The sequence below is a fragment of the Amborella trichopoda genome, chromosome 1 (assembly GCF_054954075.1).
Source record: "Amborella trichopoda isolate Santa Cruz 75 chromosome 1, AtrichopodaSantaCruz75HAP2 v2.0, whole genome shotgun sequence".
In the NCBI taxonomy this organism is placed as follows: Eukaryota; Viridiplantae; Streptophyta; class Magnoliopsida; order Amborellales; family Amborellaceae; genus Amborella; species Amborella trichopoda.
The window spans coordinates 6,941,342-7,013,430 of NC_142336.1; the positions used below are offsets into that span (position 1 = coordinate 6,941,342).

General features: G+C 34.2%; 3 protein-coding genes across 6 annotated transcripts; 2 read left to right on the plus strand and 1 right to left on the minus strand.

The window, feature by feature from the left end:
- Positions 1–16,800: 16,800 nt before the first annotated feature.
- LOC148783520 (cullin-3B-like) lies at positions 16,801–27,671 on the plus strand. The gene is made up of 3 exons (XM_088859705.1): positions 16,801–17,274; positions 21,696–23,775; positions 27,334–27,671. Exons 1-2 carry the CDS (start codon positions 17,114–17,116, stop codon positions 23,734–23,736), a joined length of 2,202 nt encoding a protein of 733 aa, XP_088715831.1. The 5' UTR covers positions 16,801–17,113; the 3' UTR covers positions 23,737–23,775; positions 27,334–27,671.
- Positions 27,672–33,830: 6,159 nt separating this feature from the next.
- Positions 33,831–39,175, plus strand: LOC105420037 (co-chaperone protein p23-1-like). 2 transcript variants are annotated; one of them, XM_088859717.1, is made up of 6 exons: positions 33,831–33,905; positions 35,703–35,886; positions 36,007–36,163; positions 36,293–36,324; positions 37,312–37,369; positions 38,950–39,175. In XM_088859717.1, the coding sequence occupies exons 1-6, from the start codon at positions 33,901–33,903 to the stop codon at positions 39,015–39,017; spliced, it is 504 nt and encodes a 167-aa protein (XP_088715843.1). In that variant the 5' UTR covers positions 33,831–33,900; the 3' UTR covers positions 39,018–39,175. The 2 variants fall into 2 exon arrangements, with proteins under 2 accessions (XP_088715843.1, XP_088715849.1); XM_088859723.1 differs by lacking the exon at positions 37,312–37,369.
- Positions 39,176–43,249: 4,074 nt separating this feature from the next.
- On the minus strand, positions 43,250–56,932 carry GFAT (putative glucosamine-fructose-6-phosphate aminotransferase). 3 transcript variants are annotated; one of them, XM_020662366.2, is made up of 12 exons: positions 56,574–56,932; positions 56,349–56,434; positions 55,709–55,881; positions 55,150–55,276; positions 54,762–54,907; positions 53,514–53,678; positions 51,034–51,394; positions 50,433–50,683; positions 50,189–50,303; positions 47,953–48,208; positions 47,702–47,870; positions 43,250–43,681 (listed from the first exon to the last, which is right to left on the minus strand). In XM_020662366.2, exons 3-12 carry the CDS (start codon positions 55,868–55,870, stop codon positions 43,598–43,600), a joined length of 1,836 nt encoding a protein of 611 aa, XP_020518025.1. In that variant the 5' UTR covers positions 55,871–55,881; positions 56,349–56,434; positions 56,574–56,932; the 3' UTR covers positions 43,250–43,597. The 3 variants fall into 3 exon arrangements, with proteins under 3 accessions (XP_020518025.1, XP_006832918.2, XP_088715864.1); XM_006832855.4 differs by lacking the exon at positions 56,349–56,434; XM_088859738.1 differs by lacking the exon at positions 56,349–56,434 and having other exon boundaries at positions 54,762–54,921.
- Between the last annotated feature and the right edge of the window lie 15,157 nt (positions 56,933–72,089).

Genomic DNA, 72,089 nt, shown 5'->3' on the forward strand with positions numbered 1-72,089 from the left:
TATAGGAATGATTTTTTAAGATAGATAAATATTCTTAAATAGTCGAAATTATATGAATGAGATTTTTGAGATAAACATTTTGCCTAAATCGTAGGAAGGAAATGGTAGAGGGATTCAAATGTATTTCTTGAAAATCTTAAAGTCCCTAACCCATTGGCATCCATTACCCTATATAAATTATTCTATTTAAAGGTTATGTACCTCACAACATCATATGGTCCTTTTTTATTCTTGTGCCACATGTCTGCCCCTTAACTTTGGCTTAATAATGTAGTATAGATAAAAGAGATGAAAAATAGATTGGGAAAATATTAAAGAGAGAAACAACTGAGCATGTCTACAAACTACAAGGATGATTATCATATGTGCATAATTTGGAGATAGAATTTCATGCTAATTTAGAGAGAGGGACGGGGGAAGTGACTAGAAACTCCAAGCCTCCTGACTCGTTATGTTCACGTGTTACAGTAGTACTGATTGGAGGGCGTGTGTCATGCCCCACACAGAATTATTACACTGTAAAGTGTAAACTTATTCCTTGGAGTAAAACTTATTTTAAAAAATACTAGATATTTACTTTGAGAAAATATCTATTGGATATTGAGATCTAAATGTTTTGATCCCATGATTTAAAAATTAAATGCTATTTCTTTTAGGCACATATAAAGTATATATGATTTTTCTTTTAATTTACTTTTTAGGTTGTTCAAGAGGTCACATTGCTAAATTTCATGGCCTAAAAAGTATTATTAGATTGGATTTTACCTGAGGGCCCCACAAGAAAACAAAATTGTTTTTTTTTTTTTTGACAAAAATCACAAAATTTTATTGATCAAATGAATATTACAAATACATCAACGTAACAACTCATTAGAAAAAAGCAAAGAGTTACAGGATACCCTTGTTTTAGCCAAAGAATCAGCAACGTCATTAGGCGATTTAAAAATATGTTGAAAAGGTTACCTTCAAAATACAACACAAATCCAACACCTCTACCCATAAAGCCCTCAAAGGCCATGGCGGCCTACTCAATTTGTTACACCAATTATTCACATTCGGCGAATCATCTTCCATAATACAGATCTGACTAAGATTCTTCTCCTTAAGCAACTTCATACCTTGTAGCAAAGCACAAAATTCAGCCCTATTGACTGACAAAATCCCACATAGACCATTGAAAACAAATAGTTCCTGGCAAGATGAATCCCTCAGATGACCACCAATATATGCCAACCGAGGGTTCCCAGAAGAACTCTCATCAAAGTTAAGTTTAACACATTCCTAAGCAAGCCTACACCATCTGCCCCTCAACATGTTTTATAATAAGATTACACATATAAAGATTGTATGATTTTTATTTTTTATTTTTTAGTTTACTTTTTAGGTTGTTCAAGAGGTCACATTGCTGAATTTTAGGGCCTAAAAAGTACTACCAGATTGGGTTTTACTTGAAGGCCCCGCAGGAAAAATAAATCTTTTTTTTTTTACAAGAATCACAAACTTTTATAGATCAAAGAAATATTACAAATACATCAAAGTAACAACTCGTCAGAAACAAGCAAAAAGCCAGAGGACACCCCTCTTTTTGCTAAAGTAACAACAATATCATTAGTCCATGTCAAAACATGCTGAAACATTACCTTCAAAGTACCACACAAATCTTACACCTCTGCCAATAAAGCCCCCAAAGACCAAGGCAGCTTACTCAACTTGGTACACCAATTGATCACATTCAGCTAATCACCTTCCACAATATAGAGCTTGTCAAATACTCAAAAAGGCAGAGGTAACTTGCACTGCAAGTTAACTTGCAAGATAAGTTACAATAAGTAACTTTTATACATGATATAATAAAAAATAAATGCAAGATCTTCAACTATCTCAACACTCCTCTTCAAACTGAGGTTGGATGAACAACATCAATTTGTCAATAAGATAGTCATGACGAGCACGAGTCATTGCCTTGGTAAAAATATTTGAAAGTTATTGTTGTGAGGTAATATGTAGAAGTGTAACATCTTTAGTCAAGAATTTTCAACGAACGAAATGACAATCAACTTCTATATGCTTTGTGCGATCATGGAACACTGGATTTGATGCAATGCATATGACACTCATATTATCAGCATATAATGGTATACGAGTTCGATGAAGAATATTGAGGTCATGTAAAAGACCTTTCAACCAAGTAATTTCACCACAAGCTGAGGACATTACTCGATATTTGGCTTTTGCAGAAAACTTCGACACATTTTGTTGTTTATTACATTTCTATGGTATGATATAATATCCAATAAATATACATCACCTAGTGATCGAGCGTCGAGTATCTAGGTAGCCTACCAATCTGCATCAACAGAGGCTCGTAATTGGAGAGAAGAGTTGGAGGAGAAGAATAAGCTTCTATGGCATGTACCCCACAAATAATGAATGATACGATGGACAGTCAAGAGGTGGATGCGACAGGGATCTGCAACAAATTGGTTGACGACATGTACTGTATAAGATATATCATGACAAGTCATAGTGAGATAAAGTAGACTGTCAACCAGTTGTGTCTATAAAGAGTGGGATCTACAAGTTTGTCCCTATCATCCTTTCAATATTTTACATTCACCTTTATTGGTGTATCCACCCATTTATCATCAAATTAGTTGGCCAGTTTGATCAAATCTTTGGTGTACTTCTTTTGGTTAACTATATATCCATTAGAGGAATGATAAATCTCTAGGCCACGAAAGTAAATTAACAAACCCAAATCTTTCATTTTGAATGCGTGACTGAAAAGCTCTTTCAGGTGTTGTATATTATCAACGTTGTCTCATGTGATGAGAATATCATCGACATATAGGATAAGGATTGTTATCTAAAGAACAATGGTGGGTAAATAGCGAATAGTCATGAGCACTTTGTTTCAACCCAACATTCAGAACAACATGTCGAAAATGTTCAAACCAACGTCTTGGAGCTTGTTTTAAACCATACAAAGATTTTTTCAAATGACATATCATAGACTTGTTATGGCAATACTCGGGAAGAGGTTACATATATACTGTCTCTTTCAAATGTCCATGAAGAAATGCATTTTTCATATCCATCTAAGATATAGTCTACTGTTGAATAGTATATACAGTGGTAATTTTAGCAACTGGAGTAAATATTTCATCATAGTCTATGTCATACTCATGTTTGTAACATTCAGCAACTAATCATATTTTATATCGCTCAATCCCTCCATCAGATTGAAGCTTCACAAAAAAGACCTATTTACTTCCAATAATATATGTGTAAGGAGGGAACGGTACAAGATCTCAAGTATCATTTTCCAACAAGGTATGTATTTCTGCATCCATGACCTCTTTCCAATATAACATAGCCAAAGCTTATTGGTAAGTGGAAGGAATATCAACTGAATCTAAAGGTGCAAATAATGATCTAGGAAGTAAACAAAGATTTAGGTGTTTGTAAGGAATTTGAATAGTATCAAGAGAAGTAAACAAAGATCTAGATTGTAGCAAAAAATCGAAATCATCAAGGAAAAAGCCATATTGATTAGGTAGGTGAGTTACATGTGAAGAACGTCGTAACTGAGTAGAGTTATCAACAAAAACAAGAATAGGAGAAAAGGTAGAGGGAAGAGAATCAATTATAGGTAGAGTGAATGTTTGAAATTTGCTCTAGTTGGTGAGATGAAGTAGGCGTGGACTGGTTTTGTTGGCCTTGTTTTGACGCACCAAAAGTTATGATGCTTTATTAGAAGTGTTGGCATCTAAGAAATCTGGAAAGGAGCAGATGACTTTGTTGATTTAGGCATTGAAGCCTAATAAAATAGGCTTTCTAGAAATACGATATTGCAAGAAACACGTACACAACGAGTTGTTGGTTCATAACATAAAAATCCATTTTGATTGGGACAGTAACCCACAAAAATATGAGTGGCTACTTGAACAAAAAATTTTGTTCTTTCATGTTTGAGGAAGGTGAACAAAATAGACACATCCAAAAACATGCAAGAGAGAATAATCAGGATGAACATGAAATAATGAATAATATGAAGATTCTTTAGAGGTGATTTATACAATAAACAGCTATTGATACAGCTTCAACCCAAAAACTATGAGGGATATGAGAGTCATGCATAAGCGTCCTAACAACTTCTAGGATATTTTCCTATCAGCTATGCCATTATGTTGTGGAGTGTAGGAACAAGTTTTTTATAATTGAATACCTTGAGTTTTCAAATATTCTTGAAAATCAAGTGATAAGTATTCCCCCTAGAATCTGACCTTAAGATTTTTACTTTTGTACCAGTCACGACCCCCCCCCAACCCGTACCGTCTTATACCGGAGGACGACAGAGTGCGGGATCGTGACCAGAGGTTGCGTACGTCACTCAGGTAGGAGTGGCATCAACATATGTTTAGAGTGAGGAATCAAAGCAAACCACGAGAAATAAAAAAAAAATCATTCATCAAGCACTGAAAACTGAATAAATTAAAACCATTAAACTTTCATTCAACTCCAAAAGTCTTTACAATAGAGTTTAAGGCTTATAAGCTTAACATTCATCTCATACATCAAAATATTATAATGGCCTTGCTATAGAAATACATACTAAGCAGGAAGGAAAATCCCTAACAGGTTCGAACTCCAAGCGCCTGCTATCACCAGTTTGCCACTCACCACTCATGGTCAGACACTATCACTCTACACAAAAAATGAATAGAGTGAGTTATAAGCTCAATAAGTAGATCACTGCCATTGCATTCCCGTCTATATGTATATACATAATAACATGCCCATGGTTCATCAAAAATCACATTTGCCTCACAGAGTAAGGTCACACATTAAGAATACATATTAATGTTGTATAAAGACGGTAAGATTCAGTTAACGGAGAGTTACTTGTTCTCAAGATGACATCTACCTTTATGCATATCACAGTTACAGTCAGATGTTCATATAGAATACTGAATTCGGACAAGCAGAACAGATTAAGTTACTCCCGAAGTAAAAGCCACATTAATCAGGCTAAGCCAATTCTGTAAAATGGGACTTTTGCCCTCATTCAGGAGGGAGGATAATGACAAGTGGAGTTCCCACTTTGTAATATCATTACTCACGCACACATCCCCAATGTGATTTGGGGTTTTCGATAGGCATAGGCCTTGCAAGACATGACCCTCTCTTGTGCCCTCAGGCGAGAGGGCGTTACACTACCATTAGATGACCCAATGCGTAGTGCCCATGACAATTTGGGGGGGGGGGCGACCCTCCCAGTTATTTACAGTCACATCTCGACTCCACTTCTATCATAGGAGTCGAGGTACAGTATACCCAACTATCAATAGGGGATCCATTACGTAGTGGTCATATCATAGAATATCAGTTTCAAATAACAGAGTCAAAATATTCACTACCAATGGAGGACCCATTGCGTAGCAGTCGTGGTATGTATAACAGCATCAATATAACAGAATCACAGTATCCACAACCAATGGAGGACCCATTGCGTAGGGTTTCTGACACGTATAACAGTATTCATCTGACGGAGTCAAAAGATTCGCTACTAATGGATAACCCATTGTGTAGTGTTCATTGCACATATCATAGTATTCATTATTCATATAACAGAACCCCAATGTCATAACCACAGGGTAACAGTATCAGTATCACATGATAACAATATCAATATCATGTTATAACACTATTAGTAATATATGATCACATTATCAGAGTCACAGAATCTCAGTGTCAATGTCACATTTCCAGCAATTCCAGGCAGTGACATCCGATCAAAAATATGATCATAACTTTCATTTTATTTGGAATTTAAAGATGGTTCCAAGACCAATTTTACACCAAACACAACTATCTTTCAAATGGGGGAGGTTTGAAAGTAACTAGACTTTGTTTAGCCCCTTAAAAGTTTGAGAAAATGGAGACAGTCCATCAGAAATCTATTATACAATAAAAACAGTGACATGTCTTTAAAATTTACTCCATAACTCACAATCAAGAAGAAATTTTAAAAAGTGCTCAACATTGAATTTAAGCTTACTCATGAACCATTCAAATGGCAGTGGTTTGGAAGAAAATAGACCCTCTTTTGATCAGTCAAAATCCATGGCGACAGAGGCATCAATTCTGAGTTTTATAAAAAGCTATCTACAGTGACATATTGTCACAATTAATCATATAACTCTCAAATTAAGGAGAATTTCGAAAAGTGCTAAACATATGATCTCAAGCTTACTCATAAATCTTTCAAATGGCAGTGTTTGAAGGAAAACAGACTTTATTTGGTTGGTCAAAATCTATGACATCAGATACCCCAATTCTGCATTTTTAATAAAATTGTCTACAGTGACATATTGTCATATTTTGAAGCATAACATTTCATGCATAAAGAATTAGAGTAATATTTAAACATAGACATTGAAATAGACTTGAAAATCTTTCCAATGGCTATGGTTTGAGGCCATTTGGACCTCGTTTGGTTATTTAAAGACCTGGCACAAAAAACCCAAAAGTTCTTGGAATTTCACAGTATGCACAGTGAATGCCTCAAGGATCATGTATCAATATCCAATTTACAGTAGATAGCAACATTAAATAAGTTCCATATTGATTTAGTTATACATAATTGTGTTTTCCCAGATTTTTGTGAGTCATGGGCCAATATTTAACATCAAAACATTCATATAACAAAGACATCATTCAGTAGCATGGTAAATAAACCATTATCATACACTTGAACTATATCTCATACATCACATTTGTATATTTTCAATTTCATGCTCTTACAAACTTGGTGCAAAGGTTAGTAATTTACTTACTCAACCAACAATCATGCCCTCCAACCTTTCTTCCACAGTCTTTTAACTCCAACAGTGGTTGCTCCAAAGTGAGGGAGTGAGATACCCAAATCTTGTCTTAAAGAGATGAGGAGGAGTGAAGGGGCGTTAGAGTGAGCGGGAAAGAGAGAGAGATGAGAGCTAGGCTCGTTAAATGGGTAGTGAGAGAGGGGAGGAGAGGTGGCAACAAGCCACCTCCTAGTGGCATGAGAAGAGAGTAAGGTGGCAAGCAAAGGATGCCACTTGGAGAGGAAGAGAAAAAGGGGAGAAAAGAGGAAAAAAAGAGGTAGTCCCTCATGGACTACCCTACACCAACCGTCCCGGCAGTCTAACCCACTCTTCTCTCTTTTCTTTGGCAATGTCCACGGCGGAAACATCCTGCTTTGGCATGCCTTCTTCATCTGACTTCTACTGTCGTGCGTCTTTCGAGTTGTAAAATGGGTTGCAACTATGAAAAAAATGGGTTGCAACTATGAAAAAAATGTTTCAAAATGGGATAACACTTCATATTTATGACGCATAAAATACATCCAAGTATAGCGTGTACAATCATCAATTAACAAAACAAAATACTTATATCTCATTCTGGATAAAATTAGAGCAGGACCTTATACGTAATTATGAATAAGCTGAAAAGGTGCAGTTGTTTTATCTACTCGAGTAGGAAAAGGTAAACTAGTGTTTTTATTCAAATAACAACTAATATAAGATTTATTAATAGAATTTAAAGCAAGTGCTTTATTGGGCAATGAACCAGAAACATAGTATCTAATTTATTTGCATTCGAATGACCAATTCTCTGATGCCACAAATGTCATTATTTATTAGAAACAAAAAAATCAGAATCCGATGGAGAAAAAAAAGAAGCATCACGGTTTGGTTTCTCAAACTCCAAGGCAAACAAACGACTAATTCTATGCCCCTTCCCTTTCATTGTCCCAGTGCGTAAGTCGTGTATTACACAACCATCACGAAAAAATTGAACATTGTAATTATCATTGACAAGTTGGCCAATAGAGATTAGATTAACAGTTAATTTAGGAACCAAGAGAACATTAGGTAAATGAAAAGGTGTACCAGAGGAGATAGAGTGATAGATTATCAGTATCAGTAATATTCAGTTTCTCCCCATTAGCAGTAATAATCTGACTATTACCTTAGTATGGTTTTAGTAGATGCTAGACTTGTGTTATTGTTTGAAAAACCGTCCAATCTAACCGGTAACCGCCCGATTAGATCGGAACCGGCCCCTTGTCGGTTCAAGTTTCGAGCGGTTTTGGTGATCGGTAGCTCTTTTAAAAATAAAAATGCAAAAAAATATCTATAAAATCCCAAAAATAAAGAATTTGATTTGTAATATATTTTTTAATTTTTTATATTATGATAAATATTAAAAAAAAAATTGGTCAATAATACTCACTTTTAAAATCCATTGTTTCATTAATTTTCAACTTTATTTGAATGTGTTTTGTTTTAATCATTCTTTATATGTTTTTCATATTTTAGTAGATTTTTTTGTCATCTTTTTTATTTTTTTAACAATTCTTTTGCAGCCCCGGAATTGCCCAGTTAGAACAATTGAATTAGTCGATTTATTGGTTAAACCACTTCTTGGCCCATGTCCGATTAATCGTTCTGGTTCGATTTTGTGAACACTAACTTGTGCAAACTCCAGTCATATGATTAGAGGCACCCAAGTCAATAAACCAATAGGGATTCACATTATGGGATATGTGATAGTGCATATCAGATAAGCCCATAGCAGAGACAGATGAAGAAATAGCCGTAGACATAGAGTTTTGTACCAATTGTCGAATATCATCTGACATAGCTGATATCTGGGACATTGTCGTATTTGGGTCATGAATAGTACTTGATAGTGGGGTCTCTACCATTAATCTATTGAATGCATCATTAACAGCTTGGTATGCCCTGTAAAAAAGTTTTTGTGTATTTAATGCTTAGTTGCCTCGCTGAGAAAGATTTCTATAGGATGTTTGCAATAATTACAAAAAAAATTCTTCTTACAATGGGATGCTATATGGCCATAATCTTTACATTCATAACATTGCAACAAAGATGAGCCATTTTGTGATGGTTTTCCCCTGGCCTGTTGAGCCACAAAGACAAATGTTATATCATTTTTTCCCTCAATGGTGGCATGTGTCGTAATTCTCGTCTCCTCACAAAGTAATTCACTCATAATGGCATCCATATTAACTAATGTTTTGCGATTCAAAATATTGGCTCGAATGATCTCATATTTTGGACGCAACTTCATTAGAAAGTGCATCACCTTCCTGTCATCATTTAGCTCCTTTAAGCTTTCAATGCAACAAGCAATGGTGAGAGCCTTCAACCTTATAGATTCATATTTTGTCCACAAATTTATAGAACCAGCATAATATTTCTGGATGTTTTTCTCTCATGCCTAGAGATAAACATATCATATTGAATTTGAAAGCGTCTTGTAAGATTTGATTGCTGATAAACCTTTTTAAATATTCTCACATTTTTTTCGCAGTGCAAAAGCATCTCATTAGCCTTCAAGTGTCCAGATCTACAGAGCCGATGATCAATGAGACAACTTTTGCATTGTTGATCTTCTATTGTTGGGTATCTTTAGCAATTCCATCAACATACCCCTATAAACTTTTTCCTTCAACAAAAAATTGAAAATGGAAGAATTAATCTGGATTAGTTTTTTCCATCAAGTTTTATGGCCAATATATCTCTTTTTTCACAATCCACGTGCAAATGGTACGAGCATCCACCATTTCAATCGAAAGACTCAGTCCACTATCAAAACACATATTTGATAAGTACCGGCTGATATTCCTCTTTTTTTTTTTCTATTTTGGAATGAGCTTAATTCAAAAGTATCTCTCTCTAATTTCTCTCTCTAAAAAAGTCGGCTAGGATTGACATAGGGTTTGCAAGTGAGAGAGGCGTGAGATTTTGTGATGGTGAGCAATAAGGTTTGTCCTGGGAGAAAGGATATTGTAATCTTTGGTAGAGATGAGAAGAAAACAACAGTGTATCTAATCTAGAGATTAAATTGTTGAATTTGTTGAGATTAATGGGAAGTTTGTGAATTAGAAGAAATCGTGCACTGCAAATTAAGTGTTTGCAGAGGGGGTGAAAGGCGAGGTCACAAAAAAAAGTGGTTATAAAGGGGGCAGATGAGGTCACAAAAAAAAAACTGCTACAAGATAGTTAATGTCTCCTTGATGTTTACTGTTTTAGCAAAGCAAGGACAATGGGTCACTGTTAGGCTTAGGAAAAGAATTTGAAAAATCAGAAGAAACAGGATAGAGAGAGATTTGCTTGGGGGTTACGAAAGTTTTAGAGAAAATTTGGAAAAATAAAGTATGTGGAACAACCAAGATACGAAAATTCTAGAGAGAGAGAATATGGAACATAATTTTCTTTGTGGTCAATTCTTCGATATAAGAGAAACCCAGATCTAAAGATTCACGAAAGCTTCTTCATCAAAAATTAGCTTCAGCAGAAAAATAGAGCTAAACCGAATAGAGCTAGTAAATTAGAATCATGCTCTGATACCATGTCTATTTTTCTTGATTATTATCAACATGTATATATAATACAGCTAGAAATAACTTGCACCGCAAGTTAATTTGTAATATAAGTTACAATAAGTAACTTTCTATACATAATATAATATAAAATAAATACAAAATCTTCAATTATCTCTATAGAGCTGACCAAGATTCTTCTCCTTAAGCAACTTTAGACCTTGTAGCAAAACACAAAATTCAGCCTTATTGGCTATTGAAATCCCACATGGACCACTAAAAAAGAATAGTACCTAGCTAGATGAATCCCTCAAAAGATCACCAATACCTACAAGCGCCCAGTGTTCCCAAAAGAACTCCCATTAAAGTTAAGTTTAACATATCTTTGAGCAAGCTTATACCATATGCCCCTCATCTTCATCTTATAATGAAATTGCTTCACCAATTCCTTCAGGTTCAAAGCTATGTTAACTTTTGAATCCCATATCCTCTTTTGTTGCTGAAAACCAACTCCAAAAATTATGAAGAATTTTTCCTTTTGACTCTCTCAATGCAAAAAAAGACAACCCCCATTTTTTTCATCCTCCTTATAGAGCAAGAATATTCACCAAATTTTACCTGATTTTCCTTAGGTTATCTATTGTGAGATTCTTCCCTCGCATTCCTATCCACATAAAAGGTTGAACTCTATGTGATTTGGGCAACTTCTAGACCTAAGTATGGTTGTATCTCTCTCAACCTATCATGATATAGAAGTTAATATGCAGATTTAGCAGTGAAACAACCATCATTTCAGGCTCCCATCCCACTTCGTTTTAAGCTTTCTATGATATATAGATCGCCCTCCCAAAGAAAGACATTTTGTCTTCCATAGATCCAATTTCACATGAAACCTTTTAAATATTAGATCCAAACTGATATAGGAAGACTGGAGTCGAATATGGGAAGACCAAGATATTTCATAGCAAAATATTCACTTCTACAGCCTGCTAGATCAGCCAAAGCATCTCCTTTCCAAACATCTCACCCCAATTAGGGAAGTTTTCAAGAAATTAACTTTCAAGTCCAAGAAAAATTCACAACACACCAAAAAGTTCTTAATGTTAGCTCATTTGGTCTTCCCTTGCAGCATTTTGTAAATGGGAAATGGCTGACCCATTCTCAACAACTTTAAAACCCTTAATATGATTCAGACTTTCAATTTGAGAAAGCAATACATAGCAACCTTCCTTAATCTGAGTGAATAGGAATGTGGATAAGGGATCTCTTGGCCTCAGACTCTAATAGCCTTGAAAAAAATTTAGGAGAGCCATTAACAAGAATTGAAAAATGGTACAGGAAAGGCATCCCACCATCTAATTTATCCACTTTTCCCCATACCCCATATATTAATTATCTTTGAGAGAACTTGCCACTCCACCCTGTCATAGGGTTTCTTCATATCAAGTTTGATAAGATTTCCTGGTTCCCCAGTCATTCACCATTGAAATCCTGGAGTGAATGTATTCCTATGTTGTAAGCACATTATCAATGATGAACCTATTCTGAACAAAATTTGATTGAGGCCCAACAATAATTATTGAAAGCCCCTTCTTTAATATTACAGCTGACACTTTAGAGACAATCTTATATACAAGCTAGTGAGCAAACGAATAGGTCTCACATCACCAATACCTGTAATAACTTCCTTTTTAGGAATAACAATAATAAAAGTGGAATTTATACCTTTGTCTATCTTGCCCTTTTTCATGAATTGTTGAATCATAAGAAGCAACTTATCTTTAAACATAGCTAAAACCTATGAAAATGCTAAAGGAACTCCATCTAGCCCTGGCGATTTATCTCTAGGCAAGGAAAAAACAGCTTGCTTCAACCCCTCCATAGTAACATTCCTTTCGAGCTCCTTAGCAACCTCTACAGTCAGTCTTTTGAAACCAACCCTTTCAAGGTAGACAACATAACATTTCTCACTGGAAAAGGCTTTTTGAATGTGGTTAACTATTTCACTTTCCCCCCTAGTCTATGTTATTATCCTTATCCCTGATAATCGAATTCCAAAAATATCATTATGTCTTTTCCTAGAATTTGCTCTGGCATGAAAAAAGAAATTATGTTGAAATCGCCTTCCTTCAACACTTAATTCTAGATCTTTTCATCAAGTAGATCCCTTCCAATCTCATAAGATCATGAACAAATTCTACAACTGAGATTTCTCCATCTCCAATTCAGTTGTAAATAAGCATGTGTCCTATATTTCTTGCTCTATACCATGACGTGCATTCATTCTCCCTCTAATACAATACCTTTTAAGCTTCTTCCCTACAAAGAGTTTGTGTCTAACATTTAAAAGATTTTTATGCAAATAGAAACCCCCCCTTCCCACCATATACAAATGTACTAGACCAAGTTTTGACCCGTTCAACAACATCAGTCGCTTCTAACTACGCCAACTCCAATCTAAAAAGGTCTTCGGCCTTTCAAAAAATAAAATCTTTTTACTATCGGCAGAGAGAATTCTTTGTCGCTAACAAATTCTTTAGTCTTTTTTTTTTTTTTTTTTTTGAGTGAGTGATAGTTTGGGTAATTTTATGCATCATGCTCGCTGCATATCAATTTTGGCTAGGGCTGGCAATAGGCATGTTGGCATGGCTCTAAAAAACTAGGGCTTGGGCCACAAAATTTTTCTCGATGATGGGGTTGGGGCTAGGGCCAGGTCCATGACATGGCTAGCCCAACCTTTTTTTTCTCTTTTGTGTACCTTTATTGTATTTGGCCCGGTCCTGATAGGGCTAGGGCTAGGCCTAAGCCAAGGTCTCTTCAATCTTATAGGGGCCGGGTGGGGCTAGGGCTCGAGTAGAGCCAATGTTGATTCGCCCTAGGCCTAGGCCCTGTCCCATTGCCTGTTGCCACCCCTAATTTTCGGTATTTTTAAAAAGAATTTCACCTATAAAATACCGTTTAGTGAGTTGGGGGATAAAATCTCTGAACTCAAGAGATTACATAGTGAGTATAGCGTGCTCTAATATTATATACTCGAGCAAATTATCTACTCAAGGGGATTTATTTATTTAAAAAATTTGGATCTATTTTAGAACTACAAGATTAGTATTTCTAGAAGGAAGATTTTTATATAAAGTTGTAACCCTAAAATATAGAATTGGTGAACCAAAAAACTCCATCATATAGTTTTACAGTTGGAACACCCTCTAATCGATCATCTCGACATTGAGATATATATAAATTTGAAAAAAATAATATTTTGAATCCCAATAATAGTATATTTTGCAACATATTATCTGGACCGTCCATCTGCAAAGCTTCTACTTAGCTTGCTTCTCTAAAAAGGCCTAGAGTCAGGCTTCCGTCAAGGCGACTGATCGAACAAAAATCCTGCATATTGACTGCAACTGATATGTGGCTACGACTAGGGGATACTGGAACACATATATGATTAGATGCATATGGAGTTAAGAATCATTTGTATTTATAAACGGAATACCCAACTCAAACAAAATAGATAATGATCAGTCAATTAAAAAGAAAATAAAGCGCTTCTGCCCCCTTCTCGATTCATTTTTTTACATGGTGGATTTCATAGGTGAGGGTGGCTGATGGTCTGAGGATGCCGTAGAACATGCTTCTTTTGTGCCTCAGGTATCAGCCACAACTCGTATTCATACAAGCATATAAGGAACCTTATAGAGCCTTCGTGTTCCAGAATAAGCAGGAGCCTAAGACTGTGTTTATAAAGCCCTAAATTCAATGAGGAGACCATCAAGAACAACCTATACCCATTATTGCCCTAAATTCAATGACCATCAAGACTAATCTGTACCCATTATTGTGGACTTGTTTGATCAATTAGGAAATGCAAGATACTTATTAAAGTTGGACTTACAGTCTGGCTTGTATTTTCTGGTATTTAAAATTTTATAATTAGAGATAAAAATGAATTCTCAGGTAATCCTAATAATTTTTCATGCCAAAATTACATCTTATAATAAATTTTGTTGGTGCACCTTAATTTGATTGTTTAAGGCAATGTTGTCAGATTCTTTTCGGAGTCTGCTTCGGTTTGGTCTAAAAAAAGACACAATTTGGTGTTTCGGCTGATTCAGGGGAAGACTTCGGTTCTTATTTATTTATTTATTTTGAAAATAAATAGAAATTTATTTTTAAATTTTATAAAAAAATTAAAAATAAAAAGCTAAACATATATAAATTTATTGCTACATTTAATAATAAATAAAATTGTTGAAATATTATTTTAGTACTATCATTTTTAAATTTAATTTTTAATACTCTTAGAATTACGAGCATAGTAATGAACAATATTTAGAATAGTTTTTTCAAAATTCAAAAAATTATCAATCCTTTATTAATACAATCTTTTATTAAGATACTTTTTACTTTTCTTTAGCCTGTCAAAGTCGGTGAGGCGGTATTTTGGTATTTCTCTCTATACGTGTCAAAGTATAAAAGGTAGCATTTTCTTTTCGTATTTTCCTGCTATACGTGGCATCATAAGTTTACAACCTTTTACTTGCGTATGGAAAGTTTTAAACTTTTAATAATACTAACAGGTAACAAATTTTAAGAGTATATTTTGGTATTTGGTTCGCTTCGTTATTGAGGTAAACCCAAAGACTTCAGGTGCTTTGCCCGAAGCGAAGCAAAGATAACAACAATAGCTTAAGGTTACAATCTTATGCAAACCACACCCTTCTTCAAAAAGAAGAAAAGTGGTTTGGGTCCTAAACACACATGCTCACTGTCTAGGATTTGTATAATCTTTGTTCATATGTTGTAGTTTCCCTTTTTTTAGATTAGTCACTGTGTGAAGAGATTAGGCCTGTTCCAAAACTTGGAGTTCTAAATCCATTCTAGACATACTTTACTATATGCTCTAGTGAAAGTATATTTTCTTTTGGCAAGAATATATGCTTTATGTACATCACTCAATAGGGCAAAAAGCCTAACTAGAGGTATGGTCTAGGATCTAGAGGTATGGTCTAGGATAAACTTCTAGGATGTGACCTACCTAAACCAACCTAAAAAAGGAAATTATAAAGCATCAATTCAATTCACATTATTTAGAATGTCCATTTTTTTAAATTTATAAGTTGAGGTGAGAATGCCCATTTTTAATATGACTAGGATGAGATGACTAATTATATGATCTTCTAACCTCAAAACAACATTTTGCATATGGATTTTTGAGGTGCATCTTACTTCTATAACATAAGTTTAAAATGTTTGTAGAAATTTATCAAACTACACTTAATATTTGAACTATTTTACATTTTACTCAAGGTATATTTTGATAAATTTTTAAAACTATTTTGATGTGCCAGGGCTTTTTAAATTTTGATACAAAAGAATGATGTGCAATTTAAAATTTGATGAAAAAATATATGCATAAAGATGCTAAATACTTCAAATCATAATTGCAATATGGTAAATTTCTCTAAATTTTTTCTTTTTACAAAATACTAGCAAAGTAAAGCATATAATTTCATGTAAGTAGATATTCGAGGATCTTTCACCCGTGAGAGCAAGTGTATACCTTACATCCGCCGAAGCACAATATGGTATTGTCTTAAAAGGGGTCATTTTTCTTTGGGAAACGTATATAGAAGGTCGCAACTTTAAAATGTAAAGTCACATATGCAACTCAAAAATCTATTGGAAATGTTGTTTTAATGTTAAAAACCCATTTAATTGATCATCTCGACATGAATAAGAAAAAAACTAAAGCTTTTGTGTCCAAGAAATAGTACATCTCACAGCACATTATCTAGACCGCCAATTTTCAAGATTTTCATATATTTATAGATCTACTTGATTTTAACCATTTTTTAAATTTAAAATTTTCTAATTAAATGTAAAAATTGATTTTAAGATAATCTTAAAAATTATTTACAACAAAATTATATGTTATAATAAAATTTGAAGGTACACTTTAATTGGATTGTTTAAAGTTACAATCTTATAGAAACTACATATTTTTATCTTTTGTACATGGAAGTCGTAATTATTCTCGTCCCTTAATATTGAATAGACATAAAATCCTAAAAAAAAATTCTCCTGCTTAGTGATTTATCCTAAAACATCTAATTTGATATTTAATAAATAAAAATAATTACGACCTCCACCTAAAAAAAATATGATTACTATGGTTGCATACAATCCCGCACGATATTATATTATGGCTATGAAAGCAGCAAGTGGAAGTCAACAATGTAGGCATCCAACGCTTTGTTATTTTAGGTAGAGAATACGTTTACCTTGTAATTTACCTATTAGTCAAGGGTAATTTCCGACATTGCCCTTTCCTATAAACAGCTGGATGGCGCCCTTCCATTTTTATCCGAAAATAAATTCAGTAATCGGAGGAAAGAAAAACCAGTGTCAAGGGTTTCGCCTTCATCAAATGCTTTTTGGGGTTTTTCTCTCTTTCTCTCTCTAGGAATAATTCCCGGTCTCTCAGAACTGCGCATTTCTCACTCTAAAACTGCTCGTTTGAAGCCCATAGCGGTTTTCTTCCCCTTGTTCTCCATCGAAAGCGGTTTTCCAATGGGTTTCTGCCTTTAATCCATGTTTGCGTAAGATTTTAGGGGTTTTCCATTGTTTTACAGGAATTGGAGGTTTTGGGAAACCGCTCTTTGGTGTACTAAGTGGTTTTCTTTGGTCCAAGCGGTTTTAGGGATTTGTGTGAAGATGAGTACTCCAAAGAGGAAGAATTTCAGGATAGAGCCTTTCAAGCACAAGGTTGACATGGATCCGAAGTATGCAGAGAAGACATGGAAGATTCTTGAGCACGCTATTCATGAGATTTACAATCATAATGCCAGTGGCCTTAGCTTTGAAGAATTATACAGGTGAGTTATTTAGCAAAAATGAATCTGTATTTACTGTTTATTTTGTCTATGATTGTTGATTCTTCTGTTTTGTGGCTACTCATGGGAGATTTGATAATTTGTCCATTATTTCTTTTTTATTTTCTCATTTTGTATCTGTTTCATGCTTTCATGCTTTCATGCTTATGTTATTTCCTTGTTTATTATTACTGCTTTGTTGTATTGTCTGGTTTCTATTAATCTTCTGTTAAGTTTCTATTTGTTTTGGCGATCCTGTCTGATGAGATATGATCCTATGCGTGTTTGTGTTTATCTTCTTGCTTAGGGAAATTGGGTTTTGATTGAGTTACCTCGATCTTTCTTTTGTTTTCTTTTTTGGGTTTCGTTTGGGATTTATGTTTTTGGCTAAAGTCACCGAGATTAGCGTTTTTTGGTGAATGATTCTGTTATCTTCTCCACTGCGTTTTATTGTTTCTTGTGCTTATATGTTCAGGAATTGATGTTGATGCTGTGATTCTGGGAATCTTATGGGAAGCATTTTGGTTGATTAACTTATTGATTTTTCCTGACTTAGTTTTATTGGTTCGAAATGTTGCGTTGACATTGCCCTGGTGACATTTCTTAAAAAAAAAAAAAAAAAAAAAAAATTCAAATTGAAATTGTTGAATGCTTTCATTTTTACTGGTTTCCTTTTTTAGTATGTGATTCATTCTTTCGTCTGCAATGGATCACAGTTCATATAAGCTCTGCGTGCCAGGCTTTGACATTTACTTTAAGTTACCTTATTATTGACATTTATGGGAAGTTTATTATGGTTTTATGGTGAATCATGATTATCAGTTCATTTGATTATCAAAAGAAAATGACTATTGGTTTTGTTCCTATTCCATAATTCTCAATGTGTAAGGTTCTGGGTTTTTTTTTGGTTTTTGAAATATGCTAACTTTGTGTAAGGTTCTGTTGATTACTTTATTTCTTTAGTGTTTTAAGAGTTTTATAATATGTGAGATTGCTATTGCTTCAAGTTAATCTGGGCATGTAGATGGCCACCATGCTTTTGTAGATCGGAAGCATTATGATGGTTAATTGGATCAAATAGCAAACTGTTTCTCACCCATTTTAAGGCATGGGAAGAATTATGATGGTTAATTGGATCAAATAGCAAACTGTTTGTCACCCTATTTTTTTCCTTTTTAAGCAACTTCTTTTTGGGGTTTTTGTGTGGATAGGGCCACTGAATGGTTCATTTTCTGTTTTCCTGATACAATTTCTTTTCATATCTTTTTCTTTTCTTCTTCTTCTTCTTTTTTTTTTTTTTTTTTTTTTTTTTTTTTTTGTGCGTGTGTGTTTTTTTATTTTTTCCTGGTTTGTTCAGCAGGGAAGGGTAGGTATGGAACTCAAGCCATCACATGTGGTGCCCTGCCGCCCTAACCACCTAGTTTTGAGCACAATCCTAAAAAAGGGTAGGCAGCTTTGTTAGTTTTTCTAGGACAAACTTCAAGGATTTTAACCCTTGACCTCCCACAACCTAATTGATATTCCACCACTAAGCAAATCTTATAGGACTTTTTCATATCTTTTACTTTGGTTTGAATATAACTATATTTAAGTGATATCTTGATCTGCACTTTCTCTAAGAAAACAGCCACTCAGGTTGCACAGGGATGAACTATGTGCTCTCCTTTACACGTAATTGATTTTAATTGACTGCTCAATTTCATTCTTTTGGTGAACGTTTTGAATTATAACAAATCTTAATTTTAAAAAGTTTGAATTGCTTCATTAAAATTTAACCTGCTTTGTAGTATAGTTTGAGAAATGACATAGGCCCATGTCATAATTGGTTTTTGTTCATGCCCCTGGTTTTGCTCAAACCTCATCTTTCCCTCCAAAACAGACAAAAATATTTGTTGAACCCTATTTTCTCTCTTTTATACCGCTTCTCTTCTCCTTAGCTGCCTTAACCTCTCTCCCAAGGATCTCCTCTCTCTCTCTCTCTCTCTCTCTCTCTCTCTCTCTGTGCAAGTTTCCATCTTTTCATGGTTGCTTCAAAATCCATCAATGAAATTCCCATTTTTCTAGAGTTCTTTATCTAGATTTGTCTGCCCATCCTCTCTCTCTCTCTCTCTAGATATATATCTCTCTTTCTAGTTCAATTTTTTTAATCCATCTTTTAATCGCATCATCTCACTGAGATTTTTCTCCCTATCTATTTTCCATTTTTCTCACATTTTCCATCTCTCTACAAACCCATCTCTATAACTTCCATTTTCACAGATCTATACCCCCCCCCCCCCCCGCCTTCCCAACCAATTTTTTCCTTTCTTCTCTGCAAACCCATCTCCCATTCTCACAGATCTCTCTCTCTCTCTAACCCCATACTCTTATCTCTTTCATGGTATTTTATCTTCTGGTGCTATCCAGAGGAGGATAGGAGCAGGGCTATTGGAGAAGAGGGGCCAGAGTTTCTATATTTTGGACCTGAGAAGAAGGCGAAGAAGAACAAAGAATGCATAAGAATCTCATGTCTATTGGTGTTCAATGGCTCTTTGAGACCTGCAAAGATGTCTTCTCTGTTGCTGTAAACCTTCCATCTTACCCACAAGTTAAAAGGCTTCAGTCTCTTTTAGTTAGCAGGAGACCATCAGATGTTGGTCTGAAATAGCTCATGCCATATTTCCAGACAGATGAAACTGAATGCCACTCACCCTTCGAATATCTTCACCTTTACGAGTATCACAACTTCACAATTGGCATTTTATGATTGCATCTTCACAATCATTCCAACATGACAGTGTGCAGCAAGCTTCTCTTTGGGTTGATTCACATAAAATCTTTTGACTGGGCTCCTTTCCTTTCAACGGGTGAGCCCATCAACCATCTTTTCTTTGCTGGCGAAAGCCAAATCAGAGACAATGAGTTACGTTCGACTAGAAAATTTGAAGGTGGAATCAATGTTTAGGGCCCCATGCAAATGTTTCATTCTCCATCTGACTTTGGGTGGGCTGCATGCATAATTTTTCATGCCTAATGGCATTCATGGTGCTTGCTGTACTGGGCCCACCCTATTGTGACTCTGAGGGAAGGCATTGGACATATTACTATGACTTTCCATACCCACATTTTTCTGGTGATGCAGTTTCAATTGAAGTAAGCAGGGATGAGCATTAAGTATTCCTGGTCAGAAGAGTTTGAGAAGCCCAAATTTATAAAAATAGTGCATGCAATATACATGAGCCCAAAAATTGTCGAAACTTATAGCTTGCTTTATTGTATCACAATTTTAATGGCTGTTAGAGCTACTGCTTCTTTTAGACCAGTGCCTTTCTCATGATCACACTGCCTGGTCCTGTAAATATACATGGGAAAAAATGGCAACAGAAAACGAAAAAGTGTTCGACTATTAATCGTGGAAGGTTTTGCCTTGCCTTTTTTCTCTGCTCGTATGTGTCTTTTTGGACTGATTGTGCTTGATTTGTCCATTAAAAAGAAATTATCATAGGTTCATTTTGCATGAATTAGTAAAAGACATGAGAATTTTGATTAGCATGAAGCTTATAACTTCTTCTTTTTCTTGATAACAACAGGAAGCTTATAACTTGGGTTTTCGTATTCATATGTGAACAAATTTATGAAGGGCACATGTGAAATCATATATTGGGTTCTTATATGTTGGTGAGCTATTGGTGTTGATCATCACTACTGCCTTGGGAGCTCTTGAGAATTCTGATTGCAATTTTTTGGAGAATCTTATTGCAATTCCATTAGATATGGTCTCTTTTATTGTGTTTTAGTTTATATGTAATATAGGGTGGCTAGTATTCAAAGGTTCGAATGGAAAGTGAAGTTCTTCTTAGTGCCCTCATACCTTTAACATCATTAGTGGCACTCTATACAACTGTATGTTATTTCAGATAGAAACATGGCTGTTGTCAAGTCCACTAATCATAGGCCTGGAGCATATTTGGTATATCTGTCTGAAGCATTTAATTGATTGAAATGGAAGGTATTAAATTTGCTATTGTAATGGAAAATATTTGTCGCATATTTGTAGTATTAAAGTTTTCATTGGTTGAATTCTGTAGCAAATTTCAGCTGAAATCCAACTAAAAATTGGTTTTTTATACCGGTTGAATGGACCAATTGGGTGGCATTTATATGCTAGCCCCTAATATGTGGGGTGAAATGGTGTTTTGAGTGATATTGATGAAATTTTGTATATTACTTTTCAGGTGCATATCTTACATATCAAAATCTTCCTCAATATTTATGCTGAAAATTTGGTTTGGAGTCAGAATTGCCTTTATCTATTTCTTTTCTATAATTAATTAGTTATTTTTACTTAAAGCAATCTAAAACTTAACTTTTATTGTGCTTTGGGTCTACTTTGCTTGTAATCAGGCAGTTAAATGGAACTAAGGCTTCAGTTCTTTTATATGTAGGAATGCATACAATATGGTTCTGCACAAGTATGGAGATAAGTTGTACTCTGGTCTAGTCACTACTATGACATGGCATCTGAAAGAGATATGCAAAACTATTGAAGCAGCCCAAGGGGGTCTATTCTTGGAGGAGTTGAATAGGAAATGGGGAGATCACAATAAAGCCCTGCAAATGATTCGGGACATATTAATGTACATGGATAGGACTTTTGTCACCAACAATCAAAAGACGCCAGTGCATGAACTGGGTTTGAACCTTTGGCGGGACCACATCATCCATTCCCCTAAAATCCAGACAAGGTTACTCAATACACTTCTTGAGCTTGTACATAGAGAACGAACTGGAGAAGTCATCAACAGAGGGCTGATGCGCAATATAATAAAGATGCTTATGGATTTGGGATCTGCAGTTTACCAAGAAGACTTTGAGAGACATTTTCTTGAGATCTCAGCCAACTTTTACAGTATTGAATCTCAGCAGTTTATAGAATGTTGTGATTGTGGAGAGTATTTAAAGAAGGTTGAGAGGCGGTTGAATGAAGAGATGGAAAGGGTATCCCACTATTTAGATGCTAGAAGCGAAGCCAAAATTACAAACGTTGTTGAGAAGGAGATGATTGCCAACCACATGCAGAGATTAGTTTATATGGAAAATTCAGGACTAGTGAATATGCTTGTAGACGACAAGTATGATGACTTATCACGAATGTATAATTTGTTCCGCCGGGTCCCTAATGGGCTATCCACTATCCGAGACGTTATGACTTCTTATCTTCGAGACACTGGAAAGCAGCTTGTAACGGACCCTGAGAAATTGAAGGACCCGGTGGAATTTGTGCAAAGGCTCTTGGATGAGAGAGATAAGCATGACAAGATCATCGTCCAGGCCTTTGGCAATGATAAGACTTTCCAAGCTGCTCTAAACTCATCCTTTGAATATTTCATCAATCTCAATGCGAGGTCACCTGAGTTTATTTCTTTATTTGTTGATGATAAGCTTCGGAAGGGACTGAAGGGGGTTAGTGAAGAAGATGTCGAAATCATACTTGACAAAGTCATGATGCTCTTCCGATACTTGCAGGAGAAAGACGTCTTTGAGAAATACTATAAGCAACACCTAGCTAAGCGACTCTTGTCTGGAAAATCTGTTTCAGATGATGCAGAGAGAAGCTTAATAGTTAAGTTAAAGACAGAATGTGGGTATCAGTTTACATCTAAGTTGGAAGGCATGTTCACTGATATGAAGACCTCTCAAGATACGATGCAGGGTTTCTATGCTAGCTTGTCATCTGACACCAGTGATGGTCCAACCCTAGCTGTCCAGGTTTTGACGACTGGTTCTTGGCCTACTTGGCCAAGTGCTTCATGTAACCTCCCTGCTGAAATTTTGGGTGTTTGTGAAAAGTTTCGAACTTACTACCTTAGCACACATACAGGTCGGAGATTATCATGGCAAGCAAACATGGGCACAGCGGATCTTAAAGCTACCTTTGGCAAGGGTCAAAAGCATGAGCTTAATGTCTCGACCTATCAAATGTGTGTTCTAATGCTGTTCAATTCAGCTGATCGATTAAGCTATAAAGATATTGAACAGGCAACTGAGATTCCATCATCAGATCTTAAGAGGTGCTTGCAATCCTTGGCCTTGGTGAAGGGGAGAAACATATTACGCAAGGAGCCCATGAGCAAAGATGTGGCAGAAGATGACGTTTTCTTCTTCAATGACAAGTTTACGAGCAAGTTTTACAAGGTTAAGATAGGGACAGTTGCTGCCCAGAAGGAGTCAGAACCGGAGAAACAGGAGACGCGACAGAAGGTGGAGGAGGACCGAAAGCCTCAAATTGAGGCTGCTATTGTGAGGATCATGAAGTCGAGGCGTGTCTTGGAGCATAACAATATTGTAGCTGAGGTTACAAAGCAGTTGCAGTCACGGTTCCTACCTAACCCTGTTGTAATAAAGAAGAGAATTGAGTCACTCATTGAGCGTGAGTTTTTGGAGAGGGACAAAACTGATAGAAAACTGTATCGTTATCTTGCTTGAACCATTCCCCGCGTGCCCTTGGCTTTGCTGGCTTAATTGGTGAGCAAGGCTGTCTTAAAATCCAGTTTGATTTTGAACTTTATAATGTGCAATTCTCTCATCTGTTTCTTACTGCTTTGCATTTCTTTACACCGATGAAAAGTGTTAGATTGATGTTCTCCAGGCTTCATTTTAGTCAAGCCTGGAGCACATTTCTTGGTGACGAACAGTTGCTAGGATTTTCTTCATATTGTCCATGACTTCTTATCTTGCCATAAAGTGGTTGGTTTCTGTGACAAATTTGTTTTGGGGTTGTTGAACAAATCTCTCTGTTGGATGGGACTCATTCTTCATTGACTGGTATTGTAAGTGACATGTATGGAATATTGCGCACCTGATTCATATTATGCTTGTAGCTTGTGATTGGAGCTTCGCTAAAACCTTAATTTTGGTTATACCATTACTCGGATTACTTGATGTTCTTTGGTTGTACGTGACATTAAATGGTGGATATCTTACCACAGTGCCACTATTTAAAAATTATATCTCACTATAATGGCACTTCTTGTGGTGTATTCTGAGGGAGGCAGGGAGTTACATAAAGATCTTGGGTAATTAATATTGCTTCTGTTAATAATAGTTTCTGTTTTGACTGAAACTGTTGGGGTGTTTGACTGTAACTGTTGGGGTGTATCTAATGAAGTTTGAAGCATAGTCAAAACTTCTGATTGGGCATTTTAGAGTTCAAGGAGAAGTTTGAATTAGAGGAATATTCACCCTCCAGTTAAAGCAGTCTATTTTATTGGTCATTAATGCTGCTAATTGTGTAGTTCACAAGATGGAGAATATCAGGATTATCCTGACATCTAGTCAACTTTCCTAGCGATTATTCTGATGTCTAGTCAACTTTCCTAGCGTAAGTTAAAATCTTACGTGTACTTGTCATGGTTTTAGTCCCCACATGGACAGGAAAAATTTCGTAATAGGGCCATTTTTTTTCTCCACCCATTCCAGAGTGAAAACAGCCTTCTTTGTTTAGTCCTATAGTCAAGTGTGAAGGACTTTTGGTCCCCTGCTTGAAACACTATCAAAACAACCATAACCCTGCAGAAAGGCCTCTTTTTCCTTAAGTGACAAATAACTCCATTCCTTTAATAGACTTGTTGGGTTGACTAGGACTCCTGTTTGTTACTTCTTTTATCTAACAAAATAGTTGGCTTTGTATGTATTTGTGCCACCTGGAGTTATTTGATAGTGGACTCAGCTCAAACATGATAAACTTACGTTTTCTGTCTGCTAGGGAAAAAGTTACGGAGTTTGATTTTTCTTTTTAAGAGAGAGAGCTTCTGGCCAGGGTGATATTAATATGTATCTTTTGGAGTCTTCTGGAGAACAGTTTGCATGTTCTTACTGAAAATTTGATTAGGTTGTTGCATAACTTCCAAGAATTGTCTCTTCCTTGTGTTGCGAGCTGCAATTTCATGGCACTCAATTTGGGCTGTTCCCTTAAAAAAGATTAGTATGGATTTGTGGGGATTTGCATCCCATTTTGATTGGAATTCTGTTCTTCGGAGTTTGAATGGTGCAGATTTTGAAAGTTTTGTAAATCTTCTGGCCTTAGTTTCATTATTTGGGAGTTATTTGTGTCTACGATTGGGGATAAATGAAACCTTGTTTTAGCAGCCTATAAGTCGCTTCTGGAAATGATTACCCCTCATTTGGGGAATGTTTTATGGATTTTGACATAGGGTGCGGTTTGTATAGAGCCTAGGCTCTAAACTATCAAATTAGAGCTTACCTTCAAATAGTATCAAGAAATGTGGTTTCAATACTGGAAATCCTTGTGATAGCGTTAAAATATATTTTCATCTCTACTTATAAAGTTTAAAGCTTCAAAAATAGTGTAGATCAACAATTCTATGAAAACCTGAAAATCTTGAAAATTGACGGTCCAAAAATGTGTTACAAAATACATTATTTCCAAAACTTGAAATCCATTTTTTTCTCATATCCATGCATCTTGGTGTCGAGATGATCAATCTGAGGATAGTTGGGCATCAAAACAACTTCGTCTAGTGAAATTCTTGAGGTAAGCTCAAATTTGATTGTTTAGAGCCTCGGCTCTATATAAACTTTTCCCTTTGACATAAGTCATGGGTCTTCTTGATCTTGTATAAGTTGGACAGGGTATTCTTGATATCATATATAAGCTGGATACCTATGTATGGTCTTCACATGGTTTCTCATAACTAGCTAATATTCTAGGCTATTGATGAATTGTTCATTAAGTTGATGTGTGCGGACATTGTGATAACATACATTATGACAACATTGTTATCTCTATTAGGTTATTCTATAATCGAGCAGAAATGTGGGAGATTAAAAATTCTTGATATTTGGTTGGAGGTCTCGTGGGGCCATGGTGAATGGGGCTATGAGATGGATGACCAAAAAAAGGAAATGGGACTATGAGATGGATGAAGTTGGCATGGACATGGTTAGGAAAGGGTTTGGATTTGTTAATTTTTAACAAATAGAGTTGGAGACTTTTGGTGGTGTGCAATCTCAGTGGTTTGCAGTGAAGAGGTTCTTAAGGTGTTAGTTGGATTCTAGAACATTGAGGCAAATCTTAGCCTTGGAAGCATCTGGAGATCATCACCAGTGGTGTATGGTTCAGGGCCAAGTGAGATGAGTAGGTTGAGTATGAGAAGGTTGAAAGCTTTCTTGGGCATTGGACTTTGTGTTCAGCACCAGGAGCGCATGAAGTTTCTGTCGAGTTCAACATGATCATAATTTAGGTAATAATTATGCTTACCCTGATGAGTACGAAGAGTTCTACTACTAAAAAAATGTACGATAATATGACACACCACCCAAGTAAAAAATATATGACAATGATTTAACCCTTCTGAGATGAGAGGTGATTTATATCTTGAAGGATTAAGGGATGATGTTGGTGAAATAAAGATGCCAAAATCAGTGTAGACACACTATCCTCAAGAGAACCAGGCTAGCATTTTTTAAGGCACGAAGAGAACCGAGATTGCATGGCAATGAGGTCTTCTAGAATTGAATGGCATACATAATTGAACACTTGAATTATTTGGGTATGCACTTCTTGGCCTCCTTGTGAACTTCAATTATTTGGTGTACAAAAAGGACCACCTGATGAATTGACCCACTCCATTATGTGCATAGAGAGGATGCCCCAATGGTGTAGGTTTTGTAGCCTACTAGAGTAGCTTCTAGTATGTTGTATGACTGGTGAGAGGACTGTAGTTGGTTTTCTAAACCTTATGTTAAAGATACCCCAAGTGGTGGAGGCTTGCACTGTGCACTCTTCAATTCTTTTAGAATTTCTGATTTTAAAGTTCATCTATGAAAAACATCTAATTTATCAAGATCCTATGAGAGTAATATAATCAAGCCAGATCAGAAAAAAGGAAAACATTATTAGTGAGCCTTTCAAGTGCATATTTGTCTTGTGATAGACACACATTTGATAAAGTTCCTCATGAAGAGGCAAGCAAAAAAGGATTAACTATGAAGTTTTTAGAACTGGAGTTTAAAAATCTTATCACATTCGATTTTTTGTCTGATGGTAACCCTGGTTTGCAGGTGATGCTTTGTTACCCCGAATAGTGCCATCTGCCTTGAGCATTATTCTTAGTGAGCATCATTTCTACCATACCCATGGAGGAGGCACTAAGGTCCAACTCTGAAGTCCAACTTTGATTCTTTTGTAAGGTAAGAGAATTCATTTCTCATTGCAGCGTTTTACCAATTTGAACACTGATTGGTCTTCTCGAATGATCGAGGTCCATCAATGGTTCTGTACATAACAATAGCCATTTTGATCAATTTTCTCCATCTATAAAGGTATCATGCTCATATGATGCCTTCATGTACACTACATATATGAGAGATCAACTCTAATACAGACACTTCTTTCTGAATATCTACAATCTTTGCACAAGCATTTGAGCTTTCATTTGTCATACATGAATGTATAACATGGATGCGTGCATGCATTTTAGATGTGCATAATGTGTATGTGTATGTATATGTAAAGTCCGCATCCATACGGATACCTTTGCAGGTATCAACAACCAAGAAACTTGTTACTATGTCGTGCGTGCCTTTTTAAGCTCCCCCCATGTCATGCTTTTTCACCTACTTTGTGCATAGAAGTTTCCAAGAATAGTTGTCAGTCCATTTCAGAACGACACTGTTATTTTCAGGGTTGTTTTGGAGTTCTATTCCAAACTATTTCTCCTTACTATTTGTCCTCGGACAAGGTTTTGATGAATCTGATGACTCATCCATTTAAGAGTCCTCTCTCTCCAAAAATTTAGGGGTATGTCAACTATGGTGAGCATAAATCTGAAAAAAGAAAAAAAAAAATTAAAACAAAAAAAAAAAAAAGATAAAAGTGAGTGTTTTTTTCGTATAATTTTAACAGTAAGTTTCAAGTTTTGGTGGGGCTGCTGTTTATTAGCTTCATCCATCGACAAGATGGATGCTTGATGCATCAGGGAACGCTATTGTGAAAATGTGTCACCTGACGTACCAAAGACTTTCCCTTTTTCCTCATTCCATGAGACTCTCTGATTGGACCAACCAATTTTCTTGCTCTGAGGACAGTTTGTGTGGGTCATGTTGGCGATCTAACCGGTAACCGCCCGGTTAGATCGACCGGTATTTTTAAAAAAGATTCAAAAAATTATATATATAATCCCAAAAATAAGGAATTTTATTTATAGTACATTTTTTAATATTCTTTACATTATGGTAAAGATTAGAAATTGTTTTGATCATTAATACTCATTTTTTATATTTTCCCATTTTTTTCGAAAAATTTTAAAAATACCCTTAGCCACTTTTAAAATCTATTTTTTTTCATTAATTTTCAACTTCATTTGAATGTGTTTTGTTTTAATTATTTTTTATATGCATTTCATATTTTAGTAGATTTTTTTTGTATTTTTTTTATTTTTTTCAACAATTTTTTGACTGTTTTGGGACTTGCTCAGTGAGAACGGTTGAATCGGCCGGTTAGGCTGGTTAAACCACATTTGGTCATGGGCCAGTTAACCGTTCCGTCGGATTTTGCTTGTGGGTATTTTTTACCAATAAGTCTCCTTAAGGGCATGAACTCTAAGGTGAATTTGATGTGTCCCAAAGAAAAACGCGCTTGGGATTCCTAGAGCCCCATTGGACATTGAAATAGGGAACCCAAAAGATCAAATGGAATGATACATGGATCGCGATAGTCAGGTTGGCGGCACAACCTGAACTTGCGAGTTCCATTCCCCACTTTAGCTGTTAACATGTCTAAAAAAACTTTAAAAAAAATAAAGGAAGAAAGAAAGAATGAGAAAACCGTAAACCCCTTCTAAAGTGTTCCTTGAATTTAAGGCGATTCATCATTCATCATTCAAAAGGGAAGGGGGAGCTAAAGAGTTTCGCCTTTTATGTTGTAATGGATTCCATCGTTGAGGAAATAATTAAAAATAAGAGATGTATAAATGTAATATTCATTGTACCCCACTAGGAACTTGAGCTTTATACAAGTCTCAACCTTATACTTTAGAAATAGGGTACACTTCACAAACCCATTGAAAAAGGTTGTTTTGTTTCTAAAAAATTCTCCAATGGATCATCTTGATCTTGACTTTATTATGTATAGATATGAAAAAAAAAAAAAAAAGAATTTTGAGATCTAAAATTAGTCCATCTTTATAACACATTATTTAAGCTGTTTTTTTTCAAGCTTTTAGTGCTCATAGATATGATAGATTTGTACCATTTTTGGAGCTTTTAATTTTATTATAGGGGTGGGGTGAAAAATAGAGTTAAGCAATGATAAGCGTTTTGGCACTGAAAATACACCTTGTAATGAAATTTTGAGAAGTACCTTATAAGGTTGTCACCTTATACAAACCTCACCCATAAGCATTTTCTCCTTCTCTAATGTCCTATGGGCGTTTTGGTGGTATCTCTTGTGGCAAGGGGGGTTTCGAGAGGCTGCCAACCATGAATATGGGAACTTTCCAAGTTGGGCCAGTTTGTAGTACAAGTTGGTAGGAAAAAATTTATAAAAGAAAGGGTCCTGTTAGCAGATTATAGTCAACCCAAACAGGAATGAAAAGCTGTTTACAAATTGTGGGGATTATTTCATCATTATCATCATCCGAGTATTCTCTTAACTATTTTGGGGTTGTTTTTACGAATCACATTCTGCCGTATTGCTCTATTAAAAATCATATTTTTAGTTATATTCTAAGTTATTATATCTTTGCTTACTATTTTCATCAATATTTTTTGGGGTCTTACTTTTGCCTTTTCAAAGCGCTTCCATTCGAACCAAATTACCCTCTCTAAGCATTGTCGCTTTACGTCGACATTGCACATGATCAGACCACCTAAGCTTATTTTCTTTATTGTATCTCCTATTGGAGCTATCCCTAAATTCCTTCAAATGTATTCATTTCAAATTTGTCATTTTTTGACTTGCCACTAGAAGAATAAAAATCGAAATGAATACATTCGAGGAAACTTGTATAGCTTCAATAGGCAATAAAATGAGAGGAAGTGGACTTTCGTGGTGTGGTAATATGCAATATCAACCTAGAACAGCTAGTAGAGGTGATTTGGTTCAAGTGGAATACTCTAAAAAGGTAAAAGGAATATCTTAAAAAACACAGATAGAAGTAATGAGAAAATCTATTCTATCACGTGTACTTTGTTCAAAGGAACCACTGTTACGACACAACAACATAACTCCATCAATGGCTATTGTTAACACTCAAATGAGAACCTTGTAGACTCGAATGTGAGGTAGCTCTGATCAAAGGCACCCTAAACTCAAATGAAACGTAGAATTAATCACATTTACAATTATTGCATAAAAGTAAACGCAATCGACATCGTAAAAACATGAATTTTATGCATCAAAATAAAAAAAACTCTTATAGGACTTCATGAAATGTGAAGGGAATGACCTCCAATTCACAGTGTTCAAATACATGAGCTTGGGTTAAAGAATTAACACAACCATATTTTCAGGTATGGAAATATAGGTAAACTCTAATTTGGGAAATCAATTGGATCAGCCTTCTCCTAATGGAAATGAAAGATAATGGTTCAAACTATAATTTGGGAAATCAATTGGATCAGCCTTTTCCTAATGGAAATGAAAGATAATGGTTCAAAAAAAGAGAAAAATACCAACAACACCAAAATCACTCTACAACTAAGTGAGCTATACATATTTACTTAAAGATATTTACTTAAAGGAAGAGTCTTAAAAACGTCTATACGCGAATAAATACAGTGTTCGCCCCCGTCACGGACATAGCATGTCAGTGATGATTTCCCCTAAAAACCGTCACGGACCTATAAAAGCCGTGATGGTCCCCATACAATTTTTGGGTGAAAAAACTCATGTCCGTGACGATCTTTAATCTACGCCGTCCAAAAAAATCGGATAGCGCCGAGCCTAGGGGCCAAAATATTGTTCATTTTTTCCCATAGGCGTTTTGTAGTCTCTTCATTTACTGAAAGGGATTGTCTACAACTATAAATATAATATTTATCTTTTATACATGGAGGTCACAATCATTCTTGTCCTTTAAATTTTAAAATGGGTAGTTGTGAGACTGTCATTGAAAAGACATAAAGGTCTAAAAAAACAATTTCTCAAACTTCGTGATTCACCCCAATTTGATATCTAATGAGTAAGATTGACCATCCAATTTGACATCTAATGAGTGAGAATGATTGTGACCTCTATATACAAAAGATAAATGGTCTCTTTGTAAACAATCCCTTACTACAAAATGAAAATACATCATAAAATAGAGAAGCTATTTATCGTAGTGCACAAGATATATCAACATATCGACTCAATTAGTCTAATTAAACAAACAATATGCATCCATATACCATGAACATAATGAAATGTAGAAATGTGGACTTTCTCATAATTAATGTGCCAAGCAAAAATCGAAATGTGGGCTTTCTCATAATTAATGTGCCAAGCAAAAATCCCTCTTCTATAATAGGTTCTTTTGGTGGATCTCTTTTTCTTTATACAACTTTGTACATCTGTCTCATTGTGCATTTTCTTCTCGTAAGGAGGAAAAAAAAAAAACACCACTCATCAATTAATTCGATCGTCGATGCTTGTGACCAAAACTTTTCTGTGGTCGTGTGGATCATGGTATGCTTTGGCAGTTTGGTCGTTTCTTGCACAGACCCAATTAGAATATTGAACTGGTCACCCACTAGGCCAATCTGGAACAGTAGTCCCATTTTAACTTTTGATTCTATGAGGAAATCTTATACAAAAGTATGATTTTTAATGGGCAAGTTCTTAAATTTTGGTTTTCAATCTGGCCCCGCCCCCAAAAAAAGAAAAAAAAAAAGAATTTTTTAATATGTGCAATATACAGCAAAAAGAACTGAGCCTAATCCAAGTTGCCCTGACCTAGCTCGAGAATATCTTTCGGGCCCACCAAGCTAGCCTAGGATTAGCCCACAGGTCTTGACATGTGGCCGAACCTGCCCTAAAACTGGGCTCGGCCCAAAGCCCGTGGGCCGGCTCAGGCCCAATAACAACCCTAATTGCAAAAAATAAAAACCAATGAAACCTAGTAGGAATTAGGTTGGACAAGCATTTCCGACACAACTCACACGTTTGCCAGCCAGCTCGCCAGTTTTGGAAGTGCTATATATGCTCTATACTAAAGGTATGAATACGTGTAGCCACTGCTCTAACTAAAATTAAGAATGGTGGAGATAAGGCATTCACCAAAAAAGTGGTATAATGATATGTATATTGTTTTATTTAGAGTGTGTGTAGTTTGCATAAGGTGCCAATCTTAAACAATCAAACTAAGGCATACCTCTAACTTTTGTTAAGTGATGCAGTGCTGGTTCCAGAAACCCTAAAAATCGATTTTTGCACCTAAATATAAAATTCAAAATTTAAAATTAGTATAGATTAGGCGAAACTATATCCACTTAATTTTTTTGAAAATAGATTGTCCAGATAATATGTCACAATATGCACTCTTTTTATAAATGGAAATTTTTTTTGTTATATCCAACTATCTATACAACTTCAAGTCGATATGATCAATTATAATATTTTTTTTACATTGAAATAACCTTGTTGATTAAACTTTTGAGGTGGACCATACTTGTTGATTAAATTTTCGAGGTGCACTTTACTTCTACTGGATTACACCTTATATATGCTTTGGATGAAGTTTATATAAGGCTTAAGCTTTAAGAAAACAAATTAAAGCTTCACCTCCAATCTTTATCCAGAAAGCACTTTGGGCATAGAAAATCTCCATGATGACTCTAAATTCAATTTACAACACCGACTATGAAATTTGAAGTTCAAAAAATAATACAGAACTTGCAGGTTTGTGAACACCCATTTTAGGGCAAAATAGACGTCTAGATAATGTGTTATAATATTACATTATTTTTAAGATTTGAAATCCTAATTTTCTTTCAAAATCATAGTAGTCAAGGCCGAGATAATCCATTTGAAGATCTTCTGATACCAGAACTGCAATATCATGTGAATTTGATGTCCCTATCCAAACATTTTTTATTTTTTTTTTATTTTTTGTCATGGAGGGTTATCGTTTACAATTCTCATAATATGAGGAGATCATTTTAGCAATTTTTCCAAGAGTAATGATCTTATTAGACCTTCCGGCACTCATGTGTGTAGGATCTCAAAAGATCATCATGAAAATTGACATGGATCTCTAAAAAAGTTATTACATATATGTGAGATTTGAATTTTCTATAGATCCGTACCAAATTTTATGATGTTCCTTTAAAGTCTTAACCCATAGAAGACGGAAGTCCTATAGAATCATTTCTCTTTTTTGAACCGACATCGATTATAAAGGACCACTTGGTCATTTTAATAAAGTTAGGGCCTCTTATTATTCATTTTCTTTGCTTTTTCTTTAAAGGTAAAGTTTTGCTTCAAACGGCCCGACTTCCCGAACATTCCAGCTCCTCTCTTCTCTCAGTGGCACTCTCTATCTGCACTATAAAAGCCCTAGAAACCCTAGACTTAAACTACGTCTCACTTTTCGACTTTCGCTCTTTAGATTACTCTCTCTTTGATTGAGGATTGTATCCGCTTCAAATATGAGGTTGGGTTTCTAACGAATTCTCTCAGTTTTCTTCATTTTTTTATGTTAATTTGGAATTTATATTCTTATTTTGTTTCTATTTAGTTAATTTTCTGCAATTATTGACGTGTTTTCACAAATTACCAACGCATTTCCTCTAATTTGATGCTTATACAATGCATTTGTGGTCTCTGCTTTTCCCGTCATAAAACTGTGGTTTGTATTTTTTTTGGATTGTTTTCGCTTATTTGATGAGTTAATGGAGATAATGGCGATTTTCTGGTCAGGACATGAGATAAATCATGTTTACTTTGAGGTTTGCCAATATTGTGTAGAATCGTGATACTGTGATATTTCTTTAATTTTCATTTTTTTTATTTACTTGTTCTGTCCTCTTTGGTAATGGTTGTCTCTGCAATTTTTGCCATGAAAGAATAATTATCTCTGTATGTGAATTTTATCTTCTTGTAATTTTAACTTTAGGGTTCTCTCTCTCTCTCTCTCTCTCTCTCTCTCTCTCTCTCTCTCTCTCTCTCTCTCTCTCTCCCCCATAATTGTAGATGTCAATTGCAACAATGATGATTTTTTTAATTTCAGAAGGGATTTTAAACGCTGGTTACTTAATTTGAGTTTCTTAATCGATTGAAGAATAAATGGAGGAAGAGGATTCATATCAAGCACGCCAACAGTGTGACTTGTATATATTAAAGACTAAACAACCTTCTCAAAAGAGGAAAAAAGAAAGGAAAAAGTAGCAGTAGCCGAGATTTACTGAAATTAGTTGGCTGTGATAATGGTGAAGGAGAATATCTTGTTGAAAATTAGGAATAATAATTCATATTTAGAAGGAATCTGATACTGAAAGCAATAAAAGGGAGGAATTTTTGCAGGATATTTTTATTTTCCATTTTAATGAAATGATATCAATTATTATCAGTATTTATTTGTGATTTTTGGTTTGGACGCTTTCTGGTTTAATAAATTACAAATGTTTATGTGTTTTTAACTCCTTGAGAAAGTGATTGTATTATGTTTTCCTCTGTTTTGGTGAATAGTGAAGAGTAATTTGGTAAGAATCATGTACGACTTCTTTTTATTGTATATTTTCTTCATATATTTATTTTTTCCCATTTTATTGTTTGTTGGAGAACTGGTTTGATCACCTCTGCGCAACTCATAAAAATATTATCAAATTATCAATGGTGCACTGAGTTTCTCGTTTCAAAATTGATCTGTTTGTTACATTTCTAATGGATCACGAAACTGCAACATGGATATAGTTTCATTTTTAAGTGTATGTATGCTTTTATGTATGGGTGCGGTTTGTATAGAGCCTAGGCTCTAAACAATCAAATTAGAGCCTACCTTCAAATAGTGTCGAGAAATGTGGTTTTAATATTGGAAATATTTGTGATAGCCTTAAAATATATTTTCATATTTATTTATAAAGTTTAAAGCTTAAAAAATAGTATAGATAGACAAATCTATGAAAATTTGAAAATCTTGAAAATTGACGGTCCAAAAATGTGTTACAAAATACACTATTTCCGAAACTTGAAATCCATTTTTTTCTCATGACCATGCATCTTGATGTCGAGATGATCGATTTGAAGATATTTGGGCATCAAAACAACCTCGTCTAGTGCAAGTTTTGAGGTAGGCTCAAATTTGATTGTTTAGAGCCTCAGCTCTATATAAACTTTTCCCTTTATGTATTGGTGGCCCATGTGTTGATCTGCTACTTCTTTATATGTGCGTCTATTTATATGTGCTTCTATTTTGGGTTATAATGGGACTCCATGGGCTTGTCTCTTGCAGCCGACATCCTACTGTGAAGTGGGCTCAAAGGTCTGATAAGCTTTTCATCACCATTGAATTACCTGATGCTAAGGATGTGAAGCAGAAACTCGACCCAGATGGCAAGTTCTTCTTTTCGGCCAAGAGTGCAGATAATATTCCCTATGAAGTTGATATGGAGCTGTTTGATAGAGTTGATGTTGAGGTTTTTTTCTCTCTCTCTCTCTCTCTCTCTCTCTCTCTCTCTCTCTCTCTCTCTCTCTCTCTCTCTCTCTCTCTCTCTCTCTCGGCAAGTTTTATCAATGTTTTGATTGATTCATTACAGAAAAGCAAGTCGAGCATTGGTTTGAGGCATATCTTTTATGTTATACAAAAGGAAGAGAAGAAATGGTGGACTAGATTAGTTAAGCAGCAAGGAAAACCGCCCATATTCCTGAAGGTGGATTGGGATAAATGGATTGATGAAGACGATGAGAAGGGAGGTTAGTATTAGATGTCAAGTTACTATAATTTTGGAATAGGATTTTTTGTTTTTTTTTTTTAATAACTTAGTTTTATCAACATTACTCTTACATTATCTGGGTTATGACGGATTCCCTCTTTGTGTGCAGCTGACATGGACTTTGGAGACATGGATTTCTCGGTATGTGATGCATTAACTGTTAACAAAGGTTTCGGATAAGTTTTGTTGATTCTTTATATTTGAGTGAGTTTTGCTGATTCTTTATATTTGAGTGCACAACCTCAAGGTTATGACAGAGCACTTTCCATTTGAGCTATTTGACCTTCATATGTTAACTTTTTCATTCAATTTACTTTTGTTGGTTTTTTGGGTTTAGAGTCTTGAGCTCTTAGAGAAAGTGTATTTAGTCTAATTTTATTGTGGATTTTGGGTTAGATGTTGAACATGGGATGCCACTAATCTCGGGCCCTTTTTCCTCCGCTCTTGGGTTTGTATTGTTGGATTCGTGGAGTTGAAAGAGAGTCTGTAATTTCTAATATTCAGGGTATACATATAAGAACATGTACTACTGACATCTGAACTTCAGATTGTCCTAGGGCCCCTAAAATGTTGAATTCATGGAGTTGAAAAAGAGTCTGTGATTTCTATAATTCAGGTTTCTAGTATTCAGGGTATACGTATAAGAACATGTACTAAAACATCTGAATTTCAGATTGTCCACTTGCCTAACTCTACAGAATTTCGAGTGATATTTAAGTTGGCCTGCTGCCTGGTTTAATTTAGGAGAATTTTGTCCTTGAAATCTACAATTAGGGTGCTATCTAGAGTTTCTAGGGCCTGTTCTAGTGTCAGTGAATCTTGTTGCAAAGTTTGGGGTATCATTTGGTTGATTAGGATATGAGCACTCTCCTCTGAAGTTCATACTCTAGTGTCTGAGATTATTGATCTGAGCTTCAGATTTTTAGGGTTTTATGATATGGATGGCTGTCTAAATATCGTGGGTGCAAATTTTATATCCTGGGAATTGGGCTTGATTTGTAGCCTGGAGTTGAAACAAACTCAAGAAGGGATCTGTCCTTGCTTCAGGCATACCATTTCATTTTATATGGGTATGTCCTACAATGAATGTAATAATCATGGTCTCCAATCTAATTGTTTTTCGTGCAGAAACTGGACATGGGTGGGGATGATTATGATATGGATGATACTCTTATCGATGATGAAGGTTAGCATTTGTAACCCTCCATCATCAGCAAGTTTTTCTTTTCATTTTTTTTTTCTTTTTTTTGTTTATTCTTTTCATTGCATCTCTATGCATTTTTCATACTATTCAATTGCTGCTTTGGCCCTTAAGATTTTCTGAAGGCAGCAAATGTGCTTGCCTTCATCTCACTGCTTTTTTGTATTATTTTTGGTCGTTAGAATTTCAGAATAGTTGTACTAAAACAACTTGGTGGGTGTAACAACTATTCTTTACAAATAATGGGGAATCGCAAAATTTGGAAATGTGTGAGAGAAAGAGAGAGTGTGTTATGTTTATATACTTAAGGAATTTTGGGAGAGAATCTTATGTTTATTTACTTTGTAGTTTTTTTTTTTTTTGGGAAAAGGTTTCTATACTTCTCCAAGAAGATCAATGCTTCCCCTACCATCCAGCCGTCCAATTTTGATCAAGAGAGCCACTCACCATTTGATCTTAGATCTGACGTCTCAAAGTATTTTATTTTTAGTTTTTTTTTTACATATTGTATGAATATGAAATTTGGTACGTGCTATCTTCGCATTGGGTGCACCTATAAAAAATATTAAAAATAATTTTTCGATAAATATAATGACCAAAATACCCCTTTAAACTTTCAGGGGTATTTTGGTCATTTTATTTTATTGGAAATATTTTTTTAATAATTTTCGTTAGTGCAAGTTTAATAGAAGATTGGACGTCTAAAATTTGGTGTCAAAATAGTCTATAGAAAAAAATAAATAAATAAAATAGTGTAGAGACGTGACATTGTGATTGGGGCAATCTTAGCCGTCCATTCAGAATGGACGGTTGAATAAGGGGAAGTATACAAGTTTTATGCTGTAGGGGATGTAGGGGAAGCATAGAAAGCTTGCCTCTTTTTTTTTTTTTTTGTGGTTAGATCATTTTGGATTACAAGCCCCTATATGTTTTGGAAATAGTCAATTTTTTGAAGGAAAAAGTTTATAGAAGGATGGTGCCTTATAATGTAGAACTACGGATGAAAAGGTAGTTTTAATGTTGAAAAAACCCTTTGATTGATCATCTCGACATCAAGATGTATGACTATGAAAAATAAAAAGATTTTAAGTCCAAGAAATATTGCATTTTACAACATATTATCTAACCTTCCATTTTCAAGATTTTCATATGTTTATAGATCAACTTGATTTTAACCATTTTTTAAATTTAAAATTTTATAATTAAATATAAAAATAGATTTTGAGATAATGCTCTGAACATTTTATATCAAAATTATATACCATGATAAAAATTGAAGGGCACCGTACCTCTAGACCTACGGGGGTGTCCGTATGCCAACTGCACCTTTCTTTTAAAGTGTTGGTGAGAATGGGGGTTTTGACCTTTTAACTGAGTTCAGATGGTACTACCACCACGACCCCAGCCCCATTCTCAATTTACTTCATAGAATTGAGGGAGACGAGAGAGAGAGTTTTATGTTTATATTCTTAGTAGAATTGCGAGAGAGAGAGAGAGTGAGAGAGAGGGGTTTATATACTTTGTAGAATTGTGTATTTATGGTGTGTTGTTGAGTAACTTTGCAGAGAAAGAGGAAGAAGGGGCGGCGATCAAGAAGGAAGAAGCCGCTTCAGCAAGTGATGAGAAAGCTTAAACTCTATGGTCTCTGTGTAGGAGGAAGAGGCCAGAAGCAAGCAGCCTGATAATGACTGGTTACTTTTTGCATGCTCTGATTGTCTAACTGCAGCACAGCCTTTAGTTGTGGTGCTATGTAAAGATCATAAATTTTGTATGAAATATTTTGAACTCTCAGATGGTTCATTTGTGGATTTTTGTGCCTCTGAAATCTTAAGGGTTTTAACTTTCCAAATGCCTGAACTTTCCTCAAGGGGGGGGGGGTAAAATACTTTGAAACTTTTAAGTAGTTTTACCTGTAAAGGAAAATGTATATCATTTTTGTAGATTAATTTTCCCTTTACAAGGCAGAGAAATTGGCTAGAAATTTGTCCAACTAATATTTGTGCTGCTGCTTTCTTTGTGTAAATCCTTGTAACATAACTCGGTAGGAGCAGTTTTATAATGTAAAAAGTTTATATGAAGGCTGCAATCTTCTACTATGGAAACAAGGTGCATTTCAAAAAATTAACAAAAAAAAAAAGGAGTATTTTGAAGATTACTTTTCTAATTGATTATCTCGAGAAAATAAATTCATGCCTTAAAAATAATGTATTTCATATGTGAACCGTTTTATTACTTTTTATTTTAAGGTTTTCAAGTGTTTTGGATTTGTTTGATGCAACCTTTCAAGAGGTGTGTTTTACTTGTATGATATAAGATGGGTATTTTATATATTGAAAAGTTTATATAAGGTTGTACGTTTACAACTTAAATTGTAGCATTAAGACGCACGACCCCATTGAAAAAGGCTGTTTTAATGTTGGAAATTCATCCAATTGAGAAAGGCTGTTTTAATGTTGGAAACTCATCCAATTGAGAAAGGCTGTTTTAATGTTGGAAATTCATCCAATTGAGAAAGGTTTCTATATGCTTTGTGCAAAGCAGCTCACCATTTATTTGGGCTGGGTTTGTATAAGGCATCAGGTTTCCTCAAACCTTCTCAGAAGATGCAATGAATTTCTACAACGGTTTATCTTCTGTTCTTAAGTATAAAAATTATAAGATACTTTTCTTTCAGCATTTTTTTTGTTTTCTTTTTTTACATTTGTACATCTCAATGCCCACATGATTAATTAAGGTCGAGAAGATTAATTAGAGGATATTTTGGCGTCAGAACAAGCTTTACCAATGAGCATTCGACGTGCATGTTCATTTTATAGCATACATTGTTGACTTTATAGCATACATTGTTGACGCCTTATATAAATTTTCTCATTATATTTAGGGGTAAGGTGCACTTTCAAATTTTATCATATATAATTTTGATGAAAAATGTTCTTAGGATTATCTCAAAATCTATTTTTATATCTAGTTATAAAATTTTAAATTTAAAAAATGGTTAAAATCAAGTAGATCTATAAACATATGAAAATCTTGAAAATGGGCGGTGTAGATAATATGTTGTAAAATGCATTAATTCTGAGACTTATTTTTTTTTATTTTTCCTAGTCATATATCTCGATGTCGAGATGATCAATCAAATGGTTTTTCAACATTAAAACTACCTTTTCCGATGGATTTTTGAGGGGCATCCGTAGTTCTACATAAGGTAGCATCCTTATAAAAACTTTTTCCATATATAAAACGTGTGCTATTTCACTATGTGAAATGTGACATGCCAAAGCCCACACAAACCATCACAAATGAAATTTACAAGTTTGGATCCACAAAATTTTAGAAAAATTTTCTACGCTTAAAGCAATTGTCAGATGTTGGATTTTATGGCTGAGATTTTAGGGTGGTTCACTTTTTTTTTTTTTTTTTTTTTTTTGGTAATACAATGGGGATGACGAGCCCCTGCTCATTTTTTTAAACCGTTGGTTTTTTTAATGCGTTAGGTGAGAATGAAAACCTAGATCTTAACTAAAGTGAGACATAAGTAATGCTACCACACAACCCCAACCCCATTCTCAATTGGTTTTACTTTCTCGTACCAATGTAAAAATGTTTTGTTGAGTCATCATGATTAGAGCCTTTTTTTCAAGTTACTAGAACATTTCTATATACATGCAACAGGGTAAATTTTAACCTGGATATAAAGCAACTTTCTTACGAATACTTCTTAAGATCATGATATGATGCAAGGAGATCGTAATCTCATTAGCTTTGTAAAGAAAAGTCAAATAATATTTATTAAATCACTATCATCATCATCATCTGAGTTTTATTTTAATTGTTTGGGAACGGTTACATGAATTTTATTTTATCTTAGGGGCTATACCCTTAAACATACCATGAGTCACCATATCGTTTCTCACTACTTTCATTCATGTCATTTGAGGTTTTCCCCTTACCCTTTCAAAGCTTTTAAATAACATTGTCATTGAGTACTCTCTTAAATTTCTATTAAATGGTAATGGGTCTCGTAAATTTCTACTAAATGGCTACATTTTAAAAATCGACCAGTGGGTCACACCCGTCACCCACCCGATAATGACCTGAAACTAACTTGGCTTGGCCAACTTACAAAAAAATGATAATAAAAGTAAAACAAAAAAATGTACACAAGATTTAAGATGTTTAAATAAACTTCAGGAACCTTAAATCTTCCTCAAGATAGTGGTTTAAAAAACAAAAATATTTTTTTAAATACAATCTTTTTGTTAATATGGTGGAGTCTTGAGTTGGGGATAAGAATACTGCAGCTAGTTGCCTGTTCTGGTTCGACTCAAGCAATTCTAGTAGCCGCCTGTTCCGGTTCGACTCGAGCGGTTCCTTCTCAATTTCTGTAACTGGTGAACAGTGTCACAGAATGCGTTCCAAAATTTCTACCATATACATCAATTTCATAGTATTGGATAATTTCCAAATTTGGAGCTGGATATAGAATCATGGTACAGAAAAGTAGAAGACATTGTTGACCATCGTGTTTGAAAGCTCACAGGTCAGCCTCTGTACACAATCCAAATAAAGTTAAGCAAAGTCTGCCATTTTATTTTCGAATTGCACGATATGAGGGCCATTTGTTTTTTTTTACAAAATCACAATGACTACTAATCATTAGATGTCAAATTGAATAGCTTGAGTTGTGTCACAAAGATTTTTATTTTATTTTATTTTTTCTATACTTTGAATTTAATCATTAACACACTCACAACAACCTAATTTGAAATATAACGGACTTAGACCTCCTTGCATTAAAAGTAAATGGTCTCTCTATATACTTTTATTTTACATCCAATCTCGTTTTTCCATACCGTTAAAAAAGTCTTAACTATTACATTCTTGGAAAATTTAATATAATCTCCTGGAAAACGTGCATCTTGTTACACATTTTATCCAAAATTCAATAAATTCACCATGCAACTACTAGTAACCCAACCACCCATTTGTTAATTAGTCTGATAGGAAACCATAAACGCAGAAAATTATGGCTCAGGGACCCAAAAGAGGTCCAGTTTGAAGTTATTATCCACAGTTGTTGGTGTCTGGCTTTTGGTTACGAAAGAAAGAAAGATTTGGAATCCCGCAAACTTAACCATCTCCCACAATGTTAAGATCAGGCCAGTTCCCGTTGGTAGATGCTGTCCTCCAATTAGTTGGTGTTTTAAGCTAAATTTTTATAAAAGCTCGTTTGGGAACCCTGGGGAAGCTGGAATTGGAGGCATCCTAAGATATTGGAATGGGGCAATTATCTTTGCCTATTCTGGGCCGATAGGTATTGCTATAGCTAACATGGTAGAACTATCGGCTGTGCTTTTTGGTCTCAGGTTTTCTAAACAAAAAAACAAATCTAGGATTGAATTGAATAGTTGAAGGGGACACCTTATATATGATTTCGCTCTATACATAACATGATTAAGACATTTTTCCAAAGGCTACAGCACCATTTACTTCTGATACAAGGAGGTCACAACTGCCTATAACCGTCTGATGTGAATTCTAAATGTCACAAAGTTGGAAAAAAATATTCTTGTAAATTTTGAACCTGGTCAATAGAACAAATGCAGCCAGTCAAATCTTTCATCCAATGGCCAAAGATTAATTGTGACCTACACGTATCAAATATAAATGTTCACACCATATATTTTTCCTGTCCAAATAGAATGGTATTTTAGAATGCAAAATGCCACTTTTTAGCAGTGCTTAGAACCATCACACAACTGCAAAGGCAAGAGGGAGACGCCAATCAGTGGTGCATTGACCTCCAACTCAATGGATTTGGTCAAACGGTGGATTTCAACCTGTTCCAAAAGGACTATGAACCAATTTAAAGAAATAAGCAAAATGAATGCACATATATCACAAAACATGAATGCACAAATATCACAAAACCGCGTAAAAAGGACGCATAGGTCATGTGAGTGCTTGATGAATTAAAGAGCCAGTGTTCATCTAAATATTTACTGCAAAAAATCGCGCCTATGAACTCAACTCAAAGATTGTGAGTGCCTTAGAACACACACACACACACACATAGATCATTGACCAGGCAAGCATGCGCCTCGCATGTGACCTGCAAACTGACTTAAGGTTATGTGGGCTGATATATTGGCCGTTAATATTATACGAAAGAATTCAAGGATGCCAATCTTCAGTTAGAAAATGAGTACCCCATCACTGGGTAGTCACACTTTTTGCAAGGTTTCTTGGCTGGTCTACATCATATCCGCGCAGAACAGTTAAGTGGTAAGCCAGCAGCTGCCAACAAATTAAGCCACAAATGAAAGCTAAATTTGAGGAAGAATAAAGATCATTAAAATAGCAGTTAGGGATTTCAACATTAATTGCATAGTTTGAAACTTCAATATGAAAACACTGAGGTAATGGTACGCAGATAAGCCCCAACTACTGATGAAATGGCAGAAGGCATAAGTGCAATGGCTAATAAATGGCAGGGGAAAACACATCAAAATTACACATAAGAAAAGATTCATGAAACTTCCACAAAAATAAACCATTCATAGGAAAACCTAATGAAAAGAAAACATGTTTGCACATACATGAAACCCCTAGAAAAATATTTGTATTTCTCAGTTCTTTCCAGTTTTGTGGCTGCTCGTGCGATTCAAGATTCATATGTTTTGATTCCTTTAACAGGCCCCATGAATAAGCGTCAAATCTTATGCAGCTCTTCTGTTCTCAACCATATCAGACTGCCACTTCTCTTTGGATAGGAGTACTTGGCAAAGGGAATTACTTCCAGAGCACATTCCAGGTACAGCGCATGGCATTTAGGGGTATCCCCTCTATGGTTACCTGCCAATGTTGCCTTACACCCAACACCCACAAGCTTTAAGATTACTTTGGCAGCTCCATGAAAGTTTAGCATTCGCACCGCCATTTGCACCATTAACACCATTACACAATGTACACTTCTAAAGATACGTTGACACATACATCTGAGAGACCTGTTGATACATATTTTGGTCAAGGAGGTGGTCATTGTTTAAGGCATTCCTTGCCTTCTCTATTTCTCTTCTAGGTTAGCTTATTATGGGGTGGAAGTTTATCCTGATTTGGGTAAAATCATCCTGGTGGGGTGTTGATATGAAGCACTGCAGTAGTTCGTACTTTTGCATAACCGAATAAGGTAGCATGCTGTTATATTATAAATACGAAAATTACATTTCAGCAGATCTTTTCACATGGCAGAATACAATACAAAGTGTGGTTTACTAACTAAATAAGGGGACCAATTTGGCCACTCTTTTAATAATCAACCAAACACTGTGGGTGGCCCATCCAATGACTTCCATATTGCCAACCATATTTTGGGCAGCAGAACCAAGAACTGGAGGTGACTAATTAAAAAAGTGACTAAAGCCTCCACATCAGTATAGACCTAAGGTAATGAAAACTCAGACCACAAGTTTTTTTTTTTTTTTTCTCTCCTTAAAATATAACTAAGCTAGGCCCACTCGCTATAAACAACAGAATCATCGAGTTAGCTGTTTATTGCAATACACCACTCTCTCCCAAAGGTTCAATTATTAGTTCCATTCATCTCAAATGACAAACTAGAAAAGCCAAAACAGGATATTACAAACTACCATGAAAATTATGAGCAAAAGGCAACAGTAGCCACCATCACATTTGAGTTTAGATATAGCACTAGTAACTATAGATGCCATATTTACATGTAATTTCTACATTCATATAATTGGTTCTTCAACTGCACAAATTGCCCCAACCAAGCACCAGCCAACCATGCATTTGTCTTTCCAATCAGTCAAATATTGACCTCTAAAGTATTCATACCTCACTAAATCTATATATTAAGTAGAAAGGAAAAGAAGTCTGATGCTTGTTATTCAACACAGCATCAAAAGAGGAAAAGAAGTCTGGTGCTTGTTATTGAACACAGCATCAAAAGAAAATTCCATTTCTAATATTGAATGCTTAGCGAAAACAGCAAAGTTCTCAGTTTTGAATTCACAACAAAAAAGGAAATTAAGCATGGTTCTTGTTAAAATGCATAGTATGAAAAGAAATTTGTATTATTCTGCTGTTGAATGTTTAGCCAAAACAGCAAGTTTTCATTTTTTAATTCAATTTTGGGGTTGCTATTATTTTCAAAAATGTCGAGAGAGAGAAGGTGAAAGCTTAAGTCGTGGATACTTTCGGGGCTTCTATTATATTTTCCAAAAATGATTGAGAGATATATATATCAGAAATTACAGAATAGAGAAAGGAAGATAAAATTCGATAATGTAATCATTATATCTATTTGTCAAAAATTGGGAATTTGGGTATGGAATTTGTACCCATTGATGTTTATAGGCTTTTTTGTAGGATTCATCAGGGAGAAGAATCTTACATGTCATAAAACGATTCTGGACATGTCAGATTTGCTGTCTATGTAGCGAAGGATCCTCTTTCCAAGATTCTTGACCATGAAATTCTGGCTAATATGACACGTCATGGGAGAAGAATCCAACACACCATGAGAACAGTCTGGACTTCAGATTTTCCATGTCCAGGTTACAGAATTCTTGAACATGGTGAATCTGTACCCATACCGATGTCAATATTTCCATGACATATGGGACCCTTATTGAAGAATCCATGTAGCATAGTTACGACCAGAACAGATTAGCCAGTTCGAACTGGAAATCATTGGTTCTACTTGTCGGACTGGGGTCTCCCAAACTGGTAGGACCATCGAACTAGAGAACCGGCCAATTCCATACTTGGACCAATAGGTGTGACTAAATTCAAATTGAATTGCCAGGTCTTTATATGGGGGTCTAAAATGACTAGAAATGACCACATTTTTTTCATTTTTGGGTCAATTTTCATCAATTCTAGGTCTGTTTTTCATCACTTCTAGGTCTGCTTTTCATCCTTTTAAACTTTTTATGGGCATTTAGGTCCTTTTAGTATTTTAGGGGGGCTTAGGTGTTTAAAATGTCGTTTTTTAAGAGAGAGCTACTTTGGCAACTCTCTCTCTCCCTCTCTCTCTCACAACCCCCAAATCCTTGATGTATATTGCCAACTTTGGAAGAGAATTCTGACCACCAATCCACCATATTACAAGCACCAAGTTCATTACAACCTTTTTTTTGTTTTATATTTAGCAAAATTAGGAAAAGGAAAATGGAGTTTTAGGTTTTTGCAAAGGATGAATTTTTTTTACAAATCAATGCAATAGGTTGTTTCTTGAAATCAATTTAATCGTTGTTTTTTCCTTAAATAGTTTAATGTTGTATTTTTGCTGACCCATTCGCAGTTTTAGGATTCATGTAAAGCTTTGGCAAAGTTTTACATTGGTTGCCTACCTAACACAACCCACCGCCTTTATCCGGCTCATTTGCATTTGTTTATATAAATGTAAAGCTTTTTTTTGGTTTTTTTGTTTTAGTTGACTTTCTTATTTTATTTTTTTGGTTCTTTAACACTTAAATGGAAATATTGATCTTACTGGATGAAAATTGTCCATAATGCGGATTTTGTGTATTTCCATTTTTCTATTTTATATGGAAAATTGCTTTTTATACTTTTTAGTTGTTTAATGCTTCAATGCATCTAATGAAAATTTATGGAAATATTTTCATAGTTAGGATTTTGAATATTTTTGTACTTCCAGCTTTATTTATACTAATATTATGCGATCATATGAATATTTGATTTTTCGCTTTTTCTTTTCAATTTCTCTGTTTTTCTGGATTTTTTTTTTTTACCAGTCTAACCAGACAATCTTTCCAATTCAACCACTCAGACCACCAACCAAACCGAGGCTACCAGCGGTTTGACAACCGGTCCGGTCTTCTTAAAATTGATTCTAAAATTCTATCCCATATCAGGCAAAAACAGCTTGCAATAGAGAAAGGCCAGACAATCAAATGGATATATCATGGCACAAGCTACAGTCAGTCTTATAACTGCTAACTCATCATGGACAGAATCCTAGTGAATCCAAATACTTCAAATTGTTGTAAACAATAGAAATAGCAATAGTATATTACTTTAACTCACAGTAATAGTATTCTACTGTAGAAAACCATATTCAATTGGAGTCAATGACCATGATTGACTGTGATAGAGAGAGGGTGGACATGGCCCCGACGATAAGTCCAACTCAACATCCATCATTCTATAATTTCATAACTTAACCATGACCTCTCCCCTCTGAAGGGCCCCACTCTATCGTCCATAGTCCATTGGACTGGTATACTTTCGTTTAAAAATATGAACCAAAGTTAAATGTAAGTATATTACCTGCAAAGGAATGATATTGATAACAGGTTGAAGGCAATCCTCAACTTGAGGCACTTCAATAACTCGACAGGATCCACTAGGGCATACTAAAGAAGCCTCTCCTTTTGAACACATCACTATCAACCGACCTTTACGAGCATGAAGTTGTTGGATAACTGATTGCTGCTTGCTGTTAGGAAATCAAGACAGTAAGTACAAAGCAAAAGCCAATGGCCTACTAATCTTTATTGCTCTAAGAAAGAAGTAATTACCTGAAGCAATTATCGTGGGTAGCGATAACAACAATTGGTAATGTTTCATCAACTAATGCCAAAGGACCATGCTTCATCTCCCCTGCAAGTATTCCTTCACTGTGCATTAAAGCCACTTCTTTCACTTTGAGTGCACCTTCTAAAGCTGTCGCATAGTTATAGCCACGGCCAAACACAAGAAGAGACTGCTCGTCCATCAATAGTTTTGCAAGATCCTTCATTTCATCATCAAGTTTCAATACCTCTCTAACTTTGTCTGCCAAAAGAAACATGACAAAATGCCATTTCCATGCCTTGGTCAATAAAAAGGCAATGTTCCCTTCCAAGTATCAGAAACCACATCAGTTGAAATTTCAAAATGTTTTTAGGTATGACAGAACCTTTATATTGTCCATTCGATCAAGTTGAGGATAAGGCATGTTTCAATCTTATAGTCAGTGTTACACCGACACTCCTACATGGGGCTTGGTGTCACGTTCGTGTTGACACTTTGACACATGTCAACATGGGGTGACACTGTACACTACTAATTAGAGAAGGTCACCGAAGGCTTTGAACATAAGACTTAGTGGTAGGATGTGACGAAACTAACCACTCCACCACTTAATGTTATGTGTAACCCGAGTGTACATTACATTATATGACTATGAGAGAATAAATTAAATTATACGAAGGAAAAATGTTTTGGAAAGCTTGACATAGAGCTCAAACGTGCACCCCAATGCCTAGGGATGGTAGAGACTGCCACTGCACCGCTTAACTATACATTTAATAGCTAAGGAAATTTCTATCATATGAAGTTATCTAGATTGTTTTAATTGAGTAGTGTTTGTATGACATGTTGTACTGTACTAGCTTTTTATATTGCTGTACTAGATACTTTAGACATACTAGACAAGACACTCGTCAAGTAACATAGCTTATGATCCTTTATTTCTGTCAAAATTGGCAACTCCTTATGAAATTCTAGGCCTATATTCAATCATCTATATCATTTTTATTGTCTATATATATACATATAGGCAGTGATTTCATGCAACTGCTGTATTGTAATATAATGCAACCACACTTCTAGAAAACCATGTTTGTGGTATTTATATGACCCAAAATTTTGCACACACACTCTCTTCATCTCAATAATCAATCTAAAAAAAAAAACTTAATTTGCACCCTATATATGCTCCAAATGAGTCCCCTCCAACAATGAATCTAGACCGTCCATTTGATGAATTTAAAGATCTAGGCCTTTATAAATTCAAAATCATTTTTTTTTTTTAATATTGTTAATCTAATGATAATAAAACTATCTAATAACTTGGAAAGAAAAAAAGATCATTCTAAGGCCTTGATCTAAGCATCTCACCAAAATGGACGGCCTATACTAATTGGGCTAAAAAATACTTTTTAGGTTGCATTTTCAAATTTTTCTTTTTGTAATTGTTCATTAGAATGAAAAGAGTGTATATTTTAAAATTTGGATCAAACAAATGGCCTTAACATGGTTTTTTAAGGTTGTTGCATTATATCTCTATACAACTATTGCATGAAATCACTGCCCTATAAATATATATATATATATATATATAGAGAGAGAGAGAGAGAGGAAAAAGGTACAAAGCGCTTTTCGTGTTTTTCTATAGTGGAGCACTATCAATATCAACCATCCGATCTTAATAAGACAATTGAATGCATCAACTTTTTGAATTTTATTTTATTTTATTTAGAAGCCCAATCAAGTTCAAACTCTGGGCATCCACGCGTCCACACTTCCAACAAGGGCACACGTTAAAAAACCTAAAAAAAATATTTGCAATAAAACAAAATGATCAAAAATCTCCTAAAATTTTGAGGTTATTTTGGTCATTTTATTTTATTGGAAATATTTTTTGTGTTTCTAACGAGTGGACCTTGTTGGAAGTATGGATGCCAACATTTAAGTCCAATGCAATTGATGGAAAGCAAAACAAAATTAAAAATGGTTCAGTGTGAAGTCCTCTACTGTGGAAAAATTCTAAAAGGAGTTTCGTAGTTTTTCCACACACACACACTTATAGCATGGGAGCTTAGATACGAGTGGGAGAGAGGCAGCAATGAAGCTTACACAGAGGAGAAGGTATAATTTCTTCTAAGTGTACTAGGCAGAATTTCAGTCAAAACTTCAATGAAAAAAATCCAAGATTAATCCAAAATTGTAATGTTAATGTTAAGTCATCGAAGTATCGCATTTCGGACATACTTGGAAGATCAAATAAGCCATCTATGACAGCTTCTCTTCTTGATTGACTCGATATAGCATCATCTCCAACTGCTATAGCAAGCATGGCCATCACAACAATCTGACTTGTGTATGCCTGTAGAAGCAAAATATAATTTATACAAGGAAACCAGAATGGCATTATTGGACCTTAATATTTTATTTTTATTTTTTTCCATTTTAGTCTTTCCCAGAAAATGCATACCATATGAAATAAGAGCATCACCTTAGTACTAGCCACGCCAATCTCACACCCAGCATTTATGTGGACCCCACAATGAGTATTCCTGGCTATGGCACTGCCGACAGTGTTTGTAATACCAACACATAATGCCCCATTTTTTAAGGCGTATTCAAGGGCTAGCAAAGTGTCGGCAGTTTCTCCAGACTGACTAACAAAAACAGCTGTATCTTCTCGGTAAATTGGCCCTTGCCTGTCCAACAAATCACTTGCAAGTTCCATAGAAACAGGCACGCCTAATTTGCAATTCAAATACTTAGATACAGTAAAATATTATTGGAGACTAAAAGACCGTGACTATAACTATACTACTAAAAGGGAATATATATTAATGATAACACAATGTACTAGGAAATGGATAGTCCATAGGGGGCATGAAAACCCAATGAAGTAATGATTGGTGATGCACAGAGATTGGACCCATCAGATCAGGGCATGATACTAATGGTAAGTACCACTCCCCCTTTATCACCATCTAACATTTCAATGGATGTGCATGACCCTGATGGTTTTCCATTGTCCATTGGATTATAATGTACTTATTCTTAGTAAAGTCAACATGGGTTGCTGTCAAAACATTAATTACCAGAAAGCTCTTCCAAGAACGGTCTTGCTGCTAAAGCTGCATTATAGCTTGTACCACAGCCAATAAAAATAACTCGTCGGCTTCTCCTAATTGTTTTTAAGTGATCTTTAAGCCCACCCAAGAGGACACCCTTTGCATTGCAAGACCCACCTCTGATAAGCCTCCCTCTCATTGTAGTGGTTAGAGACTCAGGTTGTTCATGGATCTCTTTTTGCATAAAATGCTCGTAGCTACCTTTTTTAATCTGCTCAACCTCCATCTCGAGAACAGATAATGCACGTTGTACAGATGCAGGTCTAGGAAGACCACCAACACTTTTGGCCTTGTCGGTATCGAACTTGAGGATCGATACACTTCCATCCTGACATGGTCGAAATAAATATTCAGGATAAAGTTGAACTCACATTGCCAATTTCAAGATTTCAAAATGCACATACAAGTTATTCAAGAAAATCAATCATATTAACATATAGCATTGACATGAACTGGAAACATGTCTGCCGTTCCAAAATATAGATTTCATGTTAAGACATTGTGAGTGAATGCACTCCAATTTGTGATTGATTACATTACGACTTATGTGACAATGGGGCATTGCAAGCTTGTACGAGGCTCATTGTGACCACTGACGAATAAGCACAACGTCTGAATAATCCACTATTTATGGGGCTTGAGTTCGTGTATCAATGTTTAGGAGTTACGACACTGAGGACTACAGCACAACATCCAAGGTCTGAATCCAGCTAACATATCGATGAGGATTAAAACTTACATGAAACAGTTCTGAATGTTATAATTTGCAGTAACTAATTGGACAAAGTATAGGTTAGGCATACCGCTAGTATATAAATTTGGTATAAACTTTTATTTGTGAATGCATTCAAATATCTCAATAAGTAAATCATATGGCTATGCACTGCACTCAGTAATGTAAGGTTGCTTTTTGAACAAAAAGCATATCATGTTACTTTCTGCATTCAGTTTATAAATCCAATGCTGTCAGTAATCATAGATACATGGGCGAGGAGACATTCTATTTATCCTAGTCGTGTGGTTTTCTAGTTAACGAAACTACAAGGCATGGTTTTCTAGTTAACGAAACTACAAGGCCGTGCTAGGAAAGGGATATCTAAGACATTAAAAGGCAATAGCTCTAAAATTCCTATAGTGATCAACAGGGTAGATTGTGGTAGCACCTTTTACAATGCAGTGGGCATCAAAATACTGCTTCTAGGAGTTGTTATACAATGAATTTCGAAAGAACCTCTAGCCCCTGTTTTCCTCTATTGTATGCAGTGGACTGACATGCCGTATCCATCGAATTGGCAATTTTAATAGGAACCAAAATCTACAGAGTACTAAGATATAAACTATAAGCCATAAATTATAGCTAGTTACAAACTCAGAAATTTATTATTTAACAAATTCAAAATCATACATAATTCAGCACATGTGTGCACGTACACATGTATGTGCCACAAGGTTCCCTGGCATCTTGCCAAGATAGGCAAATGGGGTTCCCAGGCAAGAAGCTGCGCAAAATGCCAAATGCCACTCCGCACTTCGTTTACTTTAGACAAACTCAAAATGCATGTTTCTAGGATCACACACAGTTTGGTAAATATTTTGAGTAATCTCAGAATTCACCCATTTTGTTTGAGTTAGCAATTTCATAGTCTTTTCAATCATAAACTGAAAAAGGATTTTCAGTCTTAATGATGGATTTAATTGATGCAAAACCAATAAAGGAGTTTACTTGCTAAAAGAAGCAGAAACAGATGGATACAATCAAATGAGTCATTCTAGAAGGTATTAACTTGTAAATAGAAGCTTGACCATTTCCATTCAAAGACATTTGTCAGACAAGATCGAGAAAGGATGATTGATCCACCTATGACTTTCTCTTCAGAAAAGACTCCATAGACTTCGCAAACAATTTTCATATTTTGCAAGCAAAGAGCCCTCCACACTATATTTCGCTCTTGTTTACAATTGGAATTGTTCAATCATCAATATCAAAAACTTCATGAAACTCTTTTTTAGCTTTTCCCTATAGAAGGTTATAGGTCATGGCTTGTCCAAATGAGGAAATGGTCCACATAACTCAGCTATGATTAAACTGCATTACCAGGATTAAAATATATTTGCAGGAAGTGATGCCTTATCTCTGCGACTACCACATCATACCTAAGACAATATATTACGATGTTCAATCCAGTATTAAGCATAACAAATTGAGCTTCCATGCATGTGGAAAACGGTTACTAAAATGATGGAAAATAATTACCAAATGTATATGCATCTCTGAAAAGAGTGAAATCATACTACTAACAGCATAAACAACATACTTCATATTTATTTCCATATTATAAACAACACCTTGCTAAAAATGTTCATCATGGAAATTGTCAGATGTACATTTGAATAACTATTTTTTATTATGTCAAAATTATAGATAAGATGGAAGCGTTGAAGAATACCTTAAGATGCACAACTTCATTATCCTCAATTACCAACACTTTCTTTGTGTGTTCAATCAGAGCATTAGCATCGCTTGCGAAAAATAGTTCTTTAGGTTTCTCATTCTTCATGAGGAACTCACTATCATCAAATGATGCTCCATTGTTCGAGTCTTCAGATAGCTCCTGCAAATAACCATATGAAGGCTTAGTGCCAAACAAGAATAAAGATAATCGGATGGAAATAAGAGTTCAAATTGGGAAACTCTGGAAGAATAAAGAAAAACTAACCAAATATAAAGAAAACTTTTTAGGACATTTCATTCTTGATTTTCCCCATAAAGTAAGGACAAGGATTGGTCAATTGTGAATTTTGCCTAGCATTATGAACCTACACTTTATCCCAATGTTTCAAGACTTCGCCGAGTCCAAGCGACTGACCAAGAAAAAAGGTATGGCCAAGGCGAGTTCCAGGGAACAACTCAACCCTGTTAAAAGATATTAAAGCCATTAATTTTTTTAAAAAATCTTGATAAATTATGTCTTTTTTTATATTATATGGTTTTTATAAGTATTTGGGAACTTCTATTATTGCATGCTCCAAATTGTTTATTGTTTCCTTTTTTTATTTTTTGAAACATTTCAAGCTATAAATTTAGATTATTCAATAATCCATCTGTTCATATGTTTTTGGACTTTTATAAAATTTAATATGATTCCTATTACTTATTTTACTTTCTGCTGAATTTTTAATATGTTTAACAAATATGTTACATTTTTTTTGGATTTTCTTCCCTCTTTTGACCTCTACAGGACTCGGCTGAGTCCGACGACTCGACTGAGTTACTTGGCTCGGGCCAGGACTGAGTACAAGGCCCAACCCAAGATTGAAAACATTTCTTGATTCTAATATTTCTCTAACAAAACCAAATGGTAACTGAACAAAATGCAGATAATACGTCAACATAAGCTCTTCTATTTAGTATTCAATGAGCCACATGTCAAGATTACTTTCATTTATGACAAACTAAACTTCATCCAACAGTTAACTAAACTTTCTCTATGATTCATTCTGAACTTGTCTCAGAAAATTTATTTCCTTTTCCTTGCTCAAGTAATTTCTTCCATTAAAGAACCCATGTAGTCTCTCTCTACCCTAGCTTGGTAAAAAAAAAAAAAGTATTCACTCTCTCCATGTTAAAATAAAACTTACCAAAAGAAGTATTCACTCTCTCCACGTTAAAATAAAAATTATACAGTAAATCTTACTTTAACACCAAGAAGCAATGGACTACCACGTTTACATGCAATCAACTCATTCGGATAATGTGGGCTCTTGAAGATTAGTGCATATGCTCCTTCAAGTTGCCTCATAACTTCCATAACCACTTGACTAAAAGAGACATTCTGATCACCTGTAACACCAATACTTCAAGAAAAATAGATGTGAAGACCTCCAACACTATCATCAAGGATTTTAGGAAATGTTAAAAGAAATATGGTAAAAATAGATTTACTATGGAAGACGAGTTCCAAGAATGGGTATTTTCTATCTATAGATATATATAAAACGCGGTTCCCTACAGAACAGCCTGTCACTTTAGAATGAGAGAGAGAGGAAACACATAACCAAATCAGATGTATAAATAAAGATCACCTTCAGCATCATCTGCTTTGTGTTCCATTAACTTGTCAAATACAAACTTTGCTAGCTTTGGAATGACTTCTGTATCAGTTTCTGACTCAAACTCAAATCCATGCCTAATAAGGGTCTCCTTCAAAACCTGAACATAGACAACAGAGTGAACTATTTTAGTCCTCAAAATACTTGCAAAGAAGTGTACTAATGTGATGCAACAAGCCAAAGCATGTTAGAAAAAACAATTTGAGGCTTAGAAAATTATAAATTTATCCTAACTTCCAAAGAGATTCCAAAATATGAAACAAAATATCCCAGTCACTTGGAAGTGCTACAAATCCATTTAAAATAATATATTTTTAATATTTAAATTACAAAATATGCACTAGGACTTAGCTTGCTTCACATGCATATGGTGGTTAATTCTAGTGAGAAAAATTAAAACAACACTCAATTGGCAATGTTAATCACTAAATTATTATAAACAATAAAGAACATCAAATTGCAATGGAACCCATAACTCTCATAACAATAACAATAATTATAAAAAAAAAAATGAGAATCACATAAAGCATACCGCATAATTAGTAATAATTCCATTATGAACTACCAAGAACGCATTCCCTGCTCCGGATGATTGAGGATGGCTATTCCTTGGTGAGGGGACCCCATGTGTCGCCCATCGCGTGTGTGCAATCCCTGCATGCACCTGAAACCTCTCCTCCATATTCAGATCCATCCCATCTGCCTCTGCAACTCCAAAAATTATTTATATACTCAGAAAAATAATGAAAATTTTCATAAAACAACACAGAAAAAAATTAATTAGACTAATTATATTGAAACCAAATTTTAAAAAAAAGAAAGAAAGTTATAATAGGGACCCCAGAAACCCAATAAACAATAGTTCAATTCTTTTTTTATTTGCAGAAAATGGGGGCCAAGTGCATTGCCCAGAATAACATAACAAAAAATTAATATTACTAGAAATCCCACAAACACTGACCCATAAATTCACTGCCTAAAAGAAGAGGCGTGCACAAAATAAAATGCTATAAAAAAAACCCTAAAAACTTCAATTCTACAACTTCAATCAATGAAACATGTACCTAATTAACATATAGAGAAAAACCCTAAAACCTCAATTCTACAACTTCAATCAATGAACCATGCAACTAATTAACATATAGAAAGAAAAAAAAAAAGCAATTCCAAACCAGAAAAGGCTTCCTTTGTCCACTGAGTAAGAAGAAAACGTGATCATAGAAACCCCTAACTCCACTAAAGCATCCATCATACATTTCTGAGAAAAAACAAACAATTGGTTTTGAAAGCCAGCAATGTCACAAAAAAAAACAACCTAATCCGAGGAACCATTAATAACACATTAATAATAAAGTCTAGAACTTAAAAACAAAAATCATGACAAAAATTCAACAAACCTTGGTACACAGTGCGAACAAGATGCTCGATCTTTCCCTCTTGCCTGAATACGAGGGGTGGGGAGGGGAAAATGGGGGATTTAGACAGGGGATCCGTCAAACAGGGGAAGGGATCTGAGTCAATGGAGATTCCTGAGGAATCGTAGCCTCTGTATTCCAGGCGACGAAGGCCGTTGAATAGAAGCTCTAATATGTATCTTCTCTCTCTAAACACATTGTAATTTAGGTAAGCGAAAATCCCACACATTTTCTCGAAGTTGTAGAGAGAGATAGAGAGAGGGAAAGGTAGGGATTTTGACGACGGGATTGCAGAGCTAGAGGAGAGAGAGAGAGAGAGAGAGAAGAATTACAGAAAGAGTATAGATGAAGACATTTAGAGAGAGAATTAAAGGAAAACGATAAATTTAGAGAGAGAGAGAGTGTGGAGAGAAAGTGCAGAGGGGAGAGAATTAAGGAAAAAGATAAAAAGAGAGAGAGAGAGAGTGCAGGGAGGAGATGAATTGAGAGAAGTTTTAGAGAGAGAGAGAGAGAAAATGGTGGGGAATTTAAAGGCGGGCGCTGGGAGGTAAAGAACGAGGACGCTTCACATGGCATCCGTGTCACGTTTAATTTTCTAGTATGAAAAATGGTAATAATACCCCTACATCTTTTGTTAAAGGTCTATATATCCTCACAATATTATGAAATATAAAAATAAATATAACTAAAATCAACTTTCTACCCGTCCTACCTCAATGTTTTTTTTTTGAAAAAATATCTTTATACACTTTAATTTAGCGTATCTTAGACCCTCAAATTAAAGTCTATCAACAGATACTAACATTTAAAAAAAACCTATCTTCTACCCTCTAATCCCAATTAATTCAAATATTTTGTTTTTTGTGACCTTTTTTTTTACCCTAAACAAATTTATGAATGACATCAACATCCAATATCTCTCTTTATCTTGTTTCACGCCGTTTTCGCTCGTTTCCCTCACCATTTCTCTCTCGCTCTTATACTCTGTGTCCTTCCTCTGTCTCTCTCTCATGCCATCTCTCCCCCAAACCCTATACTTTTTGGAGGCAAATGTTTTCAATGAATCTCTCTCCATCTCTCTATTGGCTCCCTCCCTCTCTTCTATCCCACTAGTTGGATGTTTTCTCTCTCTAATGCTTCTCTCTTAGGATGAGCTCTTCTACTCTAATTATATATCTATGTATTTTTTTTAAAAAAAATTTGTAGTTTTACATCTCTCTTCGCTTTTTTCTGGATTTTCATACTCCCTCCCGCCTCTCTTTAGGGTTTCTCTCTCATTACTTTCTCTCTCTGATACTTATTTGATAGATGTTTTTTTTTTTTGCTTTCTATCAAACTCGCTCTTAAAAGTTTGATAGAAGTTTTGGGCAGGGATGGCGATAGAGAGAGAGAGGAGCGATGTGGGCGAGGTTCGGTATGGATGTCTTTTGTGTATTTATTTAAGACAAATAAAATGTTATAAGGAGCAAAACTTTTGGATTAACGGGGCTAAAGGGTTAGAAGATAGGTTAATGCTGTTAGATAGAGTTCATGCAATTAGGGTGTACAGCCATATTTTTCCATATTTTTTTATATTGTACCATAAATCTCAACACTACTCTTTCTTGCATTTACCTTCCAATTAAAATGTCAATGAGTTTTTGGACAAAATTGTCTTCTTTTTATTTTTTTTCCTTTTATTTTATTTTTATCTCTCTACCGCTCTCCACCGTCATCTCTCTTACTATCTCTCCATTTGTTTCTCTCTCTATCTCTCTATCCTCCCTCATTATTTCTCTCTCTTACTCTCTCTCCATTTGTTTCTCTCTATCTTTCTCTACCCTCTCTCTCTCTTTCTCTCTACCCTCTCTCTATCTCTTTTTTTCTCTCCTTTTTTTTTATGCGGTCCGATACACTCCTTGTCAAATTCAATTTCATATCAAATGCTCAAGATTAATTGTGCCCACTTGTACTAAAGATAAATGATCTCATTGTATACTTTCCCATTAATAAAAAATCCTTTACATAAGAGTGAGTAATTAAAAATATACCAATAATTTTGTAAAGATATTGATAACGCTATCATAAGGGGTGGAGGGAAAGAGAGAACAATATTATAAAGAGAGTCAAAGTGTATTAGTTACATATTGTTATAATGTTAAAAATATATAAATAGGAAAAGTGTTCCATAAGTGAGCGGGCGCAAGAGTATGCTGACTTACAAACGTCCATCCTAAAGATAAACGTTATGTAAAGTGTATAATCGACAAATAACATACAGACAATACATAAAAATATACCAAAATTTTATATTTTTAATTTTAATAAATTTATTTATTTTTTATACTCATGATATCTTGGCCTATATAATGAATCTACAAACAATTAGATAAAAAATTCATCTTTAAAATGAATTTTAGAGGGGTCCGCATCTGTACATAAGTCAATGGACTCATAGAAATCCCATCCAAAACGAGAGAGAGAGAATGTGCATTCATGTAAAGTGCATCATAGAAAAGAGTGTTCACAAAATATAACTCCCCAATTTATTGAAAAACCGGGTAGGGGTTGTCTTCCTCATTGAATTACCAATATATATATGTAATATATAGGGATAATCTAAACTTCACAACCATTCAAATTACAAAAGATTAAGATAGAAAGAGTTGTGAACGGTGGATTTATTAATTTTATAGTCTATTTTTTAAAAAAAATTATTTTTGTAGGGTAATTTTGTAAATATTAATACAAGACAAATAGTACTTTTGTCATCTTCATAAGAGGGTAAAATTGAAATTTTAACTAAAAGACAATGACACACTACAAATAAAGTTCTAATATACTAATTTCTAAAATGCCATTGCATTTTTGTGAAAATTTCAAATTTGCTCTTGCTTAATGGTAAAACTACCTATTTAAATAAATTTTTAGTAAAAAAAGTAATCATTGTTTTAATAAATACACCAATCACAACCCCTTCTAACTTGAACATTTGTAAATACACTAATCACAACCCCTTATAACTTGAACATTTGTAAATACACCAATCACAACTCCTTCTAACTTGAACCTTTATATTTTGAAGGGTTGTTAGAAACGGTTGTGATTGTACTTTTTGTTCAAAAAATTATTTTAATAGGTAACTTTACCATTAAGCAATTACAAATTTGAAATTTTCATAAAAGTACAAAGGTTCAAGTTAGAAGGGGTTGTGATTGTCGTATTTATCAAAAAAATCATTACTTTTTGTTTAAAAAATTATTTTAATATGTAACTTTACCATCAAGCAAGGACAAATTTAAAATTTTCATAAAAGTATAATAGCATTTTGGAAGTCAGTGTCGTGAAACTTTATTTGTTGAGTATCGTCGTCTTTTAGTTAAATTTTCAACTTTATCTCTTTTTTAGATGACAAAAGTACCCTTTTTTTGTAATAATATTTACAAAATTACCCCACAAAAGTAACTTTTTTCAAAAAATAGAATACAAAATTAATAAATCCCCCATTTACAACTCTCTCTATCTTGAACCTTTATAATTTGAAGGGTTGTGAAGTTTAGATTATATATATATATATATATATATATATGAAGATTCTAGGGTGAACCCACTAGCTCACAAGAAAAATGAGCCCAACAGCCCAGATTAAATATGGCCTGATTTGACGATCACGGATGTCCGATAGTATTTTAATTTTAAATTTTTTCTACAAATCCAAATCACTTAAAATTTAGAGCATGTGTGCATCACAAACAAATAGGTGAATCTTTGAAAAATATCAAAAAAATATCTTATATAAATAAATTTACCAAAATCCCCCAAAATGTTTCAGGGGTATTTTGATTAATTTATTTTTCATAAATGATTTTTTTTATATTTTTATTAGGTGCGGTTTGAAGAAAATAACATACGTCTAAAATTTCAAGTGATTTGGATTTGTAGAAAAATAAAATAAAATTCAAACACTACTAGACATTTGTGATCGTTAGATCGGTTCAGATTCAATCTGAACTGTTGAACTCATTTTTTCCATACATATATCTATATAAAAGAATAGAATGGTTACATGCTTTTGGAGATAGCTTATTTATGATCGCTCTTCTAGGAGTACTTGCATCTACTCACTCAATCAATATACCTAGCTAGGTTGATTTTTTTTAGTTTAAAACTTGGGGAGTGATTATTTTAAAAATAAAAGAATTTACTTTTTAATTTTATAACGTTTAGATTTAGCGTTTGAAAAATTGGACAGCCTATATTTTGAGCTATTAGTTTTTCTATCACATAGAGAGTCTATTTCTGAAATTTATTTTGCTGAGATTATTCTATAAGTTGTAAAAGGTCACGTAATCAAAATTTGAGCTCTGAAAGGTATTACTAACATATATTTTACCCGAGGGAGCAAATAGATAATATACTCCCTAGAAAAGAGTAGGAAATCTTTTAGCCCTATATAATCTCCCGCGCTTTATCCATCCCATGAGTAATTTAGGAGCATGCGGTCTTGCACTTTTGGCATCCGGATTATATTTTTATGAGCACGATTCCTATGCTCCCCAGGGAGCATAGTTCAGTTCTACTCCCTATGTGAGGTGACCTACTCCCTATGGGAGCCACTTAATAATCAATTATTCTAAAAAAAATTGAAATTTTAGTTTTGTAACACTTAGATCTCACCTTCTAAATTGGACGGTTTCATTTCAATCTTGAGACATAATTTTTTTCAAGTGCTTAGAGGGTGTAATCAAGAAATATTTTTTATTGAGGTTAATTTGTATCTTAAAGAGGTTATGACGCCAAAACTATGGTCCTAAAATTAATCGGATTTTACTTGAGGGAGTAAATGGCTTGTAAACTCACGAGGACGTAGAATATCTTGTGGCTATTTTTATTTCATCCTATAAATATTGTCATAATTGAAAATTCAGAAGAATTCTTATGTTCAAAGATTTTATATAACTTGAATTATATTAATAAATTTTAAAAATTTATCTGGAATTCTCCACATAGATCGATAGTTTTTTCCAATCCATCCCTATATAGAGATAATATATTTTTTAAAAAAGGCAGACAAATGAAATTTAGAGATTCCCCTAAACTATTAACTAAGAACCCTATAGTTACATAGAACAAAGGCGAGATACTAAGGCAGAGAGTTCAGAGTACAACAATTCACATATTCTAAATAGAAATCTTAAAATCATTAAATGCCCTTTTCGTCTAAATTAAGGGTGTGTATAAAATAGAAGAGATAAATGAGTAAAGAAAAATGTATCATAATGAAGCTAAGAGATGTATTACTTAACATATTACTTAAATTATTTGATTTAAATTCAAAATCCAATCAAGATTCAAATTACATAATTTGAAATATTTGAAACTTGAAAATGATTTAAATATTAAATATTCTACAAATATATATATATATATATATATATATATATATATATATATATATATATATATATATATATATATATATATATATATATAATTGTTTCATGCAGGGTGAACCACATTACAATATGCAAATAGATAATGATTCAAGATATATATCTTAAAAATGGATGCGAATCGATGGTCCATCTAAAAACTAACACTCCAAATGTTTTTTTTATAAAATTATTTTTATTTTTAAAAAATTTATTTGTTTATTTTATATTCATGATCTCCATATTAGAGATTATATGTCTTAAAAATTTGCATCCAAAAATTTATCTCAAAAATATATTTTTAACAGTCCACTTATTTCTACATAGACTCACAAAAACCGTAACTTATTTATTATAGAACGAGACAATTTACATTTGATACAAAATGGTCATAATAATCATTACCATTGGATGTAAAATTGAGTGGTTGCAATCATTCTATTGACCAAGCTCAAACTTCAAAATATTTTTTTTTGAATTTTGTTACACAACCAAACTATCAAATTTCGCATCAAATATTTGTAAGTAATTGTGACTATTTTGTATGGAAGGTAAATTATCTCATTATATACCATTCCCCGTATTATTTTGTAACTCCTAAAAGTATAAGGACTATTAAGTCATTTTATGTAATTAACTTACATAATACTTGGCCCCTTGGATTGAAACCGTTATGCCAGTCTACAAGGGACAAGACGACGTGTTTTTTTGTCGTTTATTTGGCTCTCCCGCGTTTATGTGCACGTGCCCGAAAATTTGATTTTATCTATCAATTTGTAACAAAATAATTTTAAGAGACAATTATATTCCTACTACTTAGTCAGAATATCCGCAGAGCCCTTGTTATTTGCAATAGTAGCACAATTTGATGGAAAAGTACATTATTATATATATATATATATATATATATATATATAAATGATTCTATAAGACTTCCCTTACCCATATGTGTAGGACTCAAAATGATTATTATGAAATTTGACACGGATCTATAGAAAAATCAAATCCCACACCCATTTAATAACTTTTCTAGAGATCCGTGCTAATTTTAATGGTGATCCTTTGGAGTCCTACACACATGGGTGGGGGAGGGTATATATCAGTAATGATCCTATAAGACCTTCCCCACTCATGTGTGTATGATCCCAAATGATCACCATTAAAGTTGACACGAATCTCTAGAAAAGTTATCACATCGGTATGAGATTTGACTCTTCTATAAATCCGTATCAAATTTAATAGTGATCATTTGGGATCCTACACACATGGATATGGGGGTCTCACAAGGTCATTTCCCTATATATATATATATATATATATATATATATAAAAGGTTGTAATTTTAAATTGTAGAATTAAAGTTGCACATAAAAAATCCATCTAAAAAATTGGTTTTAATGTTGAAAAACCTTCTAATTGATCATCTTGACATCGATATATATGAATATAAAAAAAAATGATTTAGAGTCCCAAAAATAGGACATCTTGCAACAAATTATCTGAACCATCCATTTTCAAAGTTTTCATATGTTTATAAATCTACTTTATTTTAACCATTTTTTTAGTTTAAAATTTTTAAATTAGATATAAAAATAGATTTTGAGATAATCTTCAGAATTTTTTACATCAAAATTACGTGTTACAATGAAATTTGGAGGTGTACCTTAATTAAATTGTTTAAGGTTGCAACCTTATAGAACCACACCCATACATGTTATAATGATGTTGACATTTGAGGGCTATATAGGTTTATATTTAGGAAAAGTGTTATATGCGTCGCGGGATGCATTTCTACATTTGCATCCCCCAAGGAATAAACCATCCATCCATCCCAAGATAGACGTAAATAATTGTCTTAAAAAAAAGAAGAAGTATACTTAATGGTTTGAATCAGCGTTTTAAAAAACGCCGAGTCGAACCGGACTCGCCCGGTTCGACTCGGAATTCGCGAAAAGGGACCGGATCGGTTGAAAAATCGGAAATCGTCCGGTTCTAGAGAGAACCGGACGATTCCGTACAGTGACTCGCCGATTCACTGTACGGAATCGGCGAGTCCGAACAGTGAATCGACGAGTCCGTACGGTTTTTTTTTTTTTTTTTTTTTTTTTTTTTTTTTTTTTTTTTTTTGTAATCCATGATAGATTTTTTTGTAATACTTGATCGATTTTTTTTGTAATCCATGATCGAATTTTTTTTGTTTTTTTGTAATCCATGATCGAATTTTTTTGGTTTTCTGTAACCCATAATAGAATTTTTTGTAATCCATGATCGAAATGTTTGTTTTCTTTTCTTGTAATCCATGATCGCTTTTTTTGTTTTTTTTTTTTTTTTTCTAACCCATGATAGAATTTTTTGTATTCCATGATTGAATGTTTTGTAATACATGATCAAAATGTTTGTTTTTTTTTTGTAATCTATGATCGAAATGTTTGTTTTTTTTTTTGTAATCCATGATTGAATTTTTTGTTTTTTGCTTTTTTTGTAACCCATGATAGAGTTTTTTGTAATCCATGATTGAATTTTTTGTAATCCATGATCGAACTGTTTTTTTCTTTTTTTGTAATCCACGATTGAATTTTTTGTTTTTTTTTTTTTGTTTTTTTTTGTAATCCATGATCGAATTTTATGTAATCCATGATTGAATTTTTTGAAAACTGGTGTATCGGCCGTGTCAATCCCTGAAGCAGAAGACGATATTTTTAACTACTTTTCTTTAACTCCTTAAGTTTGCACCGACACTATTCCATAGATATACTTTTCGCTTAAAATTTCCGTGGCTTTGCTAAATTAAGTTTAGAAGTATTACTTGCAAACACTTTTTCTTGCAAACACTTGTATTTCTTTCACGTACACAGAACAGGAAATGTAAGAGAAAATCTATAAACACATAGAACAGGAAATGTAAGAGAAAATCTATTAAATCTGTCGTTGGATTTTATATATATGCACAGTATATATATATATATATATAATCCATGATAGAATTTTTTGAAAATTTGTGATTTTTTTTTTAATCCATGATCGATTTTTTTGAAAATTTGTTATTTTTTTTTTTTAATCCATATTATTCAAAGAAAAAATGAGAGAGATGATAATTCTGAGGCCACCCTATCCCAGCCATATTATTCACATATCGAGTCCCAACAGCAACAGTGTAGGGATGAGCACGAAATACTGTACATTAAATGCTGAATGGTGGTTCATGCAGGGAAAGAACATATCAATATTCGCATATTCATTCAAAAACATGAAAATTCTTAATGGAGTACCCTCATTTTTTATTGAATTCCTAAAAAAAAATATTTATAATGAATTTTAATAATTTTTTCGAATTTTTTTTAAGCTTTATTCCGAACGATTCACCCGATTCTCAATCCGGATCGCCGATTCGCCGATCCGGATCGGGTTTTTTGGAAGCCCGATCTGGGTCACCGATCCGTTTTTTAAACCATTGGTTTGAATATTTCCTTAAAAAAGATTATTTTTAGTTTTAAAATTTATATTTTTAGAAAAACACATTGTCATTTTTAACTATATTATAACACCACATAAATTTTTTTGTTACTACTAGTCTACCTATTTTTTATCCATTATTACAATATTTTGTTGATATTTTTAAAGGGTGTGATTTTCTATAAGGTTGCAACCTTAAACAGTTCAATTAAGCCTCACCTCCAAATTTTATCATAACATGCGATTAGGTGTAAAAAAAAAATCTTATTATTTGAAAACCTATTTGTATATCTTGTAAAATTTTGAACTTCAAAAATGGTTAAAATCAAGTCGATCTATAAATATATAAAAATCTTGAAGATAAATGGTCTAGACGATGTGTTGCAAAATGCACTATTTATGGGACTCAAATTCTTTTTTTTTCATATGCATACATGTCGATGTCAAGATGGTCAATTAGAGAATTTTTCAACACTAAAACAACGTTTTTTGATGGCGTTTTGCAGTGCATCTGATTCTACATTTTACGGTTGCAACCGTATATAAACTTTTTCTTATTTTAAAAGATTAACCGAATTGCCGTTTTTTATTTTCAAGATCCAAAATCTTCATTCACGCCCAATTTACACAAATTCAACTTCTCGGATTTTTAACATCCAATAATTTCATTTTTTTCAGATAAGATCCAAAATTTTCATTCGCGCCGATTGCCACAAATTGAGCTTTTCGGATTTTAATCACCTAAAAATTTCACAAATTCGAATCTTAAAAAAAAAAATTATGGTTATTTCCATACAGTCCTGATAAAGGAATAAAAAAAAGTGATCTACAACCACGAAGGAAGCTCCCACTCTTTAACTCTATCACTTAGGTCTCTATTCTCCTCTCACTAAAAAAATCATCGAATTTGATTCCATTAACTACTATCCTTCAAACAAATTGAGAAAAAGTGTGCATAATAACAATATAATACTCAAATTAAAAGCCCTAAACCAAATTTTTTCACATGCCTGGATTCTTCGAGCCTGTCTTGATAGACATGTTATAAATGAATATGTACATGTCATAAATAAAAACTTTAGGTGATTTGGTAATAACGGTAAAGTTAATGGATATTTGTTCAATTTTCTCCTTTTTTTAAATATGAATTATTTCCATGTTAGGGATTACACATTCCGTAAAAATTCAGGTCAAAATCTATTTTTAAAAATAGATTATTAAGGGGGCACAGTTCTACATATGAGGACTCATAGAACATTATCCTTATATTAAACCTAAACCATTCCAAAGGCTACAAGATAATTGCGATGTTTTTTTCTTATTTAGAAATTATTGCTACCTGAAATATGGGGCACATATTTATTTTTATAAGATGTTTCAAATAAAAATAATGGAAACTATTTTATCAAAATACTTGTAAATGCTTTTTTGGGTAGCTGGTCCGTTTGTCTTAAAATATATTTATTATTTTTATTTTGTGTGCGTTATAACAATGAATATAAACACAAAAATTTATGTAAAAAAATATTTTTAAATAAAAAATAAAAAACCACCAAATTTTTCTCGTTGAATATGGCATGTTTCCAACTGAACCACTATGCAATTCCTAATTTCTTACTCTTTATTTCGCTATTGGGACACCAACGACCCTTGTGACCACATGTTCATGTGACCATAAGAGCACTATCTGCTTGCACTATATACTTTGTACCAAACTATTACTAGGTTGAGTTATTTTTCCATTATTGTCTGATTTTTATGCTGCCTATATGATTTTCACACACACACAGATGTTGAAAAGCTTTAAACCATAAGTAAAACCAAAGAAATAAAAGCTCTCAAACCTAACCATCACTTGAAGGACAAAAGATAACTTATGTTTATTATTAAAATAATTGAATATTCAATATTTGTATAGCCCAATTCATGTGACATTGGAAAACTGTTAGCCCCAATATTTTTTTTAAAAATAAATAAATAAGTAAAATTAATAAACAATTTACTTGGATATGTCATTAAATCACATGAGGGACTTAATGTTCCATATCAAATCCTATAGACCAGGTCATTATTAACAAGTCTAGAAATTCTATTTCTAGTAATAAACACATAGCTATTATAATCAGGTTACGGATTGTTAAAATAAATTCCAAGAAAAAAAGGGCTTGATAGGCCACATTTCCAACAAAAACATGTAAGGCGGCCGTAGAAAGAAATAATACCAAGGACAATAAGAGCTATAGACAACAAGGTACATATCAAAGTTCAAACTCATACACAAGGAGAATAAAAATCTCATAAGACTGAGAATTCATTTCATCAGCTGAGGCCTGATGAGGCCCTACTTGATTAGTAAATCCTCTTCGAGATCTAGGACCATGGTCATCAATGAACCCATACGATGGTTAAGCACGTTGTTCTTCTCACCATATTGCTTCACTTTTTTGTGCATCACATCTCTATCTTCCATAACCTTGGACAGTTTTTCCTTGACAACATACAATTCTTCCAATGAATCTTGAAGCTTGAAACACATTTGGTTTGTCTCCTCATTTTTACTCTCCATCTACTTAAAGTGTTCACAAAGGAGAGAGAGATAGATAGATAGAGAGAGTTAAAAAATCTATGTAATATCTAGAAATAAAGAACAATGAAACCAATATGTTATTTGAAGGCTAAGTTTTACCTCAACTTTGAGATCTTCCATCTCATGGGTTAAAGAGAAGAGTGAATCTTGCACACTATGAACTTCGCATTTGAGAATCTCTTGATCTCTCTTAGATACCTTTAGCTCCTCTATGGTTTGTTTTAATTCAACATCTCTGAGGATGAGCTTCTCTTTTAGAACCTCATTTTCTGCCTTTAAGTCATCATCCACCTCATTCTATTTAAACCAAGTAAAATAAGGCAATAACAAAAAGAAAATCATATAATAACCCTTTGAAAGGTAATAGTTATCTTTCTTTTAAATAAGATACTATATTAACAAGAGTTTTTTTGAGTGTTTGTCATCATAACATGAGGAGTTGATGATGGAGTTAGAGTTCTATTTTTTTCTATTTACTATTTTGCAAGGAGATTAGAATTAAGTTTAGGTTTATGGTCTTTTATGATGATGATGATATTTATTTAAGTTAAGGCTTTTGTACTTTTTTTGTTATAAAAATTTGAGGGACAGAGTTAGAAGCTTGATTCTAAATAGACGAACGGTTAGGATTTAATTGAATTTAGGGTTCCTAAAGAGCAAGGTTTTAGTTCATATATAAATAGGTAAGTTTTGGACAAGAAAGAAGAATAAGAGAAGAAGATTGAAATGTAGGCCTTGTGAAAAGATCCTTTTTTGGGGCAGATTTATCATTTATGTATATTTTTTTTTTTGTAGTAGGTGTATTTTTTTTTTTGTAGTAGGTGTATTTCTTTCTCCATCTTCCGTACATCAATTGATAAATACAAGCATATATGTCATTAAATTTGTTGTATTAGAGAAATGGGGTACACTAAAATGGATATTAAAGGTGAAAACATCACTCTTCTTTGTTGTATTAGAGAAATGGGGTACACAAAAATGGATATTAAAGGTGAAAACATCACTCTTCTTGTAAAAGATGTGGAAAGCCATTCACCATGGAATTGGATGTTCAGTGAATTCAAGAGAAGCATTTTTAGTCTATTGATAAATAAATATGAAATTTAAAGAATTGGATGTTCAGTGAATTCAAGAGAAGCATTTTTAGTCTATTGATAAATAAATATGAAATTTAAAGAATTGGTGAACTGTAATTGAAAGCACCATTATTACTAACTACAATTAAAGAAATGGTTATCTTATTATTACCTCTTCCGCGTTCTCTACATAGATTGGATATATTTTGCTCTCTTCCAATGCTCTTTGGAGATGTATAATCTCCTCTTTTATCTCAATAACTATCTTCCTTGTGGCTTTAAACTTGCTTAACTCCTCTTCTAATTGTCCTTTCAAGTGGGTGATCTCCATATTTGACTCTAATTTTTTGCCATTTTCAATCTCTTTACTCATTTTTAGAGCTTCCATTTGTTGGGTCAGGTGTTGCTCCTCTAAGTTCCTTAGTTTCTTCATGATTCTCTTCTTTTCATATTTAGATTTCTTTAAACCAAGCTCAAGCTCCTTCTTTTCTTTCTCCAACCTGGCCTTTCTCATAGCCCACTCTTTGCTAGATGTGGCATGCAAACTTATTTCCCTCTCTTGTTCTCTAGAGCTTGTACTTGAGTTTTCCCCATTAGGTAGTCCCTCGGTCACACTCTCCCCAGAACTATTCCATGCAGGACTAACATTGCAAGGCCTTCTTTGCTCACCCCCTTTAATTTCCATGCTTCTAAAGCTAAAGGACGAAATAACATCAGGAGATTTGAGTTATCCTTGCGGATATGCAGATGACAAGAACATGATACACTTAAGATATAATTCCACATTGATAATAAAAACTGCGATAGGTGATTACCATAGTTATCAAAATCAGATTGGACCATCCAGTCCAACTATTTAAACCGTCGATTGGTGTCTTGGCGGGTCAGCTCTAAAGCAAAATCTTGGTTTGGTTGAAAACCAATAAAAGATCAATGTTTGACTATTTTTTATTGGTTGGACAGTCCCATTTTAACTAGTTCGACTAGTTAAACAGAGTTGGAAAACGTTTTTCTAATATTTTGCATATTTTTACAATAATTATTTTATATATGTATTTGTTAAAAATATGATCCAACTTGTTCGACATGTGATCAACCTGGTTTTAATTGGGCCAATTTATAATCGAAAAGTATTAGCATTTGTTTCTCAAAAAATAAAAATAAAAATATAAATCAAGGATGTGGTTTACCATATAAGGTAAACCGAATCTGCCATTCATTTCTAACAAATGGATGGCATACTTGGTCTCTTTAAATGTCACCATATCATAAAGCCTAAGCTAAACTTGATAACTATTGAAAAATTATAAAATGGGTTTCAAATGATAAACAAATTTCGAAAAATCGGAAATAGTTACGAACCTGAAATTGTCATTGTTTGATCCAGTGGATGGTTTGAGGCAGAAAAAAATCATCAGTTTATTTATGAGGAAGCCAACACATGTTGCCATTCTTTGCACCTGAAATCCAGCAACTGTCATGAAAGATAGATGGAATTGAACAAATTCTTCAAAGTAGGTTATAAGTAGGAGGGTTCCTCAATGTATGCTTTAATAGAGAAATTATTGATCCAAAGTTATGTCAAACTTGTATGATGGAGTATGAAATAAGGGTGGAAGAAAGAGAAAGAAACCTGAAACTTTTGTTTGACAAGAGAGAGAAAGAGATTCTCACTGTGTGAGCAAAGAGAAGAAGAGAGAGAATGGTGAGGCTGTAAGGAATAAGAGCCAAGGCCATGTATATATGCATACTCCTCTCTCTCTCTCATGGTCTTTTTAGAAAGGCCTCAGGCTCTCTCTTCAGTTTTAGAAAGTTAACAACATGGATGGTGACTGTTAAAAATCAAATTAGTAAAGGAAAGGGAACCAAGTCAAATGGAAAAATTAAGGTTTCAAGGATTAGAAAGATGTAGAAAATTGGTGGGGTATTTAGGAAGGTTAACTTGTGAGTAGGTGCGTTAATTATGAAGGCCATTATTAAACAAGGGGACTCACAAAAGAGTAATTTCCTCATTTTGGCATAATAAAGTTCGCCATGAGAGAGATGATGCAAATGTTTAAAAAAATGAGATTTTATATAAAGAAACTATTTATGTTTTGTATATGAAGTTCACCATCATTATTGTCCCTTAAATTTCAAAGTTGGGTGGTTGTAAGATTGTCATTGAATGGATATAAAGTTTAAAAATAAATTTTTCGCACTTCATGATTTATCCCAAGTCATCCAATTTGACATCTAATGAGTGAGAATGATTATGATCTCCATGCACAATAGACAAACATTCTTTAAAAAATAGAGAGAAAAATACCAAAAAAAAAAAAATGTTTTGATAGAGTTACAACCCTATCTAAATAAATAAAGCCTTACCTCAAAACTCATGAAAGATTGTAGTTTTAGTGTTGGAAAAACTCTACATCGAGCATAAGCAATGTACTCATATAATTGTACAAAAAGAAATCGTTTCGCTCACAAATAGATCACTGAAAGCCGGGTCTTAAATTGCTTGTTGCTCTTTTGCTAAGCAATCGAAAGAACAAACACTTATTTACTTGGAATAGAGAAAAAGAGTGACAAGCAAAGGTTTGTTAGCTATCGAGTAGAGAGTAAAGCACTTATTTCTTAGCACAAGAGAGGGAGCAAAGCACTTGTTTCTTAGCCCAAGAGAGTTAACAGATGTTTCGTGGTCCTTCATTCCATAACCATGTTGGTTGGTGATGAGAGAGGAGTAGAAAAAACTGCAGCCCAAACTGCATCCGTGCTGCAGTTTTTGTCGATCAACCCCAACAATTGCACTAGAACCTTCTGCGTTAAACCCGGTGGCCAAGAGGAAACGAATTAGAAAAAAGGGTATTCAAAATCCTATTTGATCCTCCTCTTTCATCTAGGCGACCAACGACGATGGTTGTCTATCACTAGATGGAAGAGGGAGAAGTCCAATCCACGAGGACCAGATAAGCTGATGCCTCCCAGC

Excerpts from the sequence above, each read along its gene's own strand:
- GFAT (XM_006832855.4), bottom strand. The coding sequence starts at position 56,820 with ATGTGTGGGATTTTCGCTTACCTAAATTACAATGTGTTTAGAGAGAGA. Across the intron at positions 54,908-55,149 it reads CAAAGCAGATGATGCTGAAG|GTGATCAGAATGTCTCTTTT; the intron begins GTGATCTTTATT and ends TTGGTGTTACAG. Across the intron at positions 51,395-53,513 it reads ATGAAGTTGTGCATCTTAAG|GATGGAAGTGTATCGATCCT; the intron begins GTATTCTTCAAC and ends CGACCATGTCAG.
- LOC105420037 (XM_088859717.1), top strand. Across the intron at positions 36,164-36,292 it reads TGAAGACGATGAGAAGGGAG|CTGACATGGACTTTGGAGAC; the intron begins GTTAGTATTAGA and ends CTTTGTGTGCAG. Across the intron at positions 36,325-37,311 it reads TTGGAGACATGGATTTCTCG|AAACTGGACATGGGTGGGGA; the intron begins GTATGTGATGCA and ends TTTTTCGTGCAG.
- LOC148783520 (XM_088859705.1), top strand. The coding sequence starts at position 17,114 with ATGAGTACTCCAAAGAGGAAGAATTTCAGGATAGAGCCTTTCAAGCAC. Across the intron at positions 17,275-21,695 it reads AGCTTTGAAGAATTATACAG|GAATGCATACAATATGGTTC; the intron begins GTGAGTTATTTA and ends TTTTATATGTAG.